The 72089-nt window shown below is 38.4% G+C and overlaps 4 protein-coding genes and 1 long non-coding RNA gene across 5 annotated transcripts in view; 4 read left to right on the forward strand and 1 right to left on the reverse strand.

The window, feature by feature from the left end:
- The window catches only part of LOC113311171 (factor of DNA methylation 5-like), a 1702-nt gene extending 1681 nt beyond the window's left edge, over positions 1–21 (forward strand). The window contains exon 4 of the mRNA XM_026560020.1: positions 1–21. This exon is cut by the window's left edge and continues 231 nt beyond it. Coding sequence (XP_026415805.1) covers positions 1–21 — 21 coding nt within the window.
- A 19999-nt stretch (positions 22–20020) lies between these two features.
- Positions 20021–21253, reverse strand: LOC113311172 (F-box/kelch-repeat protein At3g06240-like). The gene has a single exon (XM_026560021.1). The coding sequence runs from the start codon at positions 21251–21253 to the stop codon at positions 20021–20023; it is 1233 nt and encodes a 410-aa protein (XP_026415806.1).
- A 1808-nt stretch (positions 21254–23061) lies between these two features.
- Positions 23062–24442, forward strand: LOC113311173 (factor of DNA methylation 2-like). The gene is made up of 5 exons (XM_026560022.1): positions 23062–23193; positions 23294–23487; positions 23785–24013; positions 24103–24343; positions 24429–24442. The coding sequence occupies exons 1-5, from the start codon at positions 23062–23064 to the stop codon at positions 24440–24442; spliced, it is 810 nt and encodes a 269-aa protein (XP_026415807.1).
- A 10303-nt stretch (positions 24443–34745) lies between these two features.
- LOC113308803 lies at positions 34746–35040 on the forward strand. The gene is made up of 2 exons (XR_003340085.1): positions 34746–34866; positions 34969–35040. It is a non-coding gene; the product is annotated as an uncharacterized LOC113308803 (long non-coding RNA).
- A 16715-nt stretch (positions 35041–51755) lies between these two features.
- LOC113311174 lies at positions 51756–52658 on the forward strand. The gene has a single exon (XM_026560023.1). It carries the CDS (start codon positions 51756–51758, stop codon positions 52656–52658), a length of 903 nt encoding a protein of 300 aa, XP_026415808.1.
- The last annotated feature ends 19431 nt before the right edge of the window (positions 52659–72089 follow it).

Consider the following 72089-nt stretch of genomic DNA (forward strand, 5'->3'; position numbering starts at 1 on the left):
ATGATTACTTTCAGCAAGTGACCCTGAGAGCAACACTAGAATCCTATTAATTTTTTGTTCTTTTTGTTTACTGATGTGCTGGTCTTGCCTCTTAGAACACTGAAGCAGTGTTCCAGTATCATGCGCATCTAGGATGTAGCTGTAGAGCAAGCCGAAATGAAGTCCTTACAACTATGTAAATATTGAATGGAAGGTGTAATACAGTATTTTTTGCAACCCACTACCAGTAACCTTCCCAAGAACAAGCTTCATCTAAGGAATCGTGTGCCAATGTTGATGCTTTTATCAACAACATTCTAAAAGTGATATGATAAACGGTAGTGGATGAACAGTCGTCCTTCAAAATCAAAGTTATGACTTTATTCTTGATTGTGTTCTAGTTTTACATATGGTAGTATAAAACAAAAAGTTGGTAATTGCCGTATCCGGATACATTCTCAAATGTCTTGAAATTGAGAAGTGGCGAAATAATTTGTATTAGACATTGATTGTAGGGGTGCATGATATGGAGTTGCTTTCGAAAAAATTTAATACTACCCTAGTCCCTAATTAGATGACCTAGTTAAAATTTACTAGTAAATTTAGAAATAATTTATCTCTCAAACTATACAACGGATTTTCATAAACTTTGTATCATCGGAAAACATTTTAAAACACCTATCTAATGAATATGAATATGACTATCAAATTTTACATATTTCTTATAATAATACTAATCTATCACTCCACTTATTTATGGTATAGGTCATCTAATTAGGGACGGAAGTAGTATTACGTTAACTTCACCGAGCCATCTCCGCCTTTTGATCATGTGTTTTTTTTTCTCCCAATTTCTTCAATTTGGGTGTAAAATTCTTGAAATACTTTTGGGTGTAAAATAACTGACTAGAAAATGTAGAACCCATTAATTGCCAGCAATGGAATGCCACTGAAAATGGAGCAATTGCAATTTTTATTAGCTTCACCGAGCCATTGCCCGCCTTTGATCATGTATCATCATCTCAATTCCGCGGGTGTAAAGTAACTGGCTGGAAAATGTAGAACCATTCTGCTAATTGTAAACAATGAAATGCAACTGAAAATGGAGCAATTGCAACTGAAAATGTAGAGCTCACTGGATATTATTTTCTTCCAGAAACTAGTCTTCTAAGATTTCCCAAGATGAAATGTGGAAGTTCATTAACGTTTGAAGTGCGGTTGGACTCCTTTCTTTAAGAATGATTTTTTACCAATTTTCTCCATCATCTTATATTGTTAAATAAAATAACTTTCTTAAATAGAGAAAATTACTAATTTGATGTCCCTTTTAAGGCTCACTAACATTTGTTGCTATGTGAAGGTGAAGTCAGCATCCCATGAAGAATGGGATGTCTTGTTGAAGACATTATCAGTTCGAAGAACAAGTTGTCAAGTGTAGTGTTTAAGCACGCATATAGAGAATCAAATGGAACTGCTGACTGTCTCGCTAAGTTGGCCAGTAAGAAAGAACTTGAAGGAAGGTGGGTGGACCATCCACCGGATAGAATAATAAGTTATTTTAAAGAAGATTTGTTAATAACTATACCTCGAACTGTTAAGAGGATTGTTGTTTAGTTATTAGCCACGTCTAGCGTATAAAAAAAAGCATTTGTTGCAATAAATATGTAAAGGTCCTCAAGCCCATCAACTATATTAGACTAGTCAAGAAATGTTTTAGTTGCTAATAACTCGATCTACTTAACACGAACGTTAATTAATAAGAATTAATCTAACAATAATTTAGATACGAAACCAGCATCATGGAATAGGTCTCGGAAAGCTATATACGTGAAATGGACTGCACGAGCGTGTCATTCGAATACCGGGTGGAGAAGAATTTATCTGTTTAGTAAGGAGGGAAAATTAGTCCTTAACACTCAAACCGACCTGGCTGGCCATATCATTGGAAGGGTGCCTTTATCAGTTGTCGTTGGCCTTATCATCCCCAGTTTAATCGAGAAGATACGTTCATTTTCTTTCTTCCCTTCTTCTTTCTTCTTTCTCATTCTTTTCTTCTTCTTCCTTCTGTGTTCATTCCGGCGATTTGGTGAGATGATTCTGAAGTCGAAATCGGAAAGAAACTTAAGGGGAAACTTTAAGGTTTGGTTATTGGTGATGGGGTTGATGTTATTTGAGCACGAGATGAAGACGATAGTGTTGCTGTTGTAATTGAAATTAAGGTTTGGAGATTTAGGTTTGGTTTTAATTGGATTTGATTAGTAATTGAGTTGTTAACAGTTATGAGATGAAGGGGTTGGTGTTTAATTGAAGTTACAGAGTCGTTCTGGTGATTGAATCCAAAGTTAGGGTTTTGTAAGAAGTTCAAGGAAAAATTAGAAGATGAAATTGATATAAAGGGGATTGAAATAATGATGGGTTTTTTCTTAATTGAAGTATAGTTGGACGAATTGGGGTTAATTGGATGTCTTGGGGCTGTGTTGGTAGTGAATCGAAGAACTAGGGTTTGTTTTCTGTTTGAAGGAAGATTGTTAGGAATTGGCTGTGATGAGCGGATAGTTTAGGGAGGAGATGATGTTGAATGAACAGAGTTGGTGGGTTGCTGTAGTTTCAAGAAGAATAAAAGAACCGATTCAAATAAGAAGATGAGCTGATCTCAATTTGCTGGAATGAACTATTTAAGGTAATTGTTTATCTGAAATAAATTAATATAGCCTTCAGTTTATTGTTGAGTACATGCATTGGATTATGGAGATGAGATAGATACTGGCTGTTAAGATGGGTTTGAGTTTGATTTGAGTAAGAAGGATATTTAGTTAAGATGAAGTTACAGGGTTTCGATGGATTCCTAAATCTGGGATAGAGAAGGCATTGGCTACTCTAGTGGTGTTGTGTTGCTGATGGCATTGAGTTAGTGGTGCAGAGGTTAGTAATTTAGAGTTGAAGTTGCAGGGGATATGACTTATGAGTGATATGGAGGTATGACTTGTTGACTATGATTATAGTGTGGCAGGTGAAGTGTACAAGAATCTGAGGTTGTTGAGATTACAACAATAAAGGTTGTAATGAACTGTAGGAGGTAATGGAGGTTGTTTGGAATTACTATTATAGGTGATGTTGATTGTATTGGCTCTGAAGTGTGGATAACAAGTGGTGACAGTTGAGGATGGTGGAATTGGTAGTGATGATGAGTTGAACAGAAGGGTGTTGTAGTGGTGGTGTTGTCTGTGTATTTGAAGATGTAGGGTATTGTGAGTTGCTTTGGAGGTGAACTGTAATGGGTGCAGATGAGGATTGTGTTGGATATGAGTATATGAGTTGTTGATGTTAAAACTGAACTCAGTGGTTGATGTTCAGAGGAATAGGTTAAGTCGAATATCTTAGTGAAAGCTTGGAACTGCAACTGCAGGTAGGCTTAATCATTGATTGTAATTGAAATTTGTAGTTAAGTTATGAAGTTCAGTTAAATTGATTATGTTAGTATTGTAATGGGAGTTTCATTAGATGTTGTTAGATTAAAATGAAATGGTAATAGAGTAGAAGTTGTAATTGGGTTTAGGTGTGTTGCACAATGAATGTGCAGTAGTGTTCTTTGGCCTGAGCAATGGCTCTGGCCTGTGCAAGAGTTTTGGCCTTGTGCCATTCAGCCTAGTCAGGATCTGACTCTAGCTGACTTAGTCAATCTGACTGAGTTGAGTTAACCTGTTAACCGGTCTTAAAACGGTTTGACTTAGTGGACTTTGATTGAGTTATCTTCTTTGACCGAGTTGGCCATTTAACCAGGACATTGACCTTTGACTTTAGTTGACCCTTTTACTGTTGTTGACCGTTAGTTGACTCAGGTAGACTGAGTCTTGGGTTAATGGGCTTAGGTTTAATTTTTCCTATTTTGATGTATTGGACCCTTATGGTCTGATTTAGCCTTTGATTCCTTCTATAGGGTTGTAGATATTCATAAGACTTAGCTAATAGACTATAGAACCAACCTAATTGAATTACTAAACTATAGACATACTAAAGTAAGGGAATGAAAAGGTGTAGAAACATAATGGGCTTAAAACCAATAAATAGTTCACTAAACCTATAACTAGAGAATTGTATGAGATTATGTTATAAGCCTTGTATGAGCCTTTTTGGCTGAACTCTTAGACTTCTTGTATGATTAACAGTTAGTTTGTATTAACAACGATCAATTCAAAGGACGAACCAGTGGATCGTGGATCTCGAGGTAGGCGTGGCTTGTCATCAAAAGAGGTGGGACTACATTTAATTCTTCTGAAACCATGGTTGTTTCTTTTATAAAATTTTATGTTTAACAAACTCATGCATTGTCTATTTGTGCACTTCATACTTTGTTTAGTTTGTATTATGTTTGTTATGTTGATTCTTTAAATCTTTCCACGATTTGGAAAGGACTTGTAATGTTTGTTGTCATTATAAATTGTTATGGGAAATGAGAATTTCCACATGTGGTATATAGGATACGCTCCTTCACATTTATATCTACATGAATTCGTCTTTTATGCATATTAGGTGTGGAACAACCCGGCATCAATATATTATTAGGTGTGGAACAACCCGGCATCACTATTATACATTGCTTGACGAAAGAGTTTATCCATATACATGTTTCTGTATTTCCAGTGACTTAGTCACTTTGATGTGTGGGAAAACATGTATTGTTTTCCAAATCTTGCTCATGATTTCTTTAAAGTTAAATGTTATTCGTGTTGGGCACTCCTTCTGGGGATGATGTGCTCACCCTTTCTCACTTTCAGTTTCAGAGACAGATCAGAGTTGCGCAGCGAAAGCTTCGAGGACGTTGAGTCCGTTTGTTAGATTGCTTCTGCTATGTTTAACAAGTTGTATATTATATTTGAAAATCAAATGACTATTGTATGTGTATCATTTGTGAGGAGTTCTCGTATATACATTTCTGAGCAGGGCTAGTTTTGGGTTAAGTTTTGTAGCAGATTTCTTGATTGAATGTTTAAGTAAATGATTTAGATTCTTAATGCTTCTTTATTTAGTTAATCTCTTGGATTAGTCAGCTGCTAGCTTTTGGGCGCTACAAAATGCCTCCACAGCACATGGAGGATTTAGCAATTTGCAATTTAAAGATCAAATGAACACAACGTTTAAGCTTCGCCAGTCCTCTCTCATGTTCGAAAATAAAACATTTGTTGCCATTCAAATCGCAAAAAGCTGCATGAGTATCTCGAGTATATATGGTGTGAAGCTCCAAATGTAAAAATTTAAAATTCGCTATATTGGTAGGACCCACTGGTTATGGTGGGGGATACTGACAAGCAAGTAGTAGCAAGTTAATAGCGTGTTTGGATACAATTCTGGTTCCGACTTCTGCTTCTCTAGAAGTAGAAGTCAGAGTCCAAATATTTTGCTTCACAAAAAGTCGACTTTTCTGCTTCTAGAAATCGTTCTGAAATTCTACACCCAAACAGACTTCTTGCTTTTTGATTTCTAGATGCTACTTTTGGGTGTGTATCCAAACGCACTATAACGCAACACTAGTTCTCTACCATTTAGCACTTCCCACTTTCCAGCTAAATGATACTCCCGCAGTCTCCTCTGTGCATGGGAAATATGTGAAATTTTTTGGAATAATAAATAATTTTAATTTCACAAAAGCCCCTTTTTCTGTTTTTTGTTTTAACCTTTATCATATTTTCAACGTTAGAGATATAAATTTGATTGTGATGATATCTATGCTATTTAATTAAGGTTATAAGTGGAGGAAACCTTTTTGGAATTAGATTTCCGTTTAACTAGTGGGACAAAAAAAAATTCAAAAATCTAACTATATATAGGGATGGAGGGAGTAAATGCCATGGGGTGCCATTTTTTAGGGTGTAAAAGTGCCTGCAAGATGCCCTTTAACCAAATGGTTTTAGAGATTTGCTATAGAAAAAGATGCTATGCGGAGGAAAATTGTTGCTAAATAATATGTTAGATGGAACGATTGGCTAAAACTCCTAAATATACATATGGGAAATCTGTATGGAAATATATTACGAAGTATAAATGTCATCTTATGAAGTTTATTCAATTCAAAGTGCACAAGGCCGCACAAGAGAGATTTTGGAATGATGCATGGATTCTTAGTTCTCCATTTAAAGAGTTGTTCCCGGATTTTTTTGGTATTTTTTTTTGGTCAATCAACAATTTCAATTTATTCAAATCAAAATGTGATTACATGATCATTTACAAGAATAACAAAAACATCAAAATACAAGATAAATAAGAACCCTAATACATATAAAGATATGAATTACAGGTAAATCGCGAAGAGAAAGAGCCATATACCGTAAAGATACTCAATCTTTGTAAATGTAGTAGGGAAGGATGATGGTATCACCAGGAATCAATTCCGACCATTTAATTTGAATTTTTTCTTCTTCAATAAGAAATACTCCTATAAGAAAGGAGTTATTTGCCAAAATCTTATAACCAAACGAATCTGGATGCCCTAATCCATTGGATTGAATATAGATTCTAAGCAATACTATGTTGGATTGTCGACGTTCTTGAATCGAAAATAGCAAGTCATGAACCAGCGATCAAGGTTTGAACTAAAAATGATGCTAGAACTAAAAATGCTACCCTTACAAAAGTGGGTCAAAAAAGTCCAAACGGTTTTATTTGGAATTCGGAAATCCAACGAGGCTGAATGTTCTGGCAAGAAATGAGTGGGTGATTCTCTCGGACAAACTAAATTCTTTTGCTTTCAACAATTTTCCGGATGATGTTATGGAATGGTCTTCGACCAACTCAAAGGCATTCACTATTAATTCCAGTTATAATAATTTGGTTGGGAGTTCAGGTACCTTCTAATTCTATTTTTCACCATCTCTGGAATCGTAAGTATCCTTCGGAGGTCAACTTCTTTTTATGGCTTTGTTTGTACCGAAAATTATCTTTAAACACTAAACACGATTGGTATGAAGGTTAGAAAATGTATAGAAGTTAACTAAAGGAGACTAAGAATTGAACATGGTTCGCCGAGTTGCGGCTACAATTACGGACGAAACTCGTAGAGAGTGATTATATTTATGATCATAATACGATTTATTTCTTCGGGTTAGCAAACTTAAGAGTCCATATCTTCTTAGGGTTTAGGATACATGTATTTATGTAGTTTATGTACGTAACTTTAATCCTGATGTAAACTTGATGCAAGCAATTAGGGCAACAAGATTTCTGAAAACTTCTAGAATCTTAATTTTCGGACTAGACGAGATTGAACGTGGTTCGCCGAGGTGCGCCTACAATCACGGACGAAATTTTCCTTCTACCGGAGGTTAAGAAGTTTTCCTTCTACGTCGACGATTGATGACGTAACTCGCCCCAAGCATCTAAGACGCCCGGCCAGCTATGGTAACTTGCAATAAAATTTGCTCATGTGCTAGGCGAGACTTTTTTTCCATGTGGTGGACTTGATGCTCGACAATTGGTCGAGGCTTGAGAGGAATGTAGTTTACGTGCTTGCGGCTGGGGCAAGGCTTTAAGAATAGCGCTCACTGCTCGGCCAGTCTAGTTGTTGCTTGTGTTGAGTATATATATGAGGCTTTGGACCAACATTGGGCCTTGAGCTAGTGGTCGAGACGAGACTTTATGCGGACCAACATCGGGCGTTAAGCTCGTGGTCGAGACGAGACTTTATGCTTTCCTAGGTGCAAGTATTTATACTCAGGGACGGAGCCAGAAATCTTTCACAAGGGAGGCTAATTTACAAAACATATATTTTAGGGTGGGCTTATTAAGGATTTTTTCTTCCGAATAACTAGAATATTAAGGTATCTTTAATGAATTAACAAAAAATAGGGCGAGCCGGAGCCACCCCTAAGATGCACTTAGCTCCGTCCATTCTTATACTCGCTTGTAAGACGAGATTTTATGCCTGCGAAAGCAAGACTAGGATGCTCACGTGCAAGGTGAGCAGTGGAGGAGCCATATATTAAATTTTAGGGGGGCTAAATTAAAATTTTGTAAAACAATTAGACCTAGTGGACTAAATACTAAACTCAAGGTGGGCTAAATGCAGACTATAGAATGAGTTTCAGGGGGGTTTATAGGATTATTAGGATTTTAGGGGGGCTAGAGCCAGGGTTAGTCAACCCCTTGGCTCCGCCCCTGAAGGTGAGACTTTAGGTGCTTGCGATGTGATGCAAGGCTAAATACTAAAGGGTCTAAGAAATCCTCATCTCAAACTCATGTTGCTATCCATGAACCTCGAACTTGATCATGTTGTTGTTTCAAGTGCACATATTTTAATTGAATTTTATGTTAATATTATGATTTTTTATTTCTTCAAGTATATACTTACCGAGGAAATACTCAGAAGAATAATGAAATTTAAAGTATATACTTGCCACTTATTATTTTGTGTATTTCTGAGGTAGGGTGTAAAATTAATCAATACCTCCCCAGTTGTGCCTCTATAAGCTATTAACCTTATGAGATCCTTCTTTCCCTTGGGGTTCACGAGGCATCTCTCCACGTCTTATTCTGAATTTCGTCTGCGCTTCTCACGTTTTCTCCATCTTCGACTTTCTTATTTCTCTTCCTCTTGCCTTTGTGTTTCTTTGACGGGATGTTTTTCTTTGGTAAAACGCCGAGTCTTGAGAGGATAAATCTAAAGAAGAACATAAAATGTAAAATTATATACTTGCCTCTTGTTCTTTTTGAGCATTAGCCGATCAAGACGAGGTGGTGCTGATCAAACTATTATTTTCCCTTGGTAGCTTTGCCTTTGTTATATCATTGTGGCTTCACAAGCTTTGAATCTCGATAGATCTTTTATTTACCTTCCTTTTCTTTTTGGAATTCATAAAGGGTCTTGCCGTATTCAGTTCTTATTCACTTTCTGATTGCTACATGTTACTTTATATAAGGTCTTAGTGTGCCTCCTAATTAAGGTCTTATTGTGCCTCATCCTTCTTTAAGGATTTTAATTCGGCAAAGTCTCTGGCGCTTATTAATCTTTCGAATAATAATCCATCAACCTCGCCTTAACATTCATTTTGTCCCCATCTTGCGATAATGCGACAGGTCTAACCATTCCCATGAATATTAGTCCCATGACGTTGTCGTCTTTTTTGGTCACACAACTCCCTAATCTGGAGGGTGCCATCCATTTATATTCCCCCTGATTGCCCCTTCAAGGAGGTTAACCCTAAAATGCATGTGGTCTGCTCCCATCCAGTTATTACGACATTCAGTTGCTTTCGTGACTTCTTATCACCTTCACCGATATAGCTAGGGGTTACGAAGTCACAACCTAAGTGAGGTTTTTTTGGAATTTAGTGCATCGTAGCCAAGACTTTCCATACGGACATGGCCTATAACGCTCCAGACGTCCCAGGCACCCGCAGCTCAACCGAATACGTCGGCGCCTTGGTCATATTTCTGCACCCCTTACCGAAGGCCATCATAAAAGGGACCCTCGGCGGATAGGTCTTATCGTTCCCCCTAGCTTTCTCTCTGAGAGTTGTTCACGAAATGCGTTAGGTCTTTCCTCTTGCACTTTCATGCGAACTAGAGCGCATGTTGTAGATTCTAAGCCTTCCTAGGCGAAGGTTTTAAGTTTTCCTAGAAACTGCTTACTTCGTGAATCTTATTTGCCTCCTAGTGCGAGGTCTTATCTTTATTTGGTTATCTTGTAAGTTTGAAAATTCATATTCATGATACGACTCGTCAAAATTTCATTGCTATCCTTTTGAAAATTTGATGCATTATTAATTGATAGATTAAAATAAGTACATTCATCTTGTTCCTACGACCCTTCCTCGATTATCAGTGTTCTTATTCCATGCGAATGTGCTCAGATTGATATCTTTTCAACTCCCTCATCTTCACTTCGTTCCTGATCTTGAACAGAGTCACGAATAATGGTTGCCTAGTTGACAGCGCATAGATGAACGAGCGCACTAAATATTCCTCTGAAATCCTTCCTTTTAGTTCTCTACAAATCGTGTCCCATCTCGCCACTAGACTTCACAAACTTTCATTTTCCCTTTGCTTTAACGAGAACAACGTCGCTATTTCTGGCTTGCATGGTTCGTTTTTCGCGCATTTGTTCATCATTTCTGGCTGCAATCCAATTGCCTTTTTTGTCACTGGGATACCGTTCCTTTTCCCACCGGCCATCATTGATTGCTTCATTAGATACTCTCTTTCTCTGAATTCCCTTCTGCTATTCTCTATGGCTCTTTTTAGGTCTTCCCGTTCATTTTGTTCTCATCGCCCCTTGTTTTCTCGCCGGTACTCGTGACGTCCTTCAGCTGCTAATGCCCCTTCCGGAGCATATTTTCCTCTTTCTGCATTGCTCTCCGCTTGCTTTCTTTTTAGATGATTGTTCTTAATTACAAGTTTCTCATTTTGCCTTTCCAACCTTATACGCTCCCTCACCAAATCTTCCTTCTTTCGTCTTTCTTGATAAAGTTCCTTCTTCAATCGTTCCATCTCTTCTTCTTCGCCAGCCTTTCCTCCCTTATCTAGAGAATCATGTAATTCGAAGCTTCCCTCGGCCTCTTGTATCGATACTTTTTTGCGCTTAGAGGTGTTTGTCTTGGATCCTCTTCGCGGGGTTCGTTTTCCTTGATGACAGGGGTTTCTTTTTCATTTCTAGTTACCTCACTTTCTTCAGCCGTTTTTTCCTTTTTCACCTTTCCGCTTTGCTTCATTTCAGCATGGTTTCCATTTTCCGGAGTCATCTCGCGGTTCTTCTCACCACCCATCGTCGTCTTTTTCGCCTCTCTTTCCGTGTTGCAAATAGCTCTTCGCTTATCTCAATCGTGAATACCATCAGCTACTCTACTCTTCTTTCTTCGCATGCCTTCCTTTTTTGCTCTATTTTCTTCCTTATTTTCTCCTCACAGTTATGGACATCCTTTTTAATAAAATCTTGCGCGTCCTTAAGATCTCCCCTTATCTCACCAATTGCACTCGGAATTGGAAATCGTATGGTATGATGATATGTAGATGCAATCCCTTTTATCCCGTGTATCCATGGTCTTCCTATAAGAGCATTATAAGGTGAGTCTATGTCTATCACGCAGACTGTGACTTTCGTTTCCAGCTCGCCAGCAAAAATCTTTACAACTAGTTATCCCTTTGGCTTAGACGCAACCCCGTTAAACCCATATATGTTGTACGTCGATGGAACGAGATCCGAGTCCTTGTATCCCATAGTTCTATATGTATGATAAAAGAGTATGTCGACCGAGGTCCCCGTATCCACCAAGATTCTGTCAATTGCCCAGATTTTCCCCTTCTCGGCTTGATCTTCTTCCCACCTTGAGTATTTCCCAAAATTCAGGGTTATAACCAAAGGGTTTGTGTGCGAATTTCCTCCTTCGGGTGCATCCTTCGCTGAAAACGTTATTTCTATTTTCTGCCATTCCTCTAAAGGGTCCTTCGTACTGACGCTGAATATTTCGTTTCCTTCGAAGTCCCTCTTATGTACTCTCTTGAGTATGTTATCATGGAAATTTTGGATGTTCTTCGCTGCATGTATTATCGTATTACAATTCGGTCTTTATGCTCCTCGATATATTTCAATTCGGTATATCTGCTGATTGTCACGAGGGGGTGGTGGTGGCACATAATTTTCTAGGAAATGTGCGAGTTTTCCCTTCTCTATCAGATGAAATATAATTCGTCGAATGTTCTGACAGTCATTTGTGTGATTCCCATGAAAACGATGATATTTGCAGAACTCGTGACTCCCAGTCCCCGGAGGGGGATCTCTTCCCAAATTGGGTGCTGGTGGGATCTCCTCTGTTAATACTATTTCCTCCCATACCTTTTCCACAGTTGTGTTAATTCTAGGGAGCTTTACGTCTTCAAAAGCTGGTGCATTTGGTCTCCGCTCTCCAAATCTGGGCCCTTGGTTGTTTCTTTGTTGATATCCTATGTTGTAGCTTCGTGGCTCATAATTCCTTCGTCTTGACTTTTCATATCCTTGTTGATCGATCCACTCTTGATCTCCACTTGATACAACTACTAACTTCACTGGGACTGGAGTTGATGGCTCTCCTTTTTCATATTTCAGATTATTCTCCACGACATGCACTGCCCTTGGTAATAGCCTTGAATTCCCTTCCTTCGCTGGAATCGGTGCTGCTTCGCTGAATTGCCTATGCTTTTCTTCTAATGCTATGTACTCCTATTCGTACTCTCTTAATCCATTCATTGTCAAAGAGTTTCGAATAATGAATATTTAAGTGTACAGCAGATCAGTTGGGATTAACGCGTTCACGAAAGCTAGGATGAAATTTTTCTCATCAACTCTCACTGCAAGATCGGTGCATACCGTCCTCCATCTCGCTACCAATCCTCGCAGGCTTTTCGTAGATCTCCTTCTTAAATTGAATAGATTCTCAATCCCCGGCCTCAGCATGGTGTTAGTTATGTAAGTGGTCAGGAATATTCTCTGTAAGTCTTTGAACGACGAAATTGATCTTTCTGGTAGCCCGTCAAACCAAGCCAATGCTTCGCCGGCCAAGCTCGCGGGGTAATATCGACAAAGTACCGCATCATTTCGTCCCCATTGCATCAACGAAAGAGTGTATTGTTGCAAGTGCTGCACAGCACTTTCGGATCCGCTGAATATGCTCGGAAGCGTTGGCAGCACACATTTCCCTGGGATGTCTGCGTACATTATCTCATAGGTAAATGGAGATTTATCGGCCTCTTCTATTGCCTCTGCCATCTGCACTCTGCCGCCTCTTCGTGAATTGTTTATCAACGTCCTCATATCTCGCAGCTCATCTAAGACTTCCTAGTTCAGGTTCCCTCCGTTTTCTTCCCGATGGCCACCTCTCATCACGCTGAGCCTTCCTTCACCATGTCTCATATCTTCCTCATTCCTCCAGTCAATTCGTGCTGTCTTTAATCTTGTTGCCTCCTCTCATTTTCCTCATATCTCTGCTCTTCTTCATACCTCCTCCTTTGATCTTCCCAACTTGATATTTCCAATGCCATTCTCAGTTCTCTTTATTCACTGCTTTCTCTTCGTCGTCTCCTTATTCTCTCTCCTCCGTCGTCTTCACGGGTGTATCTCCTTCGTCGTAACTCTTCTTCTCCTGATGATATCATGTCCACCTCTGAATCTGAGACGTCAGCTGCAGCTTCCTCGTTCAGTTGGCGATTTTGCAACATCAGCCTGGCGTTTTGTCTTGTCAACCGGGAATGCTTCTCGGCTAGATCCCTATCTCGTTCCCTTTCAAGGAGAAGTGTCTCCCTTAGTTGCTCCAACGTCATGTCTTCTTCACCGATATTCTCCTCCATTTCCTCACGAGTCATCTCTTCTCCTGCAATGGTGTCCCTGTCGGAAGTGTGTACAAAACCCTCTCTAAAGTTATCTTCGTTGGCCTCCTCAGTCCGTTGTTGGTTCACGCCTTGTCTTTCCCCTGCAGCCGATGTTTGATCGCTGTCGTATGCGTCAAAAATAATTCACTTTCTCACTCAACTAAATTTAAATGAAGTATGTGGTAAGAAAGAGTTCGTTCCCACAGAGAGGCTTATGTTGTTATCAAATTTTCAGATTCTTAAGTAACCAAAGGGGGATTTTTTTTATCTAAATAAACAAAGCAATAAAAATAATCAAAAGCAATAAAGTAATTTGAATAATCAATAGAAGAAGATATTGGTCACGGGACAGTATCATTCACAAACATGTATTTTCATCAATTACTAGAATTGGAATTTTAATCTCTCATTTACTAAAAGTCCTAGGATGCCTTGATCGCAAGAGTATCCCGTTTGTTTTCCCGATTTTATCACAAACAACATTAAAAGATGCTATTGTGAAATCTACCTAGAAAGCAACCTAAAATGTAAAAGTAAAATTAAGTTTAACTCCCTAAGAGAAATAAGTTCTATGAAATAAGACTAATCAATGCAAACAAACGTGTAAAAGCACTAATTCGTTTTAACAAATGTTATGATTCATATGCAATTAAAGAGATGTATCACTACAAGTAATAATGGCACTATGCTACTTGCAATCAGGAATTATCACTTTTTCGTATAATAACCCTAATCTAGCAATAGAGATGAAGACTAATCTAATTGATTCCGGACTCAACCAAACTAGCATTCAAATCATATGACAATATTAACAATGAAACATAAACAATAAAGTTTTGAGACAAAACTAATTATTGATTTAAATATCATGCTTGAGAAATCAACTTTTATCTCATTACCAATAATTGAGTTTAGTTACTCATAATAATGGAGTTCATCATAATCATAATCACAAATAAATTGAAGAAGATGAAAAATAAACGAAAAGCAAACCCTAATAGAATCGGCGCTCTCCAAAGTTCCAAGTAGAAAAATACGTGATATCCCCCCAAAGAAATTAGAAAACTTTCCTTTTTTTATAGCTCTTCTTATATCAAGTCTTCAAAAGGCCATCACCAAGAATTCCAGCAAGCCCATGTGTGTGAAGAACCCATGTAAAAATCTTGCCAAAAGTGGTGGCCGGAAATGGCCGGAGAAGTCGCAGGAAAACGTCTCAGGTGACCGGCAAAGTCAAACCGGTCACCGGTCAAATCGGCCAGGTCAACCGAGTCACACTGAGTCGAGACTGATTCAAATCAGCTGATCCCATGAGTAAGAACCGAGTCAGCTAGTCAAGTGAGCTAACTGGGCTGACTTGTCTGAGTTAGTCTTGGCCAAGACCGTTGCATAGGCCTGAACTGTGCTGCACCATCATTGTGCACCACCAGTGCACGTCCAGCCATGATGGCTGTGCATCCTGCAATTCCTGCAACATTTCAACTTCTTCCCTTGCACTCATTGCATCACCACCATCACTTCACATTTAACAGCATTTCAACTACACCTTTTCCACCTGAGCTGCAACTTCATCTAAACGATCTAGCCACAGCTGCATCTGTAAATGAACACCAAGTCCTAACATTCATCTATCCATTGCAACATCACCAACTGAACTGCCCCAGATCACTGCCATCTTGTAACTTCAACTGCAATCCCACCAGTTCACCTGCAAATCACTGCCAAGAATTCCAATCTCCCGCCTGCTCCAGTCAAACGATGGCAATACATTCATTCATTTCCATTACTGGCAGCAACACCTGCAGCTCCACCTGCAACTAAATTCACCGCTGCCTCCGTCTAAATTTCACATCCAGCTCAACTTCCACCAGATGCAATTCATTACAAACCAAACTTAGCCTTCACCTGTAACATGAACCCAACAGACTCCATTCTTGCACCAGGTCCACCTCTGCTCAAACACATTCAATTCTGCAGAATTGCAGCTTCAGTCCTACAAGTTCCCAGCAGCAACACCAACTCTGCGGCATCACCTGCAATTTCCTCCAACAACTTCAAACACAGCCATCTTCCCTGCTCCTAGCCTTGAGCTTATTTCTGCACTGCAACTACAAAAGTTACTGCTAACTTCCCTGCATTGCACATACATCTTTACATAGCACTGGCACAGCATAATTCATTCATTCCATCCCTGCACCTGCATCTCAAACAACAGAAGTTATATGGTTCATCACCATAGTGACGACAATTCAAGCCTCCACCATCTGTCAAGCCAACACTCCTTGCAAGCTCCCATCTCTGTATTTGTAGCTGCAGTTCCTTTGTTTTCTTATTCAAATTCAACAACAATTGCAACACCACAATCAACAGCAGCACTTATTCTTGTTCAGCCATCTGCATAACTGCTTCAAGCATACTCCATTCCTTTCTTAGCCAACTCAGTTGCAGAACCTTAACCTAGACAAAGCAGCAACAACTTGTTATCTTCTCACTGCACCAACAGTATTCATCCACCAGCAGCACCATCAATGAACCCCAATTACCTGTAATTGCATCTCAGGCCATCATTCTTGTTATCAAATCCACCAACAAACCCTTTCATAACCGATCACTTCCATTCATTGTTCTTTTCTGCAATTCCATGAGCAACAACAGCGCCACCAACTGATTGTCAAAACCCATTGTCACCTGCTCTTAGTCTTCAATTGCTTAATAACAACTCAACCTATTCATTTTTTGCTTCAATCAACAGCAGCCATGGTGTTCTTCCCCGATTTGATTCGAATCTTCCAACACGCATCCCAATTTTCAATATCAGTAAACCCTAACTTAATCCCCATCTTCTAATTCAATATCAGTTGAGCTACAGCTCAAAACCCCCTTCATTTCAACTCATTCGAACCCTAAATTTCTCCATCTGAGTCTTCACGAATTCTTCCATTTAACCCTGATCGATCTCCACTCTCATCTCTGAATTTTCTAACTCTCAGACACAACAGCCATTCAATCTTCTTCGTTGTAACTCAAGAACCCCCAAATTCTCTCTGATTCTAAACAACATAGTGATCTTCTTTTCTTCCATGATCTCTCTCGATTTCAGAGGGAAATCAGCTCAGACCAGCGCCTCCCTTTCCTCTCTCCCAATTTCATCTCAGGTGAACCAAATGATGAACTAAAATCGACTCTGAATTTTAGGTCTCATGTAGGAATGAATGTGGATATAGCCACCCAGGTGAGCCAGATAAGGGGTAACCCAACTTATTTAGCCTGTCAGTTTCAGACTTCCGACAACCCATTTACTTTCCTGCTCAACTGTCAGTTACACAGAACTGACAGCTCATTCTTCCCCTTCTTCTCCGCATAACCTGAGCTAGCTCCGGCTACCACTCGCCTGTGAATTGACGATTCTGCCGTTTATGCTCCAAATGGACATTTTCTCCTTCTTTTGCTCCCTAGGACTCCATTGCACCTAATAACTCAAAACTAAACATAAGAGATGTAATTCACAAGGATAATAGCAAAGAAAGCATAAATACTAGATATGCAATTAGGTGTTTTGCAACACTTATCAATGTTCCTCCTCTTTCAATTCTTCCTCCTCTTTTGGCCTCCAATCATTTGCTTCTCCTCGTTGCTATCATGTGTGCCGCTTGATCTGGTGTTCTAGTCATCAACTTCTCCTAGTTTTAATATCGATTATCCTTAAAACCCTAATCTTAAAAGGGACGTCTCGTTAAGATCTCTCACTCCTACAACTTCAGCTTCTCTCCACTCCTTAGATGAGGATGAATCCCAATCTAAGTTCCCTGTTTCTGGACGCCAAAATGTAACTACTGGAAATCCAGTAGTGCACCCAAAAGGAAAACAACCAAGATCTAAGAAATGTTTAAGTAATATAAACTAGAAATTTTTTATTGATAATTTAACCAGAGAAACAAGTACAAATTGTTGGATACAAGAAAAACCTAATCTCACACTCTAAGCTAAGCTCTCTCCTCTCTCCCCGATCAGATCACCCATGTCTTGCCCAATGACCTCTATTTATAGGCCAATCAACCCTAATGGGGTACAGCTCATTTTACTTCGCCAAGTTCTTTCGAGAGTGCTTTATGCTTCTCCCAGACCATTTTCCATAAAGTTTTTCCCCTTCTTTCGCTATTTTCACATGAGTTTGTCGGGATATCTGTCTCTTTTCTTACTCCCCAATATATTTACTTCGCAATCTATCTTTTCAACCAAGTTACCGTACTTCGCTCTTTCGGTTTCGTCATTGATATCTTGTTGGGTACTCTAACTTGGTCTTTCGTAACTTAGATTCTTCGTGTAAGTCTCATCGCATCCCCTTTGTACTTCCTGGGATTGATTGGTGACGAGGTAATTCTAACATTCGAATTGACAAGTCCCTGACTGGGATCTCTTAGTGAGATTCTCTAGCCATACTTCTTCCCTTTATGTCCGACACGTGGAGAGCCTATTTCGTGTACCCACAATATGACAGTGATTGGGTACTCTATCTCTTATATGATCCTGCCTTATGTATTACCCCAAATATTTCCTAAGAGACTTGTAATTTCCAACTTTCCATTATCTTATTACAAAACCCTCAAGCAGATTTACAGAACCCTCGCAACTGCCCAATCTGTTGAGGTGAATGCATTATCTATTTAGTTATCCAACCATGATAAGTCAAGTACCGCATGTTTATGTTGAAGAGAATTTTTCTTTTTAACAGGGTCGGTTGTTGCAGAGGGATTTCAGTGAATTGAAGCTTGAACATGTTGTGATTGGGAAAGGAAAGTTCCAGCAGGAAAGAACGTCTACTAACTCGGAACCCACATAGGTTTGTAAATTCTTCTGTTGATATCTTCCTGATAGGAGAACCTGCATCTTAGGACCGTTTTTCCTTGGGGACACGTTTTATATAGTCACACAGCCGATTGGAGAATGTTGAGCTAGCTTTTTCATTTACTGGAAAATATCCAGTACCAGCTATCCAGAACTCCAGTCAAAGTCACTTCACTTTTCTCGTTTATGCTAACAAAATTTTATGTTTCAGAATGCTGATATCTTGGCTCTGCTCAAAGATGTAGAAGATCCTGAGGAGAAAATGATTCAAACTGATATCAGCGACGAAAATCTCGATAGAGTTCGCACTGATCTGATTGCTGAACCAAAACCAGAAGAATACACCAATGCCGATACTGGCTTTGTACTTCCACTTAAAGGTCCTGGCTGGGAAGTGATTCTACCTGTTACAGGTGGAGGCATGCTTATTACACTCAATAGCTGAGTATGCAACACTGTGTGGATCTCATATGTGGTTATCTTTTTTCTTTTTTTTTTTTCTAATTTTTTTTCCCTTTTTTGGGGCCAGTATCTCTGAATAGCTCTGTTTAGTGCTGGTTCTATGTTTTGTGTTAACTAAGGTTAGAGAAAAGTCTAAATACTGAGCTCTCTTGACTTATGATTTAATGGTGTTTTCTATTTTTAGTTTTTCCAATACAACAAAAACCACTCTTAAACTGGCTGAACCATACCACCTTTTGTATTCCATTTTGCGATAACAACGATTGTATAGCTCCTTTTCTAAACGGATTTAAGTGTGGGTGTTTGACCAACAGTCAAAATTCATAGACTAGAGTCAATGAGTCCCATCAGTAGAGTAAACCAGGGAGCAACACACCCAATCTGAGACTGCCATATAAACGTAAAATGGCCATACGCAGGCTAAACGTATCGGGTTAGATCAGGTACTCATCTGTAGGTTATTGGCTTATTGCTGTAATACACTGAGTACCGAAACTTAACTATACAGAAAAACAAAATTTGAGGCAAAAAGATGGCAGAATAGTTTATTTCAATAAACAACTACCAGAATGGAACTGTCAATAGTTTGATGCAGAATTTTTATGCCAACAGAAACACCAATAATCCAGTTCAAAATCCCAAGAATTGCATGCTTCTTAGACCATTGTCACAAACTATCTTGCAGAGAGGTTTATACTCTGCCTTCACTTACGTTGCAAAAAGTCTCCATTGTTGGAAGTGATTGCCATTAGTGATGAAATCTCAGATGGTTCTCGAAGATAATCATGTTCATCTGTAATATAATTCAACAAATCAATAAAAGTACAACTATGAGAAACAAGAAAAATTAGTGAATACAGAAAGCTGGACAGACAGGTAAGGAAGATACAATTCACTAGCGAGTGCAAATGAACCATATCACATATTACCAATTCAATCTTTGAAATGCTTTTATAGATTGACTTTGTCTACTGCCCCCAACTCATTCTATGTAAAATCAAGTGATTGCGATATTGATATTCTAACTCTATTTTTCTTAGCTTTTGTGCTCGTCTACGGGTATGATCAATATACAAAAGTTACATAATAAGCATATCTAGTTTCGTAAATGCTCCAAGGATCACATGGCACAGAAGTCAATGTTGGCATAACAGTGAACAAAGGTTACAAGAAGAAGCAAAAAACAGAAGATTCAAATCCATCCCAATCGAGAACAAATTAAAACAAACAACTGGGCATACACACTTTAAACAATGCCAAATAAGACAATCAGTAATACTCCGTGTCCCCCTTATGGTGTTGCTAGTTTCAGAGGCACATTGGGAGATGAAATAACAATTAGATTAGCGGACGTGTACCAGGAGAATTTCGAAAGATAACCTAGTGCGTAAGATATGATATGTTTACCTCAATCTCTGTCGCTTGGGTTCCTTCTTATTCCATTTGTAGTACTTTTTTTCACATAAGTATCCGATTTGAGAGAAACCAGGCTCTCCACATAACTCTCTGGATGATTACCATGGAGCAGAACCTTTATAATTCCATTATTTTGACTGCATAAACTCAATTCTTTGCGAGAGTGAACTAGAACATCACCGTTTTCAAAAGCCCATAACGGCTTCAAAAATGGATCTGTGAACATTGTTAGTTGGGAAATGGTTAACACTTTAGTCCAAGATTCACTTACTCCATAATCTTTCATCACCCAAATATCAGCCTGGAAGGAATAAAGAAACACAACACAAAGGCAGTCTCCCAGTAGCCCCACTTGTTTATAAGAATTCCGACTTCGTAGATGTAGCCTAGGTTCTTCAGGTAAGGGAACATCCATCAGTCTCTCGCTGTTTATATCGAAACAAACTATAACTTCAGAGTTGGTTCCTTGGTTGGTGGTCATACCAGGTGACCAGTGAAGAGCACCATTGAAAAGCAACCCGGGGAGCATTTTGTTGAACTGACGACTAGGAAACATGTACGGGTCTGGGCATTCAATAGTTTTCCAACGCTTGGATCCTAACGCAAACACTTGAATTGTTTGTAACTTTGGGAAACTATTAAGAAGACTTTCATTGAAGGACATTTTCACCAACTTGTAATCATCGATGTTACCATCATAGCCGAACCCATATCTACTTCTAACATCATAAGATTTTGGACTTGATTCAGCCACACATTCGTATACTGGTAGATTGATAGTCTTATATTCACCAGTTGATGGGTTCCAAATACAAATATAATTTTTCGTCTCAATACCCTTTCCAGTAGAAATACCCAAACAAATCAATCCGTTACAAGAACCCAGAGTTACAATACCCTCAATTTCCTTATTTTCAAATGGATAATTTATTGAAACAACTTTCAGTTCTGATGGAGATGAAGATGAAATTGATTTGTAATCTACTGAGCTAATGATGGGGTTCTTGCCATACTGAGGCTGAACAATCATGAGTCTAGGGTTGTTATTATTTCGAATTGATCGATTAAGGTGATTCTTAATAAACTTAGGGTTACGAAGTAGATTAAACCAAATCTTGCATACACATCTACATGCTAATATTGAATTCACCGGTAATTTCAGAAAGATATCTGCCTGATTCTCTTCCGGGAGTCTCCTCCACATTGACATTTCTTCAGATTTCATTTCAGGAAACTAAGAGAGAGAGAGGGGGGGGGGGGGGGGGGGGGGGGGGGGGGGGGGGGGGGGGGGGGGGGGGGGGGGGTTGAGAGACTGTTCAAGTTATGGGGAAATGAAGAACAAGGCATTGGCGGCTTTTGAAATGAAGGAGAGAACCTAAACTTTAGATTGAATAAGCTAGATCTAGGGTTTGTTTGGAACACGGCCAGCCTAGGTTTAAGGAGGGCAACTCGAGCGAGCACTATAGTGAGCCTGTTATGCCAGATTTAGGGTTTCTGGCTTAGCCTAGATCGGCAGAAAAAATAACCATTGTGGGGGCTTGGCTACGTGGGGCCTAGTTAAAATGTTGACAAAACTCGAGTGGAAATGGACATAAAAACTGATTATGTGTGAAAATGGACCAAAAAGGTTGTTCAAAAACTGTCTAAAAGAAAATGGAGAATATGAGCAGCATAGTAGTTGTACGTTATTACCCATATTCTAGAGATAAAGCCAAAATGCATGTAGGGGTTAAATATAGCACCCGTAAGTATCATGCGAAGCGACACTGTTACAAGGGGCAAACGTACTCGCACATAGCATATTTCGGATGACGAAGCTGATGACGTCAAAAGGTCTTGAATAAAGTGTGGAATCTGTACGAAGTTAAAGAATACGTGCGAGAAGACTCAATATACGGGTGCGAAGATATCGCACGCCAGATCCGAAAATAGGGGCTTTATTAGCTGTCCTCCACAATTAAAAATTCCTATATATACGACCAACCACCCTTGTGTAGAAGAGAGTTTTTTTGGAGAGTTGAGACAGAGTTTGAAGAGAGAGAAAGTTGTTTGTTCCCCAAATTAAGTGTGTTACTTTACTTCTTTGTATTGATTTCTAAAACTTAATAAAAATTTTATTAGTGTTCTTCACAATGATTTCCTAATTTGTTATATAGATTATGATTATGCAATACAAATACTGTTTTACAGGAAATGTAAACAACCCTAAAATAAAACCGAACGCGTGCGACCCACAGACCAATAATGCTACATTCACCGGGACATGAATCCCGTGAATGTCACCGCAAGACACAACAAAATGAGGAACCTATAGTCCACCCCCTGTAAGCTCCAGTGGGTTCCAGGGACTGTGAGAGGCGGTGATTCTCACCATGCCCAGCCCCGGTATGTGTAGCATCACTCCCCACAGATTTATGTCTTTGTGTCGGTCAAATTGCGTCCACTTGACAGTCAATAGAAATGCTGCGACACAGCCTGAGGTCGCCACCACAGAAAATTATAGGGGTGCTGCTGATTACCTATCTGTGGGGCCATGGTACATGTGGGTCACGGTAGTTGAGCCCCGGTAGATTCGCATAAGCATGGGATTTGAAGTTGACTGCGACAAGCGTATCACGTACTCCTACGCATGTCCTGTGCCTGACATGATTTGACCACATAGTCAAAAAAAAGAGTAAAGTTGTTAGTTCTTGCCTTTTGGGTAAACAAGGATAAGTCCACCTTTGATTCTTCGGATTCTTAAACGTATCCCTTCGGATTCTTAAACGTATTTTCTATAGACTCGATAGCATAGGTACTTCAACTTTTTTTGATGAACTCTCTCTCCATCACAGTAGAAAAACAAGAATGTAACATGAAGTCAAGTTGTAAAAGTCCCATACGATCAATGGATTCTAATAAGCGAATCCGTGCAGATGATGATGATAAGGTAAAAATCTTCTTAAAATTTCTAATCTTTTTCTATTTTTTCCTTGCCATTGTTCTTGGAATGAATGAGTCTCAGTCTCTATTTTGTTAACGTCGGGGATAGAAATGTTTGATGGTCAACAGAAGAGGATGATTCATGCACTGGAAAATGAAGTCATACAGAAACAATCTTTGCTGAATGATATACCAAAAACATCTTTTGAAATCGCATTGATGAAGCTTTCTGAATATCAAAAGGTTTGTGTATTTACTTCACAAACAGAGTACTCTGTCCTGTCGGTCCTCATCCCAGTAATCCCTAACAAAACGTGGGAATCTTTACTCTACTTTGTCTCAGGTTGAGATAGAGAAGCTTCAGACAAGAGTTAGTGAACTGGAGAAGCAAGACGAAGACAAAGCCGATGTGAAGAAACTGGAAGAGACTGAGTTAGAGAAGCTCCAAACAAGGGTGGCTTTATTAGAAAAGCAAGTTGATGATAAAACTGAAGAAGTAAAGAGATTAAAAGAAGGTACAAAGGTGATGAAAAGCAAGTTAGCTTGTTATCTTCGTTTTTGTTGCAACAGGGACGAGACACAGTAAAAAACAGTAGATGAGTTGACAAAATCATTGAATGAGAAGACTGAATCTATTGAGAGTTTGGAAGAGCTTACCAAAGTCTTAACTGTCAAAGAACTTAGCCTAAATGATGAGTTACAACAAGCTCGTAAAGTACTAATTCGGGTAAATTTATATTTGATGATCCATTGGTCCTAGTTTTTGCTTCAATTATGTCGAAATACTAGACTTAATTTGCTTGTGATTGTATGTGCATTGCAAATGAATTGCAGGGAATCGGAGAATTTGCAACTGCTCGGACCTCGGAGTATAATTGGGGTGAAGAGAATGGGGGAGTTAGATTCGAAGGCATTTGGTAGCGCTTTAAAAGGCATTTGTAGCTCATCCTCTGCGGAATTAATTTCGAATCAGTCAGTCCTGCTTTGCAATTTCTGGGAGCAAATGCTTAGAGGCCAAGCTTGGCATCCTTTTAAGATCACCATGGTGGATGGAAAACATCAGGTGATATATAATTTGCCACTAACCCAGTAGTAGAAGCATAGATTTTTTTGCTGCTAGTATTTCCCAATTATATGTCTTTTTGTGTGCAGGAATTGATCGATGAGGAAGATAAATTGTTGAAAGGCTTGAAGAATGAATGGGGTGAGAGAGCATATTTCGCGGTTGTTAATGCACTTGTGGAGATGAACAAGTACAACCCCAGCGGTAGAAATCCAGTTCAAGAGCTTTGGAACTTTAAGGAGAACAGCAGAGCTACTGTAATGGAAGGTGTTGCTGTTCTTGTTGGTCGCTTGAAAAAATACCGAACTCCAACTCCTACTGCTACTATGAGTACTTTCAGGAAGTGATCCTGATAACAGCACTAAAATCCTTTGTTTCTTTTTCTTTATTGTTCTTTTTGTTTTCGGAGGTGCAGGTCTTGTCTCTTAGAACAGTTGAGTAGTGTTCCAGTATAATGCACATCTAGTGTGTAGCAGTAGTGCAAGACGAAACGATGTTCTTGAACATATCTTGCGAAGCATGGAAAATATTTTGCAACATTGTAAATGTTGAATAGACGGTATAATACATTATTTTTTGCAACCCATTACCAAGGTATAAATCTTTGCAAGAACAAGCCTGTCTAAGAATCCAAGGAATGTGATATCAACGAACGATCATGCTTTAAAATCAAAGTCGTGACTTTGTTGAATAAATTGAAGCATTGTATATTAATGATGGATGAAAAGAATTTTTTTTTAAATGTTTTAATTTTGTGTTAGTTTCTGATTTGATAGTATAAAAATAACATGCCGCATATATTTTAGTATCTCGATACATTTTTCAAATTTATTATGAATGCAAGGTAACACAATTAAAACCGTATAAATTTGGTTCTATGATCATGTAATTTTTCCGATTTCCACCACCATCCCAATACTGAAATATTTTGGTGGTAAAATAACTAACCTGAAAGCGTAGAGAATCGCCAACTTGGAACCATACCATGGTATTCATTATTAAGTTAACTACTAGTGTTGGGTACGCACGTGCAAGCTTGATCCCTCATCACGTTTGTCTGTTAGTACCTTATCGAAACCTACTATTATACCCTCATCTTATTTATTTCTCGTAAATTCTACGGCACAGAATAAGGTCAAAATAGTCCAAATGAAATTTGCAGCTTCATCTGTAGTGCCCTTTATATAATAGATATGAAATGCCACGAATTATTTATAACTGAATGAACCATCTAAGCATTTGATGTCATCATCTTTGATCCCCATGGAGAAATGGGTGGGTGAAGGTAGTGGTAGCCATATAGCATTACAAAACAGCCTACACCTATACAAAGATAACAATCTCAAGGAATCAATAGCTGAATCCCATTTGTGGGGCACATTGCCGAGTGTAGTTTGGGCATATGAAATATTTTGTGTGTTTGCTGAACACCGAATCTGAGACTACTATAAGATAGCCATACGACGGCTAAACGCGTTAGATCAGGTTTAACCCAATTGTAGAGGTAATAACTAGTATAAATATAAATTTATAACTGCACATGCACCCATGTTAATGACATTATCGTTGTTAGTAGGGATCAATATTCTACTTATCCGATTTCCTAAATGGGTTTTCTCATTATATGTATTGAGGTTATCTTCTTTTTCGAAAAAAAAAATATTCTACTTATTAAAAAAAAATTGTTGGAATAAAAGCAAATTCAGAAAATATTTTTTTCCATTTCATTTTTAAATTTTGTTTTCAGCCAAACTCAGGGAAAAGAATTTCAACTTCATTTTTATTGTTTATCAACCACAAACGAGATTTTTGCTATACACCAATAATAGATGTCTGCTATTCACAAGACAATCAAAATTATTAATACGGGGTACCAATTTATTTGTGGGTGGATTAAATTTTATGAAGACAAAACATCTATCACTTTTGAAATGATATACCCTCAACCAAATTGTTAACCCATCACCTGTGAAGGGATCATACCCAGTTGCTTTCAAAATCTTAGTATTAGATTAGCTCTACCCTGCCGTCTCCCACCTTTGATTTCCAATTTCCTCCATCATCTCAGTTTTTGAAGTTCTTGGATTTTAAAATAAATAACCGGGAAATATAGATTGTAGAACATCAGTAATTTGAGTCATTCTATTGATTGTTAACAATGAAATGCCGCCAAATGTGGAGCAAGGAGCAATTGCAAATTTGCAATTTATAGATAAATGAAATGTTCAAGCTTTGCCAGCCTTAATTGATGCTCACAAATGATACATTTTCTTGAATGCAAATTGCAAGTACTGAACATGAATTTCTTGCTGAAGTTGGGGCCAAAAGTGTGGAGATTTTTGTTCGTTTTACAATACTTTACCATGATGTTGTCCAAGACAAATTTCAATTAAGCTTCCATGAAAAAAGTAGCAAAGACACGAAGGATGAAGATGGAAACAACCCCATCTTATATCTTTTTTTTTTTTTTTTTTTTTTTTTTTGAATTGGGTAGTGTATTGGAAAAAGAAAAAGAAAAGAAGAAGAGGAAATGCCTTTTCTCATAGAACCAAGAAATTAACAGTGTTCTCCAAATGATTGAATTTGGTTTGATTGACACTTCTTCAACAAACTTATATGCCTCTTTTATAAGTCCAACTCAAAAAAGTAGATCAACTATGCGACCATAATGCTCCATTGTCGGCTCAATCCTGTGTTCGAGCATGCTTGACCAGTACCTTTGGCCTACTGATACTAGTCAGCTATGGGTACAAGAGGATAAAACACCAATAAAACTTACATGGTTCAGCTTCACATTTGCTTCCATCATTCTTTTAAACTCCTCCTGTGCTTCTTCTGCAAGCCCACAAATAACAAGGATTTGCTTCGCATGCTTAGTGAGTGTGCGGTGTTTTGTATCCACATTTTGTCTTTTCTCACATCCTTCTTTGGGTAGAAATAGCCGTATAAATGTTTGCAAGAACAAGCCTGTCTAAGAATCCAAGGAATGTGATATCAACGAACGAGCATTGAACAAAATGAAGCATCGTAGATTGATGGATGAAAAGAATTCTTTTTTATTGTTTTAATTTTGTGTTAGTTTCTGATTTGATAGTATAAAATAACATGCCGCATATATTTTAGTATCCCGATACATTTTTCAAATCTATTATGAATGCAAGGTCAACACAAGTAAAACCGAATAAAATTTGGTTCCATGATCATGTTATTTTTCCAATTTCCTCCACCATCCCAATACTTCAAATATGTTGGTGGTAAAATAACTAACCCGTAAGTGTAGAGAATCGCCAATTTGAAACCATACCATGGTATTCATTATTAACTACATGAAATGCCAGTGATTGTGGATTATTTATAACCGAATGAACCACCATTTAAGCTTCCCTAGTCTCATTTGAGCTGCATTATTGATAGCTCACAAGTCATAAATGAAACACTTATGGGCACGCAAATTGCAGGAGGTAACAAACATGAATACTTATTATTACTTATTAGCCATTTTTTTTCCTGATATACCACGCTTTAAACCATTGGAGAGGTGCAATCTATTTGTGTTGGATCAACGAGATGTCGGGAAATACTAAAAAGTGAGTAGCAACTAGGCCTGGCTAGCCAACACTAAAACGTGTTATCTAGCATTTTCGGTCATCATAGCTGTGCCAAGCCGCTGCATCCTACGGTATAGGCAGGGCCACAGGGGTGTCATTATTGACATCTTAAAGTTGTTTGAAGAAGTACATTCCCCTACAATGGCCCAGTCGAGTCCTACATGATTTAGCAATTCACTGTACAACTTTGACTGTTTGATTGTGCTACCCGAGAAGAGACGGTGGAAAAGCGAAAAGCTATATCGTTTGAGCATACGAAATACTATATCGTTTGTTTGCTGAACAATATTGTTCATGCAAATTTTCGATCATTTTTGTTTTCTTTAATATATGCCATAACATCAATTAATATATCTCCTCTTCCAAGTGAAATATTTCGTGTGTTTGCTTAACACCAAATCTGAGACTACTATATAAACGTAAAATAGCCATACGCCGGTTAAACGGGTTAGATCAGGTTTTGCCCAGCTGTGTAATATAAATATAAATCTATAATTGTACATGCACCTGTGTGATGACATTATTGTTGTTAGTGGGGATTCCTATTCTACTTATCAATTTTTTTTTGTTGGAATAGAGATAAATTCAGAAAATGTTTTTTCCACTTCATTTAAGAAAACAAAATCTTTTGGGATAGAGGCAAAAACAGGAATAAATAATCCCAACTTCATTTTTACTGCTTATCAACATTATATAAGAGATTTTTGTTGTATACCAGATGCATGCTACTTATACGATGATCAAAAATGTTAATATGAAGTACCAATACATTTGTGGTGACCTAATTTTATATAATAAAAAATATCCATCATTTCTGAATGATACACCCCCAACCAAAATAATACATTTGTGGTGGCCAAATTTTATATAATACAAAACATCCATCATTTTTGAATGATACACCCCGGACCAAATTGGTAACCCATCACCTTTGAAGGGGTGTTATGTGTTGGAAAACCAAGGTAATAGAGGATGAAAACAAGAATGAAAAAATGTTGTATTACTGGAGCTTCAAGGCCTTGCGATTTTTTTTCAGCAATTATTTCGACCCTTCCCAATAAATTAGCGAGTACAACCGGTCAGCGAAATATTGCTGCCATGATACAATGAAGCCCTAACAACGTTGTTGGATTCAAAGGTTGTACTCCCTTGACCCAACCAAGAACACACTATATTTGTTTCTGAAGATGCTTAGAGAGAAAGAGTTTTTGATGATTGTAATGGGAAGAATCCTTCGCTATTTATAAAGGGTTTCATGCCTTTTGGAGATGTCGTTTCATCTTAAAAAGAAGCTATCAAAGGTCGTCATCCATTAATGGGAAGAGACGCGACTGTAGAAAATTCTGATAACTGAATTAGGTCGAACACAACAGCCCCCGGACCCCCCAAACAACGACAAACAATATTGAAAATATGCAACATTATGGAGTTGCTTTCAAAATCTTAGTATTAGATTAGCTTTACCTGGCCATCGCCCACCTTTGATTTCCAATTTCCTCATCTTCTCAGTTCTTGAAGTTCTTGGATCTTAAGATAACTAATTGGAAAATGTAGATTGTAGAACATCAGTAATATATTTGAGCCATTCTATTGGTTGTTAACAATGAAATGCCACTGAATGTGGAGCGTGGAGCAATTGCAAATTTGCAATTTATAGACAAATGAAACATTCAACCTTCGCCAGCCTTCTTTGATGCTCACAAATGATACATTTTCTTGAATGCAAATTGCAAGTATTGAACATGAATTTCTTGCTGAAGTTCAGGCCAAAAGTATGGAGATTTTTGTTCGTTTTACAATACTTTACCAGGATGCTGTCCAGGACAAATTTCACCCAAGCTTCCATGAAACACGTAGTAAAGGCACTAAGGATGGAAACGGGAACAACCCTTTTTTCTTTTTCTTTTTTTTGAATTAGGTAGTATATTGGAAAAAGAAAAAGGAAAGAAGAAGAGGAAATGCCTTTTCTCATACAACCAAGAAACAGTGTTCTCCAAATGATTGAATTTGGTTTGATTGGCATGTCTTGAACAAACTTATATGCCTCTTTTATAAGTCCAGCTCGGCAAAGTAGATCAACTATGCAACCATATAATGCTCCATTGTCGGCTCAATCCTGTATTCGAGCATGCTTGACCAGTACCTTTGGCCTACTGATACTAGTCCGCTATGGGTACAAGCGGATAAAACACCAATAAAAGTTACATGGTTCAGCTTCACATTTGCTTCCATCATTCTTTTAAACACCTCCAATGCTGCTTCTGCAAGCCCATAAATAGCGAACGCGACAATCATCGAACTCCAATTCAACACTAGCACTCTAAACATGTTCATATGGATTATCACTTTGTACGCGAGAGTGTTTCCAAGAAGGCCCTAATTTTTCTTTACATCGGCTCGCGTGATCAGATTGCTACCAAAGGATTGCTGGGTTCTCAATTTATGTTCTTAACTAGCAAGCTCTCACATAGAATTCCCTTGTGTCAGGGTTGAGGGGGATGATAGACTGATTCAATGTACCGTCAAAGTTAGTTTAGATAATTCTCTTTTGTTTTGTATTATGTTGTGTTATACTTTATCTCAATAACCTTTGCACTTATTCAAATTGTAAACCTATTTATATAACACCGCTTTGCAGCTAGCTGACATCCGATAACCGATAACTGAATCCCTTTTTCCAGTAGCAAGTACCAGGTAGTGCAGAGATAATATCTCGTGAATATCTTATCTCCAAAATATGGCTAAGTTTCTACGCCGGCTCGCCAACCTGAGCAACCTGTACAGAGACAACAATAAATCCTTGGCATATTCCATGTCGCGGGTAGAACAAGGAGTGGGCACACTATTTTACTAGGGTTTACACATTCACGACCGTTAAAATAGCACACCCACTATATCCTTGCCCACGGCTTGCAGGGCTATAGGGAGGAGTCCCCCCTTTCACGATCCTGTTGCATGCATAGCTACAGGAGGGAGCCCCTTCCTTCACAATATACTAAGATGATTTCACATGTTTACCGTTTCAAGGGACAATAATAGATACCTTTTTGATAAATAGGCACAGAGACCAAACGACTCTTTCCTAAGATTACTCAGGGAAGAAGTTGAACAGGTAGTCGGGCTTGTTGTCGCCGCGGTGACGGGGAGCCAGCCAGCACCGAAACCAAACACCAATCATACGCCAACACTTGTTGTCCATCAAGGAACGACCGTCTCCTGTAGAACAAGCCAGCCAAGCTTTTAAGACCAGGCGAGCACGAGCACTAGGAACAAGTTGTTTCAAGTGGGCACGCTGTGCGCGAAAGATCAATCTTACCAATGATATGTAAGATTCAACAACAAACGGGGGGCACCATAGATATATTCTCGATAAATAGGAAACATAGAAACCAAATTTGGACATGACATGGGCATGAAGAGGTAATCGAACTTATCGTTCACCATTCGGGGCGGGGAGCCAACAAGCACTCGAGTGCAATTGGGAGAACGGAAAAGATGCATGTTTTGACGTGACTGGTGTCACTCCATTCACCAATAGCAGGACACGAAATCTTACACCTGGTCAGGCTATTTCCTCTGCCATCCTGCGCAAATGCAACAAGTGCCTTTACAAGTGTATTATCCATGGCTACGGTTTTGCTATCTTGGCTTTCTCCACATTGGATGAACTCAACGAGGATACCATAGCCTTCCTGAAGAGACTTAAGAATTGTTTAGCCAGCCACGACCCTCTTTCTAGGTTAGGCATTTTTCTATTTCATCGCATAGGTCTCGCTGTTCAAAAAGGCGTTGGGACTCAACTTATTGTTAGGCTCTCAACCAGCTCCTTGTAAACACTTTTAGTTTTCGTAATAAAGGTCCTCTGTGGCGATCCTTTCAAAAAAATAAATAAGAAAAAAGAAAAAAAATTAAGTATTCATCTTACCAATATAATTTTTAAGGAAAAGCCACTTGATTGAAAAGAAAAAAAAAATTATGTAATGAAGTCTAAGAAGCCCAATTGGGTATTCTGCCCAACATTTACAGTCTGAACTTGTATACCTCTATCTCTTAACATCTGGTAGGTATAAAATCGTGTAGAAATGCCCGAGTCAAAAAGACGACTGCTTGAGGAATTTGATTGAACGATTTTTTGGGGACCATGGTTTTTTTGGGGGACCATGGTTTTATTTTGGGTAAAGACATTAGAAGTAAATCTAGGTCACCCATTATCTAGATATTTATATTAATACCTAAATTATCCTCCTTATTAATTTTGGGTGATGATTAGTGAATGATTTAGTTAAAAATAATTAGTGAGATTAAATTAAAAGATGGGTTTGTTATTAGCTGAGTAGAATTATTGAGAGAGTAGAGTTAGAGAAGATGAAGGAGAAAAACATGGAAAATAGATTTTTTTTCCAATTCACTAAGTTTGAGTATTCAAATGATGAAAACTCATCTGATTCTTCATCTCCATCCTCTCCTAGAATATTTGTTAATCTTCAAAATGATCTGGATTTTGAACAGTTCGGTTACTTTATATGAAGAACAAGTAACCGAACTCATCTGAAGCTGTAGTTCGGTTACTTTATATGAAGAACAAGTAACCGAACTCATCTGAAGCTGTAGTTTGATTGCCCAGTGAGATGAACAAGTAACCGAACTCATCTGAAAGTGTAATTCGGTTACTTGTTCCAAACACGCAGGTTACCGAACTCTCTAATAATAGAATTTCTAGGAGTTACAACGTTATGTTCGGTTGGTTCTCAACTAACCGAACTTTGGTGTACAAAGTTCGGTTGGTTCGCAAACTGCATGCAATTTTGATCTAACCGAACTTTACGTAATATAAGAGTATATAAGTTTACAAAGTTCGGTTCTTTCGCAAACTTGAACCTAACAGCTAACCAACCGAACTTTGAGTTCGGTTTCTGCGATAAAATTGTGAAGTTACGTAACTTAACAAACAAAAAAAATGTGAAGTTTCAGTGTCTATTGGCTAAGTTCGGTTACTTTGTAGTTTTAAAAGTTTTTGCGAAAAAACCGAACTCTATTGGCTAAGTTCAGTTATTTTGGAACTCAACATAGTGGCGACACCAACACAGTTCGGTTAGGCTGGATTTGTTTTTTTTTTTTTTCGATTCTAAGGGTGGAGTTCGGTTACTTTGTAGTTTTAGATTTTTTTGCGAAGCAACCGAACAGAGAGTTCGGTGACTTAGTTTTAAATCCAATAGAACCGAACTGTTCTTCGTGTTCTTCATTTTCAAGAAGTTCAGTTATTAAACTAGGATTTTTTGGAAAATCGGCCTAACCGAACATGGCTCTATAACTCCTACTAAAACCCTATTTTGATGATTTCCATTCGATTGAAGCAATCAAAATCGAATTAAAGTGAAGGGTTTGTTGGACAATATCTCTGGAGTGGTCTCATGGCAGAATCAGGCTGCGGCCGGCGTCTTTTATACTCGATAAAATTATCATGTAACATAACTTAATTGTGATTGCATTGATGTTGTTACATTTCTTAAATAGGCGGTGGTGATGGTGGTGGGAGGAGGTGGTGGTGGTAATCGGTGGTTGGTGGAGGTGATAATCGGAGATGGTGGTGATGGTAATCGGCAGTGGTAGTGGTAATCGGTGATTGGTGGTGGTGATAATTGAAGGTGGTGGTGGTTGTAATCGGCGGTGGTGGTGGGAGGAGGTGGTGCTTATATATATAGGTGGTTATTAGGTTGGTTTTAAATTAAATTAGGTTAAGGATATGTTAATTATTTCAACGTTTTAAAACACCCCTTATCACTATAGGGAAGGTGGTCTAAAAAAATTATGGTCCCCTCAAAATAATCATGGTCCCTAAAAGAATCATTCATTTGATTGCGCTTCAATAATACCGAGAAGTCCACATCTTCAGGGGAAGCAATCAGCTTCTCGTAGCATGCTTTGAGCATGTTATTTTTTATAAAAAATACCCAAGGACCAAAATGTATTAACCTAAATATATCTTTTCTCAACTTTGGATTGCTCAACTTTGATCATGTATCTTTTCAAATTTCCTCCATCATCTCAATTCTAATATAAAATATTTTGGTTAGAAAATCACTAATTTCCATTCCATGGTTTAATTATTATCAATAATAAAATGCCACTGAAAGTGAAGCAATCAGTTTATATAGATGAATGAAAACATTTATACTTTAGGCTTGGCCAATCTTTTTTTCTCATGTTCACACACGAAACACTTGTAGGCATGCAAATTACAAGTAACAAACATTTATAATCAGTTTGTGAAGGGGTCAGGACACCATTTATTTTTATGTTTTTGGTATAGGAGACTCGGATATACCATTGTTACAAGGCTTTAAACCGTTGAATGCTACTAACAAGTAGGCAGCTACTGGCTATGCTAAGCCAGTGCAGCTGCACCCTACAGTATAGGTCATAGATGGGGAGTTTTGAGAATGGCGGTACCATATATAAATGCGGCATGTGACACCATACTACCATTGTACAATTTTGACTGACATGATTTACCGTTCAACTATTTAATTTAACGTTGAGAAAGATCGAAAATATTTTATAATTTTGGCTGACATGATTTACCAAGTCACTGTACATTTGACTGTTGAGGAAGAATGTGCCATTGTTTGACTCAAGTATTCCTTTTCCTCTGTGTTTAAACAGAGGAACTTCTTACATTTCAAGTCAACTAGTGCCATAAGAATGGATTCTTCCAAGCGAATCCTTGCAGAAAATGAGGTAATTAAGAACTCTCTACACTTTAAAATTACTACTTTTTTGTCTTCTTCTTTTTTGATGTTTGCAGTTGCTATTGGATTGAATGAGTCTCTCTGTTTTGCTAAAACAGGGGATACTAAATGTTGATGATGATAAACAGAAGATGATGCTTCATGAACTGGAAAGACAAGTAATACAAATACAATCCGTGTTACATGATATGCATGTATAGGGCTGCACAACGGGTAGGGTGGGTAGGATATGGCCTATACCCGCCACCCTACTCGTTTAATGGCGGTTAAGAAATTTTTACCCGCCATCTTACCCGCCATTAAACGGGTAAGATCTTACCCAACCTATTCTCTGGCGGGTCGGGCAGGGTAGGGTGGCGGGTATAACCGTTTTTTTTTTCTTTTACGAATTTCGAAGGTTATTGAACCTGGAAACGATAAAGAGCCAGATGATGTAGAGATTAAGGTGCCTGAACTTAATGCTAAAGATGTGAAACTATGGAGAAGATTATTGCTGGTAAGGTGTTTGAATTAATACTATAGCACGGTTCTTTGGTTAACCCCATTATTTACATTTACACATTTTATTTAATTTGCTACCATAATCACACCAAATTAGAAGGGACATGGTTTTCTTTCAACGGAGATGCAGTATAACTAGTGCTAGTCGAGCCTTCTTGCTGATCACTAACAAAAACCTTCGAGACAGGAGCTTTATTAGTATGAACGACGTCATGTTGCTGTATTACTAAAACTGATGAGTTCACACCTCCTGATGAAGCTAAAATATCTCCGATTGGTCCCAATTCTGCATGTTCAGCGGTATGTTCTGCTAAACTTGCTACCATCGTCGATGGAAATCGACCTTTTTCCACTACTATTAAAAAAGGACAGGGATTATTTGGTCTTTCACATATATGAGGCGGGTAAGCGGGTAGGGTAGGATAATTTCGGATTATATCCGTCACCCTACCCGCTAACTGGCGGATGAAATAATGTTTACCCGTCACCCTACCCGCCAAATAGTGGATAGGATAGGATACGGTTAAAAAACTGGCGGGTAGGGTAGGATATGTGCACCCCTATGCATGTACCCAAAACATCTTTGGAGATTGCATTAATCAAGCTTTCGTTATTTCAAAAGGGTGATGTAGATGATAAAAACCTAGTAACCACACCCACTATGAATCCAACACTCAAGATCAAGATCTACTAACAAATGATAGACACATTTTTGTGTCTAATTTGATCTCAATACCATATATTGTTGGCACTCGATTTTTTACTAATTTTGTTATTTTATGTATTTGTAGGTATTTTTTTGGAAATAAATATTTTTGGAAAATTCGGCTCGAAAAGTTGATTTTGGCACCCGGAGGACAAGTGTTATTCGGACTCTCGCTTTTGGATAAGGGGTAACCTAATTACTAAGGGGCACCCCCAGGTCACCCCAAGGCAGCTGATATTCGCTCCCCGGTTCAGGATAGGGGGACACCCTTTCTTCACGATTCAAAAAATGGCGGGAAAATCTTATGCCATGCACACTTCACTGGCAGTTCAGGGTTCGATCTTGTGTGGGCTTTGAGCGAGATTCAATCGCTGGAAATGATTGGGATGGACCTAATATAGCCTAACAGGCTTGGTACAATGAATTGGATCGAGCAAAATGGGCCAGCAAAGCCGTGGGATGAAGATAAAGCTAAACAGGGAAGAGAAGATAATATCGATTCTGTTTGATTCTAACTTGGAATTTACGTGGCCAATTAGTTAGAGAATATCTTGACTTTGATTTTTGCTCTATCTTAGGAAGTTTTACAACCAACAGACGCGTGAAGAGCGAAATTTGGAAGAAATATATCCGAGAATATTTTTTTCATCAATGCCGAATAATGAAGGATTATATGAAGTTATGGCGAGATATTTCGGTGCTGTTGGGTTATAAATAGTTGTTGAGGTATCCTAGAGAAGGTGTCGAGAGTTGGGAGGAGAGAAGGAACGCTGCAGATCGAGAACCATGATTTCTCTCTGCTGCTGCTGCTGCTGCCATTAATGAAGATGAAGAACACGAAGAACGGACTCGCAGAAGCAGTCGTTTATCAACAGTGTCTAAGACGCACACGCGTGGGTCGTAGTTCTTCGTACAACAGCAGTTATCATTTATCGTTCTTTTTGTAACAGCTGAACAGCGCCTTTGCAACAGTTATTTCTGTTGCGATTTTTCTGTTCAATTGTTTTACTCATTTTTATCATTTGTAAACAACTTTTTGAGCAATAAATAATTATTTTGAGAGCATTTTTACTATGATGAGCTAAAACCCAACACTGGGACGACGGAGGAGGCCAAACTTCATACTTGGGGTAATTTTATTTAATTCTATATTTACTTTTTGCACCAATTTTAATTGAATTAAGATTTTAATTAATTATTTGTGATTTCATTTGATGGTTTATGCTTAGTCCTAGGGATTTTTGATATGCCATGCTTAAGAAATACAAGTAATATTTTATAAAATCTATCTTGGCAATAAACTAGAGTTAATATTTGTTTTGTTTTGAACTATAATCGCCTAGAATTAAATTCTGAACCACTTGAAAATGAAAAATGGCCGAATCTTTAGTCCCAGTATCTCTCGCCCATTGTGACAATTATTGTGTATATATTTATTATTGTAGAAAACTTTAATCTTTACAAGTCCGAGCAACGAACTTTTACTACCACTTTCAAAATAAACAACAAAATGGCGCCGCCGACGCGGACTTGTATATATAGATTGATTTATTTTTTTAGGTTTATTATCTTTTTTTTAGAATTATTTGTTCCTTTTTACGTTTCTTTTTGTCTTTATTTTGCAGGTTCAAAGTGAAAACTAAGGACTTGGAGAGGAAAAATCTTAAAGCGAAAAGAGAAGAAAAAAAAAAGGACAATTTTAGGATTTAATTTTTAATTTTTAAATTTTTTAGAGTGTGTGAGGAAAACTGTAATTTTTTTTTTTTTTTTTTTTTTTGGACTTTGGACTTTGGACTTTAAACAATTGGACTTTATTTTTTTAACCCTACGGAAGGGTATTATTATTAAAAAAAAAATTATATAAACTGTGTGCAGGGAAGGACGACGATTACTATATCGTCTCGGCCCCTCGGGTTCGTACAAGGCATAGGAGTCGTGGCCCGAGTCGACGACAACGGTTCATCGCCCGTCTGGTACGGGAGGTAAGTCCAATCGAAACACCCGCGAATCTCCTGCAAGCGGGTTACTGTCTGCCTTAAGGTGATAATTGTTTGAGGACGAACCGGACTGTCTTTATTTTCCTAGTAAAGGGCAAGGCCTGGCCTAAACAAGATAAGGGTTCGGATTTCATCACCGTTCTCTTCTTGCCCGCCTTAGGAAAACGAAACCGAACGCGAACCTAAGCTTTAAAATTTGGAATAGAACGAGACCGATAGGGTAACGAGCTTAATAGGAAACTCGTTCGAAAAATATTGGTTGCTCTTTAAGCACACTCCAAAGTTCATGATGGTTTCTGTGAGTTGAATGCGTGACTTTTGGTGAGGCCTTGGGTATCAAAGCTCCACTGAGCTTCCCTCGCCTCAATTCAACTTACTTTGACTCGGATTGATTCCAGAGGGGTTTGCTCAAATTGCAATGAATTCCCTTTCGAAAGATAGAAGCTGGTCTAGAAACAATCTAAGTGGAGCCATCATGTTTTTTGTTTGCTAGAAATCTTTAGGTTTGTTTTGGTGGAGTCGAGTCAGCCTTGTTTGTGATTGTGTAGAATTCCCTTGCAATTAATAATGTCGAACTGGTATGATAGAAGCCAATACAATGAGTATCGACCTGAATTTGATTATGGACATCATCATTTTTATGACCATGGTGGGAATAGTAGTTGGGAACGCCAACCTTTTCAAGGTTATGGTTCATACCATGGTGAGCCCAATTACTATCCATACATGCATCAGTCTTACGAGCAAGAAGATTATAGTACTAGTTCTTCGTCTCTAGAGGATACAATCAAACTATTGAAAAGTAGTCCTTTTTATGATCCTTCTGATAATTCCTCTTTACTAGAGTCAACACGTAAGTTAGCTGAGTCGACGCGTAAGTTAGCTGATATGAATAGTATAATTATAGACGAAAGAACTACAATAATGAGTGAACCTTCTTTAGAAGACCACCTCAAGCGGATAGCTGAGACGAACGAAAGAATTGCTCGAAATTACTTGAATTGCCAATATAGTGTATCCAATAATACCCTTGAGAATGAAGATAGTTATTTACACAATCAAGAGAACGAGGTTATAATTGGTAACACTACTTATTTAGATAAGGTTCAATCATCTTCGTACTATTATGATGATGAGGATAGTAGTGATGAAGAATCTGAAATATGTAGGCATAGTGATCAGGAATCTAGTAATCCAATTGAGCTTTATAGTGATTATATTATTTCTACTTCAAATCCAAATAATTTTTATGATTATTCACCTATTCAAGAGGACGAGGATTTGATTAGGAATACCACCGTTTTAGACGATGTAGTACTTCCTTTTGATTACGAAGCCGATAGTGGTTTAGAGGAACGGGTTTATTCTGAAAATGCTGTTTTAGAGTCTAGCGACTTAGAAACAATAATCTTGAATGAAGAACATAGACTCGTAGAGATGAGTAAAGATGCACTACCTGATAATAAATTAGAAGAATCGATTGACCATTTTCAAGAATCTAATGATCCAGAAATTAGGGAGATTGTAACTAGTCTATCTAGAGACACTAGAAACTCTAAGTTTGGGGGTGATTATCACCTTCATAGTGCCTTACCTTTAACTGTCATAAAGTCCCTTCACTTAGGACTCGATATCTCTGCCTCGACAATTTTACAAGATTACCTTCATACTCGTTTTCCCGAACCTAATGATGTCCTGAAAAAAGTTCAGTCGTTAGAAACCCATCCTCTGGTTGATGTGGTTTTCCCAGGCTATGATACCCAGATTGACTTTGTTTTCCCACCAAATAGTTTTCTTCCAATTGTGGGAACGTATAGATTTCAAATGTGTCACTTATTAAGTTCTGAGACTAAGCCTAAGTACTTTAGGTTAATGGAATCGACACATTTTCCTAAGAAGTACTTTAGGTTAAGATTTGTTCTGTCGTCCAACAGTACAAGTAACACTTCAAAGGGTTGTCTAATGTCTATAGTCTAATAATTAGAATGGTCGTGTTATTTATGATAATTAGAATCATTTTTTCCATACTACATATTGTAGGTAAATTAGAATCGTATCGTCCAGCTGTTGGTTGTATGTTAGTTACATGGACTTGCAAGAAGATATTTCCAAATAAAAATATTGCCGCAGCTAATATCAAGGATGAGTCATGGAGCTGGTGTAAGGGATCCGGCGTAACTCTAGAAAGTCCATACACCTTGTTAAGTAGCTTTATAGAAAGTCCATACACCTTATTAAGTAGCTTTATAGAAAGTCCACTGTTACAGAGAGTGGTCATGCTCTAAAATATAAACAACCTGACTTTCTTCTTGTAGAGAAGGCTCTTTGCTTATGATCCGAACACCAGCAACTACGAAAAAACATGGCAATTTTATACAAACAGCGTCTACTTTTACTCTTTTTGTAAAATACATATTTCACTATGAATTTGTCAAAAAATATTTTTTGCCCTTCCACCCAAATTGAACTTCTAGCTCCGTGCCTGGGCCAGACGTGGGTTCGTGCTTGTTTTTCTGTTATCCGGCTAGCACTGTAGCTTGCTAGCCGGTGTCTAGGACGTTTGTATTCAGAAGTTTTATAGATATGAATTTAAACTCTTGGATGTATTTTTTTATATTACTTCTAAGTATAAGTCGACTAATCGATAGTTGGACTGTTGTTCCTCCCATAACAAGATGAAAAGTATATAAAAAAAAGATTGGGTATGGTGTTACCAATTGAGACTTGAGAGCAGCAAGTGTATCATTCTTTTGTTGAAGGAGTTTGTAAGAGTGTTACAGGAGTAAATGATTCTCATAAGTTTTTGTTGGAACAATTGTCGAATTATGTCTGCACATCAAATAAAATCAAACACGAAACAAACAACGTTATGACTGAGTCGCGGACTAAGTCGTTATCTTTAAGACGTTTCACAGCTTTTCCCAAAATCGTGCAAGCAGTTCTTCAATGATGCGTCGTCCCCAGGATAAAACTGCCGAGATTAATATCTTACACAATCGCTCTTGCATGGTGAGAGGATGTGAAACTTCTACACTTCATTCTTGCTCAGAAACTCATTTAGGAAAATAATAGATGTTCACACACTTATTTTTCTTTCTTTAAAAATCTTTTCTTTTGTAAACCCAAGTTATAAAAGAAAAACTCTCTCACAACAAAAAGGATTTCAACAACTCTCCAAGTTCTTTTTAACACCAAAACACAAAAGAAAAACTCTCTCACTAAAAATGTTTCAACTACTCTCTCAATTCTTTTCATCAAAATCTTATTTATAATAGTCAAAGAATTAAATAAGATTAAATGTAATGCATTAATAAGTTGGTAATTAGCATCATTAACCAATTCAATAAAAAACGGTTTTTGACATTAAAAACGAAATTAATTTATTCTTTAAAGGAAGAATAAATGTCACAATAAAACCATTTAAATGAGACACTAATTTATTGGAAATTAATAATGTTTTTAAAACATATAATTCCAACAGTTTTGTATTCATTTGGCCAGCTAGTTCACACTGATTCCTATCATTGTGTACTTTTTTCTGTTTCCTCCGTCATCTCAGTTTTAAAATATTTTGGTTGTAACATAACTTGCTAATTGAAAAAGAGAATATTAATTTGGAAATCCATTATATGGCTCACTTGCTAATCGTATGGTATGCATTTGTTGCAATAAATGCCACTGCAAATAGAGGAATTGCATTTTATAGATTGAATGAACAAACCATATAGGCTTCGAAATGAAACATTTTTTATGCATTCAAATTACAAGTAGCTGCAACACATGAATATCCTGAGTGCGTATAGTGTGAAACTACAAAACTTTAAAAGTAACCATAATCATGTGATTTATGGCTTACATGTGATTGTGGGGCATGACTTTTCTTTTCGCTGGTCGGGGTAAATGGCAAGGCTGCTAATAAGGATGTCGGGTTTAGTAGGGTGTACCAAGCCAAGGTAAAAATTATTTTATCTTATATGAAAATCTGTTTTGTCTTATTATAGTTTTGGTACACTCCCACCTAATTTGGTACACCTATTAGGAATGTTGATGTAAATGGGAATCATGCATTAGGGAAGCAAATGGTTAAAACATGTCGGCCACGAAAAATTTGTATTCCATTGCAATTTCATTGATTTGTTTCAAAATTATTGCACTGAATACCTCAACGAATCCTAAACCTGCTCATTTGAGTCTAATCCTAATTGTACTCGCACACTGCCAACAAAAAAAAATAGTATCTTTCTATTAGAAGGAGTAATTGGGGATACCTCCACAAATTGCGGATACTCAAAGTTAAATGCAGTTGTATTTTGGTTATGGGGTCCTTTTTCTTTAGGTGTGGAATAACCATATTATCCTTATCCCAATAAAAATTAAAAAGAAAAACTGAAAACTGTTGTAGGGCTTACAACCCATAGGTGTGCGGCCCAAAACATATGTCTTTTGGTTTTCCCATCTCCATGTATATACATGTAATATATCCATGTAAACCTAAGATCTCTAATCAATAGAAGTCCTTCTCTTCCTTGCCTCTTTGCTTTTCCCAATGATTATATGTTATCATGCACGAAGTTATACCGCAGAACTAGATTGAATCAAATTTTTTTTAATGGATTATTGGACATCAATTGTCGTCAAGCTGATGAAATCGCTACAATCAAATCAGATAAGTTGGATCTATATTTTTTTCCTTGTTTTTGATTTTTGCATATCCAATTTGATTGGAATTATTAAATTTGTGTTTGCATATCGAATTTGATTGAAATTATTATTGAATTTGGGTGAAAATGGATCTAATTATGCTTTAATCCGTGGGTGAAAACTGATTTGAATATGTGATGTAGCATAATCAATTGATTTCTTTTCCCTATCAAAACTGTGTTCAAAACTGATTAACATAATCATTAATTATATAATAGTTTGATTAATAGTTTGTAAACAGAAACTATTTTGATTGTTTTGACACTGTGTATATACTAATACTAACCTGGAATCACATCTCCATTTGATTCATTAGAATAATCAGGAATTATTTAGGTAGTGTGTATGCACTTTGATTAATCTCTATAGTCTCGCTTTGATTAATTTCCGATCGTTTGTAATCTAGGATTTGTTTGCACTTTGGAAAACTGTTCGTTTTCCGGGAAACGGGAAGAAAACCTATTCTTCCATGGGGAAAGATGGGAAAGAGGAAAACAAACCCGGACCCGCCAGCTGCCCAAACCCGGACCCGTCTGTCCTGTTCCGGTCCTGTGTATGCATAGGGGGAACCAAAGTCTAAGTTTGAGGTATGTCACTATAATTATAATGGCTTCTAGATTGAGTAATTTCTAGACTTATTTATTTGTTTTTAGTACATGTCTGGTTTTGTTTATTTTTGCCTAAAGATAAATCTATATCATTTAAACGGTCAATTTAAATTATGACTGTTGATCTCAATCATTAAGAATTTTGGCCTTAATGCTATCTGTTCTCTTGAATATGATATTGGCTATAGTTGAATGGTGTATTTTGTTTAATTGGTTATACCAACTCAATTCAAATATATTTATTTGGGGTTTAGAAGTACTTGAGCTCCATTATTGTGTACTTGATATTCTCTTCCCAAATTTGAAATGTTCCGTGGGATGCAATCCACTGGATCGACTATTAAGAGTCGTTATTTTCAAAAGATACGTTGCAAATAAAATCACATGTATTCCAATTTTTGTGGAAGAACTCACAAAAGATGGTATGAGTCAGAAAATTTCAATTTATCTACTTCATCTATAATACTAACGAACCGGTATATGTTGAAGTATGACGACAAGAAAATTAATTATTTTTAGTAATATATTCAACCTAAAGTAAGTGGTTGACATTTTTAGTGAGATTATCTTGGCCTATTGAGATAAAAAAATTTCTCAAATAAAGCTAAATGTAGCAAAATTGAAAATGAAAAGTACCCCGAAGTAATAAGGGTTACATGACTCATATAAAGCGTGTGAAAAGGGACTTATATATCATGAGACAAAAATGTATTTTTTTTCCCAGCAGTAATGACGCCAAAGTATAGGTATCAATTGAACATGGGATCAGCTAAAATGTAATGCTAGCTCCCGTCATAAATAAAAGAGTTGGAAATGCACCTGGTCATAACTGTTGGTATACGTAAATAAATGGGATCAGCTAAAATGTAATGCATACGTGTATCATAGTAGCAACCATTTTTCACATCAACTTTAATGGAAACAAGAATTTTACCTCACCAGTTGACTATCTTATCGAGTGCAGTACTGGTCATTTTTTTTCAAGATAGAACAAAGACGTCGCAAAATCTCTAGATGTACCAAGAGATAATCACACCTTGTTAAATTCCCAAGTAATCCGTGCAAATGGATATCGTGTGGAACATCAAAATGATGAGAATGTAATTGATTGCATCTTTTCTAGTCTCTAATATATTTGGAAGGAAATATATTTTTGAGAAATGAATGAGTCAATCTAGTACAATATAATTCACTATAATATTTGGATTATCGAATCCATATTGACTCCGACAATGAAATGTTGGAAACTGACTCATACAGGCTTTGGGTATAACCATAAAGAAACTTTGGTTGGACATGATGATTGTTTTGAAAGAACTCATACAAAAATCATTTTATTCGAGTGAACGAAAATGGGAAAAAGATTGACAGAATGCAAAGTGACGGCATATCTCTCAATAAGTGTTTACTAAATTACTAGATGCACAACCCCCTTCCCATTATGCTTTTAGGTAAGAAAGCATATCACTCATTTTTACAAAGTCTTCAGTAAAACAGATCGAAACCATCCTAAGATGCAAATGGTAAAAATTCCATATTACAAAGAAAACAAGGTGAAATTTAGAAAAATATTCATGTAGAATGCGGACCATAAAAGTGACGTATGGCTCTGGTGAATGTTTTGACATTTTGGACTAGTTACAGTTCCAAGAAATTTGCGTTTGGAAAACTACTAGCACATATTTTACATGTAGGGGCTCACACCCCTTGTAAATGCGAGTGAATGTACATCAAAAGGACTTTATGGTTATTACATATTTAATAGGATCAGTGAAGAGCATCCTATACCCCATGGTCTCGCAAAGGCTATCATCAAAGGTTACAGATGGTGCATAAGGCATGGTTATGCGTACAAACCTACCTTTAATTTCTTGGTGAATATGCAATATTAATGCTTCTTTACTTAATTCATTTTAGAACCCAATATTAGTCAACCTTTTATGCGTACCAGTTGGTAACTGGATATAAGCCTGACATTTTGTGTTCTTACGCATTTTTGGTTGCACTATATATGTGCCCTTACGACTCCACATGGTACTATGATCGGTCATCAAAATTATTAAGTGATTATGTTGGACAAGAATTTCCAACAATTATCCGCATTTTAAAACCTTTGGCAGGAGATCCCTTACCACTAAATTTTTCGGTTGTCATTTTAATGAGACAGTCTTCCCGTCGTTAAGGGGAGATAAGAAAAAGTGTTTTCTTAGGGAACGACAGGAATTGTCTTGGTGTGTTCCCACTGTGTCTCATATTGATTCTTGTACTCCAGAAATGTAAATGTGAACTGACAAAGAATAGTCGAATTTCAGAATGTACACTGATGTCGCTAAAGTAATGAGATCACACATACCAGCTGCAAACCTACCTGCAAGGTTACGAATCCCCAATAAAGGATATACACCATAGACTAAGATGTTGCAACTACACTTAGTGGAAGTGTGGTTGAGGCCATGCCTCCATAAAGGAAGATGGAGAGACCACCAGGTTCGATCAATGCTCACCTAGAATGGAATTAGATGAGTAAGGCACAACCTAGTTTGTATCATTAATGAAATCATCTTATTTGATTGTCTCTGAATATGTCCATGAATCAAACTGGAGGACGCTCCGAAGTTTTAAATGATTCTAGAGAATAATGAAATCCCGACAGATTTTGAGAATGCACATGAGTCAATAGAAGGATCATGCGTGCACAATGATGATACAATCCATAAATAGTTTTTCCACAAGTAGAGCACAATGAGATCGAACGATGCTTTATTTTGATTAATTTCGAATAAATAGCATATTTGACCTACACAATCCAGGTAGAACTTAGTTCTTTGGCAAATATACAGGTACTTGGTGTGGTAGTGCTAACCAACCAAGTGTAAAGCCTATTGGACATACATAATTAATTTGTCATAAAGCATAATGAGAAGAAAGTAGTCAAGTACAAAGACTTGCCTTGTGGCGCGAGGTTTCTCACAAAGCCCAGGAATTGTTCTCTTGTAATGAACGTTATAGAGTTCCGCTACTTAATTAGCTTGATAATTTCAAAAGTACGTGAAATGCAGCATATGTATGTGGTTGTTACGTATCTCTGAAAGAATCAAGAGATAGAAGATATTTACAAAAGTACTTGTTAGACTTTTGTTTCCCGAATCAAGTAACTCTAAACCACAGAGTGCGTTCACAATTAGATTGAACGTTCACTTATAGATTAAAGCAATCAGGCGGATGTGGTATATGACAGGATATGGAAATACCCCATATTATATAACCGTAATCGCACGGTGTCTACAACAGCAAGTATGGGTCGTTCCCACGAGGAGCGGTGGAAATACTATAATCAATATCTCTAATTGACGATGTTTTTGGGATTTTTAGTTATCAAATACGAAAAAAAAATCAAAATAAATATTGTTAACTAACTTGATAAACCAGTGATATATATGGCCGGTAATTAGGGTCTACAGATTCCACCATTGTATCTATTAAGAACGGAAATGAAATCATAAAACTTAAATATGTCTATCGCATGCTCTATATGACAACACCTACAAAAATGTTTAGCTCCTCAAATATTACTTGTACCCATAAGCATAACTCATCAAAGAAGATTATCCCAAGCATGAATTATCAAACAAGAAACAAATGATTAAGTGAAACTAATCAAACAATTTAAAACTCGTTTTTTTTTTGTTATACCCAAAACCGGTGAAGCGATAGCGTATATCCAACACAAAATCGACGGAAATAATTTAAGAAATCGATATCAATTCATTAAAGCCTCTTGCTAAATGTTCATTTTATTATAGCCTATTGTAAAATCATGATATTCTCCATAGAACCCTAAATACAAAATCTAGCTAGACATGGCTTTCTCAAAAGCCATAAACATATTATAGATATTCGAATCAATCGCTAGCTAATCAAATGGAAATGGTAATGAAATCAAAACTCCAAACCCTTGTTTTCCAGTTGCGGCTCCGTCCTCCCTTTTCCTTTCTCTGGTTTTGGCTCTATCGCCGCCTCCAGTCTGGCCTCCTCCTCCCCTTGTCTCTGTCTCTTCTCTTTATAAGTCGCTGGGAAGAAATCCACCAAAGCCCCGGCAGAAATGCCAAGGCCCGGTCCAATAGCCACACTCTGTCCACCCGCTAGCTATATCATTTTCTCCACCGGTCCAACAGCTCAAGTCATCTGAGTAGTACTTTCTTGGCCACAGCTAATTAACATATCCATCAGAACTTCAGTGGCACACAAGCCATCCGCAACATCTACTCCCAAGTCCCAACATCTCTCTGTACGTCCGAAGTGTCACCCAAGATCGATCACGACATCACCTTTCTTTTTGTCTTCTCGTTTCTTCACCGTTCAACATATACGGCACTCTGACAACTCTTGAGTCTCGCCCATCACTCCTTCGTTGTCAGCAACACTCCAGCCATCTTTCTTCTCAACTGCTTGGTCCGTCTAAGCTCTCCATGCAACCATCCTTGTTACCAATTACTCGGTCCACCAAATAGCTACATCACTTTCTCCACCGGTCCATTTACATCTCGCTCACAGCATCATGGCATCAACGTCTGCTTACACACAGTCAATCCAGCCAACACGTACATTCGTTATCATGTACAGCTCCATCTTCTAGAAACAGCAGTAACCGGTTTGATTCAGGTTTCTCCCATCTCAGCCTTAGAACCAACTCATTCCAAAACAAACTCGGCTGCAATTTCCAGATCATCTCAACTTCCTCCTCCGATCACTTCTGCAGATTTTCACGACAAACTAGTATATAGTCTTGCTACCAGCTTCAAGTCCATATGACCAACAACAACCACTAACTCGAGCTCCATTCCAGTTCGATGCAACTCCGACACACAAGCAGAGAGTAATTGAGAGAATGGCACTTCACCCACTACTGTCTCCCAATTTGTAGTGCACGTTAGGTGCTTGCCAAACAGAGGGAATCTTTAGCCCACTAATGTATATAACCCCACCAGAGCCTTCATGTTTCTGGTCGTGAATTAGTAAGCAGCCTAGTTAGCTTCTTCTTCTCCATGCCAAGAGTCATTTTGGTGAATTATTGCCGCAAACACCACTTAAATTCTCATTTAGTAGTTTATCATTTCCGAGATAGGAATTTTCTCATAATTTCCGTAAAAACACTAAATGGTGATATTAGTCAAAATATTAGCCAAAAATATCGAGTCCTAGCTAATATAAATATGGGTATAAAATGTAACACTTACGTGCTTATCAGTATACCCGTCTAAATGACTATTTGATTGGGAAGGGATAAACAAGTAAGGTTTCGTGCCATGCGTATTAAATAAGTTCCTGATTCAGAATTATACCTATCTATGTCGACGGTATAGACATGATAAGTACTCTTAATGGAATAAGAGATCTTACAAGCTATTTAAAATATGAATTCTAGATGAAAATTCTGGGAAATCTCGATCTTATCTATGTTCTAAACTAGAAGACCGAGCTTGTGGTATATTATTCCACCAGTTTGCATATGTCCATTGTCAGGAAATTTAACAAGGACCTGCATGCTGCTAGCACTCCCATGATTAGTCGAGTTTCAAATGTACGTAAATGACCAATTCGTCTAAAGGAAGATGACGAAGTTGGGTCGGGAGATGAAATTTCCTTATCTAAGTATACTAGACGCATTATTATACTTAGCATAATGTACTCGACCAAATGTTATATCCTCAATGAACTTGTTAGCTAGATATAGCTCAGCGCCAACGCAACGTCATTGGAATGCTTAAAAGTAACCATTGAAATAATTTTGTTTTATCCATGCAAAGACATAAAAAGGGAATGCTAACGAAAGTGCAATCCAAAAATTGTTGATTATGAAGGAACAATAATTTCTTCTCCAACGAAAGTAATCAGGGGAGATACGGTATACTATTTTCTAAGTCATTACCGATATTCAGTTTTGAAAAGTACATGACTAAAGGAAACGTCTGGAACAACTCTGAAAGTAATCAGGGGGAGATGCCGACATCAGGGGGAGCATCCAAGGATATGATGTCGACATATATCACTTCGAAATTAAAGCTGTGTTGTACTATTTTCCCTTCAATCGAGAATAGTTTTTTCCAAAGGGTTTTGTTACTAGACAAGGTTTTTAGCGAGACAACACTAAAAGCATCAAGTATGTTGAACGTTGAAGACATAAAGATCGCGTTGATATTACTGAAATATCTGAATCAAAGAAATGAAACGCGAAAGTCTGTTAAGCAACGTAACTTCCAGAATCAACAACGAGGTCTAAACATTCAAGTCACCAAAGTAAAGTGTGATAAACTTCTTCTCGCTGCATTAGACTAATGGAAATTGTCTGACATCAAAGGGAGCATCTAAGAGTGTGTTGAACTATTTTCCTTCACCGAGGTTGCTTTTTCCTTCAGGGTTTTGTTACTCGACAACGTTTTAATGAGACAACAACAAACACCGGGAATGTAATTTCCCAGCTATGGCTATTATCTTTCCCACGAGGATTTTCTGCCTTGGGAGTTGTGAAGAAACTAGTCAACTTCAACGGAGCAAAGTGATCATCTGCAACAGATCACCTTTACTTGCATCTGTCCCGTTGCACTCTTTTCCATTCGTCAAAGGTTTTGTCCCACTGGGTTTTCCTTGTCAAGGTTTTAATGAGGCAACTTATACACATCCAACTATGTTATAAGTTTACTTAATATTGTACTCTTTTTCTTTAGTTCAGGTTCTGTCCCTCTGGGTTTTTCCTGAAGAAGTTTTAACGAGGCCATTAATTTAGACTTGTCGGTCTTTGAAGATCATACTACATGTGATGAAATACATGTAAAGTACGAGATAACATGTGAAGTACTACATGTGAAGAGTTTTACCAAAGTTTTATCCCACTGGGTTTTTTCCTTGTCAAAGTCTTAATGAGCCGATTTATTTCAGCACAAGTTATCAAGGAGAAGAAAACATTTGAAGAACTATATTCGAAGCACTTTATATGAAGCATTGTATCCCGAGTTCTATTGGACCGCACAAGGGGGAGTGTTGTAGGGCTTACAGCCCAAAATATATGTCTTTTGGTTTTCCCATCTCCATGTATATACATGTAATATATCCATGTAACCTAAGATCTCTAATCAATAGAAATCCTTCTCTTCCTTGCCTCTTTGCTTTTCCCAATGATATATTTTTTTAATATCCCCTTCACTTTTCTTCTCCATCAAAAAAATCGCACAGATCATGATGAATGGTTTTTGATTTTAGATTTAGGTTATCAAAAAAATCGTCTTGAGTAGCGACGATCGACGCAAATTATGATAATCAGAATGATTTGAATCAAAACCATCTAGGTTATCAAAAAAAAACGTCCAAATTGTATTTGTATAAAAAAAAATTTGAATTTTAGTACTAGGTTAACTTTCGGTATTGTTTTGTCGGACGAATACAATACCGAAAGTTTTTGAGTTGGGCTTTGGTTTGGGGTTTTTTCATAGATGAAAGTTTGATTGTCTGGAAAAAGGTTGAACTTATGAGTCACTAAAATTTATTTAAGCACTTTCTCATATCACACAAATCTTCCAAAATCTTTCTTCTTTTTCATCTAACCAAAATATATTATTTGAAATATCCCCAAACACACTTGGATAAGGGGTACTTCACTTACTTCATAATGCTTTTTTTTTTTTTTGAGTATCCCCCAATTTGTGGAGGTATCCCTCAATTGTGCCTCTTCTAATAAGCTAAAGCGAACGACCTTCGCATTCTGTTAAACAAAATGCTTTACCAAAATAGTTTTCTGTTTTTGAAATGTAATGCTCTTCTCGAGGCGGTTTGGTAGCCGTGGCGTTGGTCGTAAAGGGCAGACTGCAGACATGCTAGCTAATGCAGCCTTAATAGCATGAAGCTTCTCAATCGAACAATATAACTCATCACTCACCTTCTTCAATTTGTATGTCAGTCTCAGCACCATGAACTGAAGATTCGTGAACTTCCTGCACCCATCATTTTTTTTTTACAAACAAATCACTATTCTTTAGATCATTCTGTAGGATATATGTACAAAAAAAAGAAAAACAAGTAATCATCAAGTGACGGCTCTGAAACATCACGCAAATCTTATGCGATCGTATCGCTAAAAACGTAGATTCTGAAACATCACGCTAAAATGTATTACCTGGATGAACTCTTTTTCCAAGCGCGTACGCAATTTGTAGCAGCTCCAATATCTGAAGTTAAATTGACTGGCTATGTACCATTTGGACTCTGGATCAGATAGTCCCCACGAGTGCCCGTTATAGGCTTGCCCGACCTAACCTGTTTAGAGCGGGCAGACATAGGTTTCAAGTTTCAATTTTTTTTTTCTTTTGTTTTTGATGTTAATGCCTAAAAAAGTCTATTAAGGGGATATTATGTAAAAGTCTCATGCTGACTAACAGCATTGTTTTATTTTCCTATATAGTAAGCTATTGAAAAGACTAGCTGGATTGGTTGGCATGCACTATGAAAAATCCACATTTATGACTTCTAGATGAACAGTTGTACTCCATTACTCAGTTCACTCTCTTCTCTTTTCTATCCACCAAAATTCAAGAATTTATCTCTTTTTAGTTTCAACTGCTTCCACTACCTTTGTATTAATGGCAATTACATTTTTGCAAATCTAGCTAACCCATAAAACTTAATAATGAAGTAGCTATACTACTCTATATGGTGCATTTTCATCAAGTCTTTTAAGTTGCGGAAGAATTAAGCAAGAGGCTTTATCTTGCAATTCTTCCCAACCAATAACTCAATATATATACATACAGATGGATGCATTGGACTCACTTTGTTCTCTTGTTATCTATCGATCACTCACTAATGAAACTAAGCAATCAAAATGGAGCTGTCAGTGAAAACTATAGTGAAATCATCTTTGAGAGAATTCTTGTTCATAACCCTCATCTTTATACTCCTACTTTCATTTTACCAGATTCAGTTCATATCTAATCTAATGGTGCTTGTTATCCTCGTTGCCGATCAATATGAAAAGTCACTACCTTTGCTTAACCATTATGTTCGCACATGCTTTATCTATAATTTCATCTATCTGGTTTTCTTCCTAATCTTCTATCTTCTCTCTACCACAGCAATGATCTTCACCATAGCTTCTCATTACGTTTCCAAACCTATTTCTTGTGTTTTCATTCTTTTCGCTATTCCCGGTTTATCAAAACGTATTTTAATCACCTTCCTCTACGCATTACCTCTTATGATCGGTGCCTATGTAGCCAACTTTGCTTTCTTTTATCTGGTAGATATAATACCCAAATTGAATAACGTTACAGCTATCATGTTTGCTACCATCTACATTATCTTCGTCACTGGTGTTGATGTGTATATTATAGCATTCTGGAACTTAGCCAACGTGATTTCGGCTCTCGAACCAAATGTTCATGGTTTATCAGCCATGAAAAGGAGTAAACAACTCTTGCAGGGGAAAACTCTAGTTTCAATTTTTCTTGTACTCGTCTACCTGCTTGCTACTTCTGTAATTCTTTTTATTGCAGGCTTGATTATGGTCACCAACATTCATATCATAGTTAGGATTCTTTTGTTTGCTTTCTGTGTGATCATAATGGCCGGGGTAAACTTCGTAGCATTGATTGGCCAAAGCATTCTGTATTATGCTTGCAAGAGTTACCACAATCAAGTGATTGCTAAAGAGGTTTTGTATGCGCATCTTGATGGGAAAGAATCTGGTAACAGTAACAGCACTGAAGGTGATAACATGGAAGCTTAAGGAATGGGATTAGAATGAAATGATATCCTGTTAGGTTTGTCTATGTTGCGAACATTTCTGTTGACTAGTAGTTGCTTTTGGCTGTTGTTTGGTATATGCATCCTAGTTTGTAATGCTGAATGCTTAGAGGTTTCTCATCGAAATAAACTATTTCTAAGTTTTAACACCTCCAGCTCTATTATTTCAATCTCTGTACGAATACATTTCTGCATACAAAATGTTTATAAAGAATAATCAATATATTTACTTACGGAAGTGTCTTTTTCTGCCTATTTTAATTGTTCAGTAGGATTTAATTTAAATAACGACAAGTTTTGAATTCGTTAGTATCATCACCCAATGATCTATACACAAAAATCATCAAAAATAGAGGTACAAAACATCATGCAAAACTTGTCGTACGATATATAACATTACCTGCAGCTGTTTGAATTAATGCTTTTTCTTTTAGCGATGTCAGTTCGATTTCCAAACGATTTTTTTTAATTACACGTAGCTCCCGTTTCATCTGGAATATACGTCGCCGTTGAAGCTTAACCCTATTTTTAACTTTGCTTTCTATCAACTTTTAGGGTTTCGGTGTTTAATTTACTACTTGTAAATTGATTGGCAAATAACCTGGTATTTACCGCCTGGGTTAGGTAGTGGCCGTATATTCCCGTAGTAGCATAGCCGCCCTGACCTGGACTTGCTTTTTGCTACTCGGCTTGGAGCGTTCACACTTATAGTCATTACTAGCCCATGGCTCTTTCAAAGCAGCAGCAGGATCCGTATGGATAACAAACTCTGGCACAGGGAGGAAATCATCAGGACAACTCAACGTCTGAAACATGAGGACTAGTAGTAGCACTGTTGTCATAATGAATTTAAGTAGAAATTTAAACCACGTCAAATGGGTAACAAAGTCGCACTCAAGTTAGAGACGACGCAGCTGAGTTAGAAAATGACAAGCAACCCATGACACCTAACAATTTTATTGGTAGTTGAGTTAAAAAAAAGTCTCATGCTTAATCACAACGTTGTTTTGTTTTTATATAGTATAAGCTAAAAGACATAACTGAAAATTCCACTTTATGAGTTGTAGATGATCGATCATTCAATTAGCTTGCTTTGGGAAGATTAGTTGTACACTTCACTCTCTTTCTCTTTTCTCTCATACCATAATTCAAGATTTCATCTCTTTTTAGTAAACCAACTCATGCCTCAACTGCCGCCACTACATTTGTTATTGATGGCCATTACACGCAAATCCAGCTAACACATCAAATTAACTTAACCATGAAGTAGTATTTTATACAGTATGGCATTTCAAGTACTCTTTTAAGTTGCGGAAAAATCAAGCAAGAGCCTTTCTTGTATTTCCCAGTCCGCTAGATATATGCAGCAGATGGATGCATCACCTTCTCTTTATCTGTTCACTTATTATCATTAGTGAAATTACTGAGCAAGCAAATGGAGTTGTCTATGAAAGAGTCAGTGAAAGCCATAGCAAAATCATCTCCGAGGAACTTCTTCTTCATTACCTTCATCTTGATACTCCCACTTTCGTTATTCCAGATGTTGTTCGAATATAATCTAACTTAGCTCGTTATCCTCGTTAGTAATCTAAGTGACATATCAGTGATTTCATCACCTGATTATCCATATTCGAAATCACTACCTTCTCATAAACAGGATATTTGCATACTTCATCTATAACTTCGTCTATCTGGTTTTCTTCCTCACCTTCTATCTTCTCTCTACCTCAGCTATGATCTTCACCATGGCTTCCCATTACGTTTCCAAACCCGTCTCTTGCGTTTCAACTCTTTTCGCTATTCCCCGTATATCAAAACATCTTTTCATCACCTTCCTTGACGCTTTACCTCTCATGATCGGTGCCTACATTGCCAACTTTGCTTTACTGTATCTGATAAATGCACTACCGAAAGATGTTGTAGCTTTCATTTTTGCCATCATCTATGGTCTTTTCGTCACAGTTGTCAATGCATATATCATGGCAATATGGAACTTGGCCAACGTAATTTCATTTCTTGAACCAAATGTTCATGCGGTGTCAGCTCTGAATATGAGCAAACTACTCTTACATCGGAAAACTGTCATTGCAATTCTTTTTGCAGCACACTACTTGCTTGCTGTTTCAGTAATTCAATTTATTGAAGGCTTGGCTATGGTCATGGACTATGATAGTTATATCATATTTAGGATTTTCTTGATCATGTGCTGTGTGATCATAATGACCGGGGTAAATTTCATATGGTTGACGGGCCAAAGCGTTTTGTATTATGTGTGCAGGAGGTACCACAATGACGTTGCGAGAATGTCGCAAACCATATCCGAAAATAAAGGACAGATTAGCTGTCATCCACTATGTATTTCCTTATAAATAATCATTCGAGTTGTAAAGGAGAGAGAGATCTTTTTGAGTAAGAAACAAGTAAATAGGAGAGAGAAAGTTCAGAGTAGAGATCATTCTTGACTTCTTTATCTTTCTTGTAAGAACATTCAAAAATTAATCAATAAAATTAAGAGTGAAACCTAAAAATGAGCCGATCAACAATGAAATCATATGAGGGGTGTAGTGTAGGATTTCCTACAACTACAGCTTTTTAGAATTGACCGTCTGAGCAGATTAGATCTTTATCTACACGCGTCATTCATGTGGCGCTGGTGCAGTTGCCTCGACTGAGACAAAACTACCTTTTGAAGGATGATTCGGTGCTCCAACCTTATCATCTCATCAGATGTTCATCCCTTAAGATGCTGACACGTGGCCATAGGGTATTTTACCCACACATTTTACTCCTTTTCTTTGCAACTTGCCAAGGGAATGATGGGAAGAAAACTTGGTAACCGTCGCACCTTTTCCGCCACGTCCCTGGCTTACGCCATGTATGCATCTTTAATGCGCATTTACCCATTTGGACTTGAGGCGCCGGTTGGTGGTCCTTCGGTTTCTTATAAAATCTATTGGGAAGAGAGAATGTCGCCTTTAATATCTCTTTTCAGAGATCAGAATTTTTTCATCCTTTCTCTCCTTTGTCTGTTGTTGTTTCTCCTTAATTTCTTGTCTCCCATAAAGAGACTCACGATGTCTGGAAGGAACTCTGCATCTCGAATTTCAAGACGGCATGGTCCCTCCGCTTTCATTTCTCTTTTTGCTTTCTCCGATGGTTGCCATCAATTCTTCTGTAATCATGCGATTTTGTTGGTATCAATGATTCTTATCATTGTTTTCTTTCCCTTTTTGGGCTTTAAAGTTACCTTTGTCATTTTTGACTGATAACTCCTGCTTTTGCTCCGGCTGTGAGGCTTTTCCGCCATTTTCTCCGGCAGTTCTTGCCAGTATACGTCTGTTAGTTTCGGTGTTTCTTTGATTTGTTAGCCGTTTAAACTTATCTTCTTCTGTTTTTTTTTTGTTTTCATCAGTCCCAAAAAAGCTCTGATGAGAACTCCTAGTTCTTAGCGTTTCACCGGTCAGTATGATGATGAGTTTCTTGAATCGGCGAGGGTTAGAAACCGTCTCCAACGATTCGAGATTTCATATGCTACTACCGAGAAGCAACATGGCGTTCTCTCAAGGGATCTTCTGGCGGCGAACCCCTGTGGGCCCGATGAGATCATTGTCTCGGTGGGCGAACTTGACGCCGGTCTTCGTCTTCCACTCTAATTTCCGTTGAACACTTTCCAGTACAAGGTACTGTGCCTACTTGATCCTCAGCAAGCCATCAGTCATCCCAATGGTAACTTCTATAGGATCGCCCGAGAGTGCAATCGCCGAAGCCAAGGCAAAGTCACACGTCACGAGTTGAACAGGTTGGATCCTAGCCAAAAGGGTTTATACACTCCTGAAACCTTTGTGGAGAACTACTGGTGTCATCAGTCCGACACCTATGATGGTTTTGGGGTTGGGATATCTAGATCTCGGAAAAGCGCTCGAGATCTAACGTACTTGTCCGATTTGGATCCAAAGCTTGCTACTAACCGTACGCTTCGTAAGACCCACGACCCTAAGTGGCCTATTTCTCCTATTCGAGTTAAGGGTCCTTATATTTATGGTTGAGACGAGCTTGGTAACGTTCTTCCTTGCATTCCTGAGATGCATGCTCATCTGCCTGCTTATAGGCCCTGGAAGATCAAATGGAATGTCCTTAGTCGTCGGTTGTCTCAGTCTGCTCGGGATGGAGAGGATGCTAAGGTAAAAAATACTTGTCTTGTATTTTGACGTATATATATATATATACCTTACCCTTGTTTTTCGCCTTAGCGGCCAAGGTGTGTGATGTTTTTGGCAGAGGAGGAGGTTGACTGATGGCGCCGGGACATCAAATGCTAGTGCACTTGAGAATGAAATAGAAGTGGATATTGATGCCCTGTTTGGTGAGGACGAAGTGTTAGATGTTACTGATTCATTCTTGGATGATCTCGAACAAGCTCTGTTGGCTGATCCGATCGATCCTGACGCTGCTTTTGGATCGGAGATGAGTCTGCCCCAGGCGAGTGCTGCTGCTGGTGGCGAGGGAGCAGGAGGTGGTCAAGGTTTGGTTCCGAGCAACATTGGTGCTCCGAGCGTACCAAGTAACTTTGCTAGTGGGTTTTCTTCTACCTATGCGGGTCCCGTCCGGCATTCCTTCTGTGCGTCTGTTTAGTGGCGGCTCCGAGTCCATGGCTATGATGTGCTCGGAGAAGCATGCTCTACTGAGCGAAGATGAGCAAGATCGCGTCTTAGATTCCTTGTATAGGGATGCACAGTAGCAGCTTGTATTATCGGTATGTGATTAAAAGATTTTGCTCCTTGGCGTACTTTCATTATTATTTTTTTACTTTTTTCCCCAGTCTTGACTGGTAGTGTTGGTGTTCTGTTTAGAGCAACAATCTTAGGATTGGCTTGCTCGCCAAAGCTTGTGCTGCTGAAAGGAGAGCTAAAGTTGCTGAACAGGAGGCCCAATTGCTTCGTACTAGACTGCAACTGGCTAAGGATGAAGCATTGGCGTTTCACCAAAATAAGAAGGACTTGGAAGGTATTTATCTACCTCTTTTCTGCTTAGTATTGCATCTCCATGGCAGGGTTTAAACTTCTGAATGAGTCCCTGTATTGGTAGTGATGGTCAAGAAATTGGAGGAGCAGTTAAAAGATACTCGTCGTAGGCATGGTAGGGAGCGTTGCGAGCTCAGACTTGATGTGAGTTCACATCAGTGTAAGATTGACTCCTTAGAGCAAGAGAAGGTGTTGTTGCAAAAATATGTTGATGTCCATCGGAATCGTATTGTGGAGCTACGCTATTTGCTGGATAAGGCCAACAAGATAGCCGCGAAGCATTCAGATGATATCAAGATACTTTAAGCTCAGAAGGATGAGCTTATTAACTGGCATTACGATCATAGACCTGCCATATTATAGGAGGAGGAAGACAAGGAGACATTGGAACGTCTCAAGCGAGATTATATCTCTTTGGAGAAGGAGCGCGATAGACATATGTTATCTTGTCCTCAAGGAGAGGCGGATGTGACTCCTTCCGAAGCAAGGCTTATTTCTCTAGATACCGAGAAGTCCCGTTTAGAACAGAACTTAGCCACTGTTTTGCATGAAAACGAAGGTTATTTGCATGTTAATTTGTACATTGTATTATGCGAAATATGCTTTTTGGGTTAATCATCTTTGCTTTTGTGTTGCAGAGATTTGCAAACAAAAGGCTGAGTTGGAGAAACAATTGGAGGAGGAAAGATCGGCTAGGCATAGCCTTGATCAGGAGCTTGATGAATTGGTGAATAGCCATGAAGAAGAATTGGTTGCCGCTCGTTCCGAGAAAGCTGAGAGCCTGGCCAATCTTCATGCGAAGTACAAGGTTACGGTAACAAAGGCATGCAAGGATTCTGTCCTCCGAGAACGCCAACGAGTTGCTGCTGCAAACATCGTTGTCCCCCCGCCAGTTTTCGAGCCCGAGCCCGTACAAGATGCTGCTATCGCCTAGGGCGAGGCAGAGGTTGAGCAAGAGGCTTCAGGCGATGGACAGGCCTGAATTTGCTCCTTTCTTGCTCTTGGTTTCCTTCTTTTAGATTCTCATGTTTGGACATAAATTGGTTGGTTTACTTGCTCCATTTTGGAAACAGTTTCGTCTTTTGTTGGAAAGTCCTCAGTTGTGGGAGGCATAACATTGTTATTTTTGTGGAAAGTCCTCGTATGTGGGAGGCACTTTAACTTTGCTTCTAATTGATTTTTAACACTGCTGTCTGGCGAGCGCCATGTTTTTTTTTTTTTTGTATGATGTTTTATTATGCTTTGGCTTATGAAAGAGTTTTGATTGCACTTTGCTGGTCCAACTCTGGGTAACATATCCGAGGAGTGATCAATTCCTCAATTGGTTATGCTATCTCTTACGTTGTTTGGACTGAGGTTATAACAACTTTCGTTTAGCCTTCGTTTGTTTTTGCTTAGAGCTCGCTGTTGAGCTTTAACCCATTTGAGTTAGTTGTTGGAGCGTGTTCTCAAGAATGTTTATCTCCTGTTGAAACAGGGTATCGTCTGATATTATGATCGTGACGATGTTACCTTGGGTCTAGTCCGTAGAAGGTAACTAAGGATTGTTTCCCCATATTATTTTGTAGAATGGGGTGTGACCAGCACCATGCCATAATGATTTCGTCTATTTGACGTGCATGTTAGAAATGCAAATGTGATATGACTAGTCCTAAATGTATGTAAAATAGATAGGAAAAAATAAGAAAATAAACATTATAATATAAATTTGAACATAAATTCAAAATGTAGACAAGTAATAGTCAAAAAGAGTAGTTTTATTAGTTTCAAAAGATGGTGTAAACCCTTAGTACATTTCGAGGGAGGTCTCATAACCTTCTTACAAGTAGGGGCTCATGCCTCAAATATGAACTGGCTGAACATCGACCTTCATGGGTCATGTGATGTCAGTTGGGCTTTTGTCTGCAGCCCAACTTGTGAAGGAAACATTTTTGTCAATGGGTTGTTTTGCCCTAGTCTGATCGGGCTTAGGAGCCGTTGTCGCCTTTTTGATGAGCGGCCAGGGGTTTAGTGCAGAGTCATCTGGGATGGGTGTCTTTGTTCGTTCAGGGTATGTCTGCATGCTAGCCTTGCTAATGCGGTGGTTGTATCCTGAGCAACAATCTATGAAAGATAGTAAGGCACTTGTAGGCGCAGTACTCATGTCAGCAAACTTCTGTGAGCTGTTGTAAAGGGAATTCTCCAAGATGTTTTGGGTGTCGGTGTAAGCTGTTTTGTTTTTAGGACTGCCCTCGATCTCAGTTTGAGTACGAGGTCTTACTTATCCCTCCTTGGGGAGGTCCTGTGATTTCTATAAGAGTCGTGCTACCGACTCCGAGGCCACGGTGTTGCACGAGGATGGGGTGTAAAGCGAGTGTGCTGGTACATCGCTTATTTCCATGTAGTCATGGGTCTCGGATGGGCTATTGATGCCTCTAGCTCTCCTTGTTTGTGCCTTTGGGGAATTCACTTTGTTCTCGCCGTTTTGCACATCCATCTTGTAGCAATACTTTGCCTCGCCAGAGTCTCCAACGATTTCTGCCACTCTGTCGGGTGTTGGAAATCTTAGAATCTGATGATATGTGGAGGCCACTCCTTTGATTCCATGTATCCAGGATCATCCGATAATGGCTGTGTAGGGTGACAGCACGTCTACCACGCAGAATGTGGTTAGGGTAAGGGTTCTTCCCACTAGGATCTCTAGTGTTATCTCCCCTCTTGGGAGAGTGGACGACCCTTTTAAGCCAAATATGTTGTATGTAGATGGTATGAGGCACTCGTCTTTGAGGCCCATTTGTTTGAATGTTTCGTAAAACAATATCTCTGCACAGCTGCCACCATCAATTAGAATTTTGTGCATCGCCCATGGTAGAGCCTTGTTTTTTACTTCCTCTCCCTCGCATTCGAGGAGTGCGATGGACATCGTGACCACAAGAGGATCGTTGTGATTAAGTCCTCCTTCTAGCGCTTCCGAGGCTGAAAAGCTGATAGGGAGCTTCATCCACTCCTCCATTGCAGGTTCTCTGGCTATACTGAAGACTTTATCTCCTTTAAAATCTCATTTGTGTATTCTTCCAGTAATGTTTCCTTCTCACACAGGGAGGTAATCGCCGAGTGCGAGATGGTTTTGCAGCCCAAGTACTGCGCCTCACGAGGGATTTCCACCCGATGTATGGGTGCCCCATTTGTTGGTGGAGTTGTTGGTTGCACCACATATTCTTGCAGCTTGGCTTCATTGACCATGTCTTTCAATACCTTCTTTAGGTCTCTACACGAATCCGCCATGTGGCTGTGGAATTGATGGAATTCACTGAAGTCAGACCGATTTTTGGTTCGTGCTGGTTGCTGACCTCTATTCCATGGGTAGGTAATTGTGTGATGTCCGTCGATCTTCTTGAGGATCTCTGAGATTGGTGTGTTTAGCTTCGTATAGATAGGGTCTATAAACTTCCCATTCTTTTGCTGGGTCTGATCTCTTCCTTTCCATCCTCCAGTCCGATGTTTATCGAACTGGGTTGGCCCACCATTGGATCGCCCATCTCCTTGGGCTGGAAGGTTCTGTGGTTCTACCACGTTGGCTTCTCTGTTGGTTCCTTTCACCATTTTTTCATAAGTTCCGTCTTGGAGTTCCTCCAAGGAAACATAGTCTTCTTGGATTACTCTCAGTTTACCCAGATTCTTTGGCATGCCCTCATGCATACGGACAAATAGTGATTCCGTCTTTCTAAGACTGTTTTTAAATCCCAAGATTGCATAGTCTTCGGGGACCTTCCCAATCTCGGCACATAGCTTCCTCCATCGTGTGACCAAGGAACGGAGTGACTCGTTCAGCCCTCTCGAGATTTGGAACAACGCGTCAACTTCAGGTCGGATTCGACTGTTGTGAATGTACGTCTCCAAAAATAGCTCGGATAGATGGTCAAATGACTGAACTGAGCCCTTGGGTAGATTTTTGTACCATAATAGGGCTTCATCTTTTAGGCTAGCAGGAAAAAACTTGCACAACACCACATCATAATGGTCTCATTGGGTGAGTTTCATGCGATAAGTCCTTAAGTGCTCAACTGCATCTCTTGTTCCAGTGAATGGGGATACAAACGTTGGCAAAGAGCATTTCCTTGGAAATGGTAACCTCAGTAGATTTTCACAAAGGAGTGATTGCCCTGCTTCTCGCAAAACTACCGCTAGTTTATGGTTCTCCGGTTTTCCTGTTTTTTCTCTACACATGGCTTCGAGCCTGTTGACTCGTTCTTGGAGCTCGTCATCACTTCGCCTCGTTTCGGCCTTCTTTTTTCTTCCCACAGCTCTCTCGGGTGAGAAATAGGTTTCAATGTAGTGACGTCTTGACCTCCCCGAGTCATCATCTGACTGCTCAATGTATGACACAATCTTGGAACGAGTTGACCTCGAGTCCCCCCCTCGCCTAGGGTTGGTAACTGCGAGGTTCTCGGCCTCACAGTTAGTTTTTCCTTTGTTGATTCGTCCTTTATCTCGCCGATGTTTAGGTTCAACGTCTGATGAACCTTCAGAGGGACTTCCCTCGTGATCGAGTATACCCCGGCTTCCTTTTGGGAAGCGATCTGCTGTCTTCTCGTTAGAGGTGTCTGGGATATCAATTCTCTCATCATCTTGCAAATGTTCAAGGGGGCTTTCTTCCTCCGGAATTTCCTCAATAGTAGCGAGTGGCACCTTCTTCTTGGCCTTACGTCTTAGCCTGCGGTTCCTTCGCTCTAACTTCTTGTTTCGCCTTTAGAGTTTCACCATTCTTTCATCCCGAGCCTCTTGAGCTTTCAGGATGGTTGTTATAGCAATATTAGCTTCGTCGAGGTCAGAAGAATTACTCTTGTTGGCCTCGGAGCTGGATACTCGCCTTGGCAAGTGGTTCAACCCTCCTGGTTGAGTAAGATATCATCATTCTTCTCGAAGGGGGTTTTCCTCGCCTTCGGAACTAGTATTGTCAGTCAGTCCTTCCCGATATCGGTTATCGGGTTGTCCCTCTCCTGGGAGCAGAGCTTCTCCTTGCTATATATCGTCGAGTCCTTCTGTTTGGGCTCCACCATTTTCACCTTGGCTCGTACGAGCGGATCGTCTCGTAACCGTGACCTTCCCTGCAACATATGCAATAATACTTAATTTGTCTTTTCTCTAGAAAAGTGGGACCCTAAGTTTGCAGGTCACGTGCAATTATTGAGCTATAGTTCATACTAGACAGTTTAGTACAGGGAGACTTTGCAGTAAATTTTTGGAAACATATGAAAATTTCAAAACATTCCTTTCAAGCGTGAGGTATTGATGACGGAGGGAAAGATGTTTTTCCAGCCCTCTCTTTTCGAGGAAATAACTCCATCATTACACCTCCCTTTTTTAGGAAAATAATCTTATCAGGATGATTGAGAGCGTTTTCCCATTCTAAGAAACATATCTTATCATATTTTGACTTTTGATTCTAAACAAACTTTGAGTTTGATGAACGATTATCTACTCATTAATCCTTCCCCTTGACTTAGATTTAGCTTCTTAAGAAGGAGATCTTGGACTTTGTTGTGTTTGATGATGAATCATCACGAAAAAATTGTCTTTTCAACTCTCATAAGGTGATTTCTTCCTTATGTAGTTTACTGACTTGCAAATCTTCCCAACTCTTTCATGGAGGAGATCATTTGAGCACCGAAGTGTTTAAAAATCCATGTTTACTCCGATCTACAACTCTCATGAGCTTCTTGAGGAAGATGAAGAAATCTTTATAATAACGAAAAAATCTTTTGAAAAAACTTCATTAAAGTCACAGATCTGTTAATCCTGAGGTTCTTCTATACTACCCAGATCGTGAAGATCGAGTTTGAGTCCGAGCTCTACTCATTCATCTCAACAGAAACATCTCTTATGGAGAAGGTGAAAACTGTAGTGCTGTTACTAGGGAGATAGATTAGATATTCATACCTCCATGTTTCTAGCGCCAAAATGTAGTTGCATATTTTCTAACTACTACACCCAAGTGAAAATAAAGACTACAAGCTACTTAAACATACAAGAACAAAGATGAACAAGATGTAAATAGCATGAAAAGTAAAGATGAACACAAGCATATAACGTAGTTCGGCCATGAATACCTACGTCCACGGAGAAGAAGATGTTTTCTTATTGATTATAAGGTCTTACCCTTGAAAGTGTTACAGATCTCTTCTAGATTTCTCACTTTCTCTCTATCTATATCTCTCTCAGGAATTCTCTGTAGAAAGACCATCTAAAAATGTTACATAAGTTGTCCATCTCCTGGTACATGGACTGGTATGTATAGGCTAACTAAACTCGTGGTGGTGTGGTCGTCCGAAGTCGGTGGGCCGTCTTCCCTCGCTCTGGTTTCCTCGGGTTGACATCCATACTACTCCTTGTGATGGCTCACTAGGTTCTCCCTCCGAGTTGTCTCGCCTTCCCCTGGATCGTGCTGGGATTCTATGGAGAACCTGGTGCCCTATTTCCTCTGGGTCGTAGTATGGATCGTCGAGTCTCTCATCACGATATGGAACTACCCACGTCTTGTTCTTATCATTCATTAAATGCGGTCTTGCTTTTTAGACTTGACCGTCTGAGTAGATTAGATCTTTATCTACACTCGTCATTCATGTAGCGCTGGTGCAGTTGCCTCGACTGAGACAAAACTACCTTTTGAAGGATGATTTTGTGCTCCAACCTTATCATCTCATCAGATGTTCATTCCTTAAGATGCTGACATGTGGACATCGGGTATTTTACCCACACAACCATCATCTCCACAACCCATCACAACTCATCTCAACATCTCAATCCCAATTTAGAATGCTTCATCTTATCAATCGAACCCCGATCTTAGTTTAGAACAATTATCCCCTTCAGTAGCTTTATGTCTTGAATTCATAACAGCAACCACAAACCCTAATTGCTCAACTGAAACTTCATATCGAGAACCAATTCAATCTGATTCAAATCAACAACATCAGATGTTTCTCCTTGTTCTCCTCGATCTATATTTACAGCATAATTACTCTCGATATGGTTCAGCAGCTCACTTTGGGTACCAGTAAACAGAAGCCGCCATTCTCCTTTGATAAAGAAAAGAAATAATTGAGAAATGAATTCTCATATGATTTCTAGGTTGTGGTAATGATAAGAAGTGCCGCAGGCACCCATAAACTGAAGATTAGTCAAGGCATATCAGTATCAAATACAATAGAATAGTTGGCATATGATCCTTTAGATAACTGTGTATCATATAAAGGTTTGGAAATAAATGGGTCAAGCTTTATTACGAAGGATATTCAAAGAGTCACACAAAATAGTGGTGTTTCAATTGAATCAAAATCTTTAGTTGCAGGACAGTCACAAATAAGTGGTTTCTATGGTGTTTTAGAACAAATTATCGTGTTGGACTACCAGCATATGTTTCAGATTCCCATATTCAAATGTGACCGGGCTCACACCTATTTTGGTGTCAAGATTGAAAAATGCTTTACTTTGGTAAACTTACGTCAGCATAAGAACCAATATCAGAATGATCCATTCATTTTAGCGTCACAAGCTCGGCAAGTTTTCTATTCTCGAGAGTCAGATACATCTAATTGGTTTGTGATGTTGAAACCACCACCTAGGGGTTTCCATGAATTATAGGAATACAATGAACAAGAAGACACAAGTTGCCATCTAGTGGATCCTTCAATTCTTGGCTTATAAATGGATGACGAGATCGAGAGTTATGCAAGAACTGATGTTGAACCTATCTTAGTGGTTCCGACAAAGAAGAATAACAAGAAAAATAAGAAAAACAAAAAGAAGTGCCATTGATGGTGGGTTTACTTTTTCCATTTTAACTTAATTTGAGTATTTGTTTCATTTTGGTTCTGATGTACTTTTGGTCTGAAGTTGTTTTATTGTTAAAAGGACATGTTATCTGTTTCACTTTATGACTTCTAATATTTTTGGTATATGTGATATGATATCTGTTTCTCATGAGATGAATCCCCCTTTTTAACTCCGCCATTGAAATGATATATATATATATATATATATATATATATATCATTTCTTTGCCGGACTCAAGCCCGGATAAAGGAGGAGAGAAAATAAGATTTGTTACTTAAATGCAGTTTTTCTGAAGTTATGTGCAAAAATTGGTGACTTAAATCATGCTTTGGTATCTAATTCTGCACTTGGCCTTTTTGCAGTAAATATCTTGCTTTTTTTGCAGTCAATATATTTCGGAACTGTGAGCATTTGCAACTTCTACAGGAGGTGGAGACCAATGATGTTGTAAATATCTATCAACTTGGTGTAGTTGAGACTGTGCGATCGGTGTTCTTTTCCAGTCATTCAACTGAGTATGGACTGAAGTAGCAATCTTTTGAATATCGATATTTATATTATCAAAAACCTTTGCACATCTGGCTTTCCAGATGTGCCATAGACAGAAAGCTGCAGTTTCATACAGACTGAAATCCAGCACTATATTGTTACTACCTGTCAAAAAGAATTTTACTACCCAATCATACACATTGGAATTCAAAATCTGTGTTAAAAAGACACTGTCAATCTTCATCCAGACATTCCTGGTAATAGTACAGTCAAGGAAGAGATGTTGAGGGCTTTTTATGTCTTGGCTGCAAAAAGAACAAGTATTATCATTATATTTAGTGAACCTAGCAAGTCTAATTTTTGTTGGAAGACCACTATGCATGAATTTCCAAATAAAATGTTGTATTCTTGGCGGCAAATTATGTCTCCACAAAACTTTCCGGTTTATATACATGTTGTTCTTAGTAGGAGTAACAGTAAAGTTTTCCTGTAGGATTACTCCATAAACAGATTTGACTGTAAAAAGGCCATTATATACAAGTTGTATTGAGTCAAAATCAATACAATCTATTTTTCTACTTTTTAGATGTCCGAGTCCGACTTACGGCTTGACTTGGATTCCAGATTTTTGATAGCTCCATTATTTAATATTTTTTGAGTCAGGCGTAATAAGCTAGACCACAACAACCGGTAGTTAATGCGTAATTATTTTATTGACGCTCTATTAAGGTGAAATACGTAAAAGTCCCATGCCAATTCTCTTTCTATCTACCAAAAATTCAAGAATTCATTATTTATTTTTTTAAAACCAACTCAAGCCTCAATCGCCTCCACTACCTTTGCATTAATGGCACTTACATTTTCGCAAAATTGCTAGCTAACACATTAAAATTAACATAACCGTGAAGAAGACACTACAATCGGCTAGAATCTTTATCCTCGGTCAGGAATGCAGCAACTATCACGCTTAAATGCAACACGAAATAAGAGTGAACTCTGCTACCCCACTATGCATTACTAGCCCACTGTCTCGTATTGTTTACAATAAAAGTAATTTTCTTCGATTAATACTTACCCATAGTTTTCACCTTCACTGGAAATTTCCATCAAAAAAAAAAGAAAGAAGAAATAACAAGTCTTCATTTGTTCGTCTTACTAAAAACAGTCGATTGAAGAAGAAATCAATGAAATTTCTTCATATGTTGAGTGGACCTAAACATCATAGCAGGTAATTATGGTAACTCAGTAACCTTTACTTTGCTTTCATTTCTTGAAACTCCTTAGGAAATTTCGTCCTCATCTCTATCAAGTTTGGGGGTTGCTTAAAATGCGAAAGCATGTGAAAGTTATCTGAAGCCAACTAAGTATGAACACTTGCTGACGTATCATGTGGGATGCATAATGTTGAGTCTAATTCAACTTGATTAGATTATCAACCGACCAACCCCAGCATGCTAACTTTTACTTTGATGGTGGTTCTTGACCCTAGAGTTGGTACAGCCTGTATCGGACCTAAGAATTTAATGAATAAGGCTGAATTGATGAAAGTTTCATGGTGATCATATCATTCGTATCATTTTGATCAGTAGTTCTCATACCATGCTCAAGAATGATTCAATAATTTCTCGGCACACACAATTATCACGATTTTCTTAGGGAATCACCGATAATCGCGGAATAACGGATCTTGAGATATTATGATGAATAATAAGTAAACCAAGCACAAAAAACTATGAAAATACGAGAAAGATAAATCAACTCACAAGACACAAGATTTATAGTGGTTCTACCAATACATACAACTTGTATATATTGTCTACGTCCACTTTGAGCCGCACCAACCCAAATCCACTATGAAGAAAAACGATTATAACGTCGTGTGAATCCCAGCAAACCCTTGGTTACACCGCAACAATTACCCGAGACGATTACCTTATCTCTTATTCCTTGCCAATATGCTCTCACAACAAAACCCTAGCTTTTTCCCTTAAAGCTATACAAGAAATTTCTCACCGATCTCTTAATCGTTTTCTACACAATACAATTCTACAAGGCCTAATTACCTATTTATATAGGTTACAAACTTGGCCACCAAGAATCCTAGCCGGTTTAGGAAACCCCTTCCCTATATAACCACGACTAACTTTAGAAAATAATAATTAGTCTTCAATTAACTAACAATCTCCCACTTTGAAGACTCATTTATTGTCTTCAATTCTCATTTTCTTCAACTTTGGATTGACGGTGCTAAAACATCTTCTTTATCAGTGCGGCGCCCCTCCCAGATTCTCATTTTGAGAGACCAACTAAAGCCTTGCAGAGCTTTAGCTTGTCTGATGTAACTCCCTTGGTAAACATATCCGCCGGATTCTTCGAACCAAGAATCTTCTCGAGCTTCAACTCTCCTTCTTCTAAGAGATCCCGAATGAAATAATAACGAATATCTATATGCTTCGTCCTATCATGATAGGCTGAGTTCTTGGTTAAATGTATAGTGCTTTGACTGTCGCTAAACAGAACACTATCTCGTTGTTCCTTTCCCAACTCATCTAAAAAACCTCGTAACCAAATTATCTCCTTGCTCGCTTCTGTTACTTCTACGTACTCCGCTTCCGTAGTAGACAATGTCACCAACTTCTGTAAACGTGATTTCCAACTCACTGCAGCTGACCCCGTAGTATAAACATAACCGGTCGTACTTCGCCTTTTATCTACATCACCTGCGAAGTCTGCATCCACATAACCCTCAAAATAGAACCACCTTTTCCATAACACAATGGTACGTTTGTGTTACCTCTCAAATACCTGAGAATCCACTTCACAGCTTCCCAATGTTGTTTTCCTAGGTTACTTGCATATCTACTCACTACTCCCACTGCATGTGCAATATCCGGTCTCGTGCACACCATAGCATACATTAGACTCCGAATAGCCGAAGAATATGGTACGTTAGCCATGTACTCCTTTTCTTCATCTGTCTTCGCACACTGCATACTTGAAAGACGAATTTGAATTCCAAGTGGAGAACTAACTGGTTTAGCACTCTCCATATTGAACCTTTTCAACACTCATTCAATATATTCAGCCTGACTAAGCATAAGTAAACCTTTAACTCTGTCTCTTATAATCCTCATACATAGAATCTGCTTTGCTTCACCAAGATCTTTCATAGCAAACTCATTTGCTAATTGTTTCTTCAAATTCTCAACTTTTTGTAGTGATGTTCCGGCAACCAACATATCATCCACATACAGTACTAATATGATGTAGTCAGAACCGCACCTTTTGAAGTAATAACAATGATCTGTATTACACCGTGAGTAACCACCTATATGCATGAAGTTATCAAACTTCTTGTACCACTGTCTCGAGGCTTTTTTTAAACGATACAAACTCTTCTTTAGATTGCACATCATCTCTTCCTTGCCTTTTACTATGAATCCTTCTGGTTGCTTCATGTAAATTTCTTCATCTAGGTCACCATGAAGAAAAGTTGTCTTTACATCCAGCTGTTCAAGGTAGAGATCTTCAGAAGCCACTAGACTTAACACTACTCGAATAGTAGTCATCTTCACAACTGGAGAAAATATCTCGTTGTAATCAACACCAGGTTTTTGCTGGAAACCTTTCACAACCAACCTCGCCTTGTGGCGAATATCTCCATTTGCTTCAGATTTCATCCGATAAATCCACTTATTATGCAACGCCTTCTTACCTCTTGGTAATTTTAATAACACTCGAGTGCCATTCTCCTCAAGAGAATTCATCTCAGCTTCCATAGCAAGTTGCAACTTGCCTGAATCATCAGCCGCTAAAGCTTCCTTAATATCTTCAGGTTCACCTATATCCGTAAGTAATAGAAAATTCAGAATATACCTTTGGTTTGGTTTTGGAGTTCTTGATGATCTTCGTACTTCTTGTGGAACTATAGGAGTAACTCCCACTGCAGAAGAAGTCTCTTCTTGTACTTCTCCGCCATTAGCAACATCGTGCTCTTCTTGTACCACACTTTTTCCAGAAACATCATCAATATCGATATACAACTCCTTATCGACGTTTCTTGATCCGACATCTTCAACTTGTGTTCTATTCTTGTTCTTGTACAGCTCATTCTCATTAAAAGTGACGTCTCTAACTTTGTGACCCTCGTAGTCCCAAGTTTATACCCAAAAGCGTCATTTCCGTAACCAAGAAATATACACTTCTTTGCTTGAGCACCTATCTTAGATCTCTCACCGGGACTAAGATGAACATAACCAACACAACTAAAAACTTTCAAATATGATTTACCTTTTTGCCGGTCCAAACCTCCTCTGGTATCTTCGTAGCTAATGGACTACTAGGTGTCCTGTAAATTAGATAAGCAATCGTCTCTGTTGCATGTGCCCAGAAGGTCTCGGGCAAACCAGACTGCAACCTCATGCACCTTGCACGTCCATTCAACGTCCAATTCATACATTCTGCTACTCCACTCTCCTGTGGCGTCCTTGGAACTGTCCTCTCCAAACGAATTCTATTTGTAGCACATAACTGTAAGAATTATGTTTTGTCATACTCACCACTGTTGTCCGACCTTAGACACTTTAACTTCAGACCAGTTTCTGTTTCAACCAAAGCTTTCCACTTCTTAAACACTTCATACACCTCGAACTTATTCTTCATGAAGTAAAGCCACACCTTCCTTGAGTGATCATCAATAAAGGTGACATAATATTGGAACCCGTTGTGAGATGCAACATCAATTGGCCCCCATTCATCCGTGTGAACCAAATCAATTTTTTCACTTCTCAAGTCTCTTCCTCCTCTGATGAAACTAACACGTTTTTTCTTTCCAAGAACACAGTCTTCACAAAAACTCATATCAACATACTTCACCTTAGGTAGATATCATCCCTAACATAAAATCTTCATGTTCTTCTCACTCATGTGCCCTAATCTTCTGTGCCATAAGTTAGTGTCTTCACCACTACTAGCCACTGCTAAAGTAGTTCCATCTGAAGTCCGGTATAGAGTATCGACTCTAACTCCACGAGTTAATACCATAGCTCCTTTCTTCACTTTCCAATTGTGTTTCGTTAACACAACTTCACAGTCATCATCACAAACTTGGCCCACAGACACCAAGTTCTTCTTCAAATTTGGAACGCGTCGTACATCCTTCAATTTCCATGTCGAACCGTTGACTTTCAAGATCAAATCACCCAAACCAATGATGTCGCATGCTTCACTGTCACCTAAGCATTCTTGGCCATAATATCCTTCTTTATAAGAGATCATAATACTCTTATCACCCATTTCATGAAAAGAAGCTCCCGAGTCTATAATCCAAGACTCATCTTGCTTGTCCTCAGAGAGTAGTAGAAAACCTTCCGTAATCACCTTCTTGTTATCAACAAGGACCTTCACCGGTTCCGCAGCTGCAACTACGTTGACCTCTTCTTGATTACCTTTGTTTCCACCATTATTAGCACCTTTGTTTTTCGGACAATCGCGCTTAAAGTGTCCTACTTCTTACATGCCAAACACTCAACAACACCTCTAGTCCAGGATTGAGGTCTCCCCTAGATTCTCCTCTAGACTTCCATCTAGATTTGTTGTTGTTGTTCCTATTTGAACTCCTGCCTCTATCTTCTTCTTGCATACTTAAGGCCGAGCTTGAAGTACTACATCCGTAACCTTATTATATTCTTCTTTTCTCTTCAGCAATTAACCTTTGTTGCACATCATCAAGCTTCAACTTATCGCTCCCTGCAGAATTGCTAATGGTTGTCCTTGCAGTCTCCCAACTCTTTGATAATGAGGACAACAACCGTAAAGCTTGAACTTCATCATCAAAAGTAATACTAACTTTTGAAAGATGAGAAATAATTGATTTAAACTTCCCAAGATGTGCTGAAATCATTTCTCCTTCTTGCATCTTCAGATTAAATAATTGTTCACACAACATAATCTTCCCCGTGGCTAATGACTTTTGATACAACTTTTCAAGTTTATCCATAAGATCCTTCGTATTAGTTTCCTCTTGTACGTTATTGTAGACTTCCTCCGTTACACATCTACATTTCACGACTACACACTTGTGATCAAGA

Source organism: Papaver somniferum, chromosome 9 (genome assembly GCF_003573695.1).
Source record: "Papaver somniferum cultivar HN1 chromosome 9, ASM357369v1, whole genome shotgun sequence".
Classification (NCBI taxonomy): Eukaryota; Viridiplantae; Streptophyta; class Magnoliopsida; order Ranunculales; family Papaveraceae; genus Papaver; species Papaver somniferum.

Excerpts from the sequence above, each read along its gene's own strand:
- LOC113311173 (XM_026560022.1), top strand. The coding sequence starts at position 23,062 with ATGTTTGATGGTCAACAGAAGAGGATGATTCATGCACTGGAAAATGAA. Across the intron at positions 23,488-23,784 it reads ACAAAGGTGATGAAAAGCAA|GGAATCGGAGAATTTGCAAC; the intron begins GTTAGCTTGTTA and ends AATGAATTGCAG. Across the intron at positions 24,014-24,102 it reads TGGTGGATGGAAAACATCAG|GAATTGATCGATGAGGAAGA; the intron begins GTGATATATAAT and ends TTTTGTGTGCAG.
- LOC113311172 (XM_026560021.1), bottom strand. The coding sequence starts at position 21,253 with ATGAAATCTGAAGAAATGTCAATGTGGAGGAGACTCCCGGAAGAGAAT.
- LOC113311174 (XM_026560023.1), top strand. The coding sequence starts at position 51,756 with ATGGAGCTGTCAGTGAAAACTATAGTGAAATCATCTTTGAGAGAATTC.